The sequence below is a fragment of the Talpa occidentalis genome, unplaced genomic scaffold, assembly GCF_014898055.3.
Source record: "Talpa occidentalis isolate TD23 unplaced genomic scaffold, MPIMG_talOcc4v2.1 talOcc4.10, whole genome shotgun sequence".
Classification (NCBI taxonomy): Eukaryota; Metazoa; Chordata; class Mammalia; order Eulipotyphla; family Talpidae; genus Talpa; species Talpa occidentalis.
Genome location: NW_023600993.1, coordinates 88,652,261 through 88,713,830, shown reverse-complemented (window position 1 = coordinate 88,713,830; position 61,570 = coordinate 88,652,261). Strand labels below are relative to the sequence as shown.

General features: G+C 40.2%; 1 protein-coding gene across 1 annotated transcript; it reads left to right on the top strand.

The window, feature by feature from the left end:
- Positions 1 to 9,308: 9,308 nt before the first annotated feature.
- CSNK2A1 (casein kinase 2 alpha 1) lies at positions 9,309 to 60,331 on the top strand. The gene is made up of 13 exons (XM_037497537.2): positions 9,309 to 9,429; positions 37,480 to 37,693; positions 39,652 to 39,763; positions 44,194 to 44,295; positions 44,809 to 44,859; positions 46,294 to 46,353; positions 47,723 to 47,806; positions 51,723 to 51,833; positions 52,991 to 53,092; positions 54,230 to 54,330; positions 55,141 to 55,289; positions 56,269 to 56,355; positions 58,971 to 60,331. Exons 2-13 carry the CDS (start codon positions 37,593 to 37,595, stop codon positions 59,084 to 59,086), a joined length of 1,176 nt encoding a protein of 391 aa, XP_037353434.1. The 5' UTR covers positions 9,309 to 9,429; positions 37,480 to 37,592; the 3' UTR covers positions 59,087 to 60,331.
- Positions 60,332 to 61,570: the final 1,239 nt, after the last annotated feature.

The window sequence follows — 61,570 nt, the reverse complement described above, 5'->3', positions numbered from 1 at the left end:
TTTTCATCCCTATACACCAGCGTGTATCTCCTGAAAGCTAGGGCAGTCTCTTACAATAACCAAAAGCAGGGACTTTCACATTGATACAACATACTCTCTAATCTACTGACGTTGTTCAGATTTTGCCAGTTGTCCCATGAATATCCTTGACAGCAAGCGAAATCTATTTTCTCCTGGTCCAGTCTAACATCGCATTTTGCTTCTTTTGCCTAGACCCACTCCTCAGTCTGTCTTTCGTGACCTTAACATTTTTGAAGAGTACAAATCAGTCATTCTGTAGAAATAGCCCTCAATTTGGATTCATCTAATGTTTCTTCATGAATCAGTTTCACGTTTTGGCCAGAAACACCACTGAGGGAAGGCTTGTCCCTCTCTGTGTCATTTCAGGAAGCACGTGACATTTGCCCCACTACAGTGATGTTTGCTTTGATGACTTGGTTGAGGTGGTTTCTGCTGGGTTTCTCCACTGTGAAGTTCTTATCTTATCTTTGTAATTGATAAGTATCTTGTGACACACTTGGACTTTGCAAATAACCTGTTTCTCAACAAGCTTTAATCCACTATTGCAGCATCCATAAATGATTCTCTCCTGAAACAATTATTACTATGATGGTTGCCAAATGCTTATTTTCTGATTCCTATTCTCTATTTATTAGTTGGCTTTCCACCCTTAAAAAGAGCTTTTCTGTAGGACCTCCCTGAGGTCCTAAAAATTCTCAGCGCTATGGAGCTATTGCCAGCCACTGCAGCCCGAGCTAGATCCCCAGCCAGAGTGGTGACCCACATGGCGCAGCAGACCTCTTCTGTCTCACCTGCTGCTCCCCTCAGCAGTGTATTTCAGTGGATCTGCCTGTTCTGCTCCCCACTATCTCTGGTGAATCTTCTCACCCCTGTACCTCTGGCCTACACCCCAGTTCTTGTATGCATAAATAAATAAATCTTAAAAAAAAGAAATACATACGTACTTTTACACACACACACACACACACACACACCTATATACCTACAGAAAAGCTCTTTTTTTAAAAAAAAAAAAAAAGATTTATTTATTTATTTATAAGCCAGAGGTAAAGGGGGTGAGAGGATTCACTGGAGACAGAGTGGGGAGCAGAACAGACAAATCTATTGAAATACACTGCTGAGGGGAGCAGTGGGCAAGAAAGGAGAGATCTGCTGTGTCATATAGGTTAGCTTGGGGATTGAACTTGTGCTGCAGTGACTGGAGATAGCCTGATAGCATTGTCTTTTTGAGCCCTGCGCCACCAGGGAGGCCTCAAGTACTTGTATGTTCCTATCTCTCTTACTCTCCTTTAATCACACTCCAATCAGCCTTCCACTCCCACCGTTCTACTAAAACTCTTTCCTGTCAAGAATAACAACACTCTCCACTTGGCTAAACCATGCTTAGCTCTCTTCCTTGACCTCTCGGCTGCATTTGACATGTGTCGCCCATTCTTCCCCTTTGAAAGGTGTTCCTCACTTGGTTCCCAGGACTCACCTTAGTGGCTGCTCCTTCGTTGGTTCCTTGACTCAGAGTTGGCCATCCTGGGACACAGTGCTTGGTTCTCTCTGCTAGTTAAGCTCACTCCATGGGATATCTCACCCAGGACCGAGGCTTCCGAAGCCATCTCTACATTGATGACTCTCATATTAGTCTACTTGGGCTGCCCAAATAAGATACCGCAGACTGGCTGGCTTAAAAACAGAAATTTATTTTTATTTCTCACAGTTCCGGAGGCTGAAAGTCCAAGATCAAGGTGCCAGCAGAGTTGGTTTCTGGTGAGAACTCTTCCTGGCTGGCTGCCTTCTCCCCGTGTCCCCACATGGCCTTTCCTCTGTGCGCAGGGAGAGAGAACACTCCTCTGAACTCCCTTCCTCTTCTTGTAAGGACTCCGATTCCACCGCAAGAAAGCTGAAAGCCCTTTCTTCTGACCTCTTCTGACCTTAATTACCTCTTTGAATTCAACAGTCTCAGGGGGAGGGTTAGGACTTCAACATCTGAATGGGGGAGAGGACACAATTTAATCCATAACTTCCATTATTAAATCTGCAGCCTGAACCTCTCAACTGGGTTCAGAAAGATACATTCAACTTCAAAGTAGGCATCTCTATTGGAAGTCAGATAGGTACCTCAAATTTAACAAGTCCCAAATGGAACTGCTAATGCCTCCCTCCTGGAACCTCCCACCTCGAGTTCTCCTCCTCCAGCCTTCCTCATCTCACTTAATGGCAAATTCATTCCTTCAATTCTTCTGGACAAAACTTCAGAGTCATCTTCGATTCCTTTCTTTCTCAGGCTTCCCATACCCAGCCTGTCCTTTTGACTTTGCTTTCAATATAACCCCAGTCTGACTTTGGATCAATCCCTCACCATCTTCATCTGGATAGTGGCAGTGGCTTCCCTGCTCCACCTCATTCCCATTTCATTTCTTCTCACCCAGCAGCTGTAGATACGTGAAGCGGGGGACCTCCCTGGTGGTGCAGGGGCTAAAGACAGCTCTATGAAGCTGTTGCCAGCCACTGCAGCATGAGTACAGTCCCCAGCCTGGGAGCTACCCACATGGCATAGCAGATCTCTCCTGTCTCACCCACTGATCTCCTCAGCAGTGTATTTCAGTAGATCACCCGTTCTGCTCCCCTTTCTGTCTCTGGTGAAACCTCTCATCCCCCACACCTCTGGCCTACACCCCAGTTCTTGTATGCATAAATAAATAAATCTTTTAAAAAAAAATGAAGCTGCTGGTTCTGTCCTCCCTCTGGTCCAAACCCTCCAATATCTCCCACCTTACTCAGCAGAAGCTTACAATGGTCTATGCTTACAATGGTCTATCTAGCTTACAATGGTCTATCTAGCCCCTGGGGTCTATCTAGCTGTTGGGGTCTATCTAGCCCCTGGGGTCTATCTAGCCCCTGGGGTCTATCTAGCTGTTGGGGTCTATCTAGCCCCTGGGGTCTATCTAGCCCCTGGTCTAAGCTTACAATGGTCTATCTAGCCCCTGGGGAAGCATCTCTCTGACATCATCTTCCACTTACACAACTCAGCCTCCCAATCCACTGGCTGTTTCTCAACACTACTGGGCATGAGCCACTTGACAGTCTTTGCTGAAGCCATTTGCTCTACTTGGAACAAGCTTCTTCCATAAGCCTCGTGGCTCTGTCTCGCATCTTCTAGACGTTTGCTGAAGAATCACCTTCCCAGTGAGGCTCATCACCCTCTGACCTATCATTCCACCGAACATGAGATCCATGAGAACAGGCACCCCCAATAATAATAGCTCCTACTGGTGGCATCCTTGCTGTGTGCCAGCATATTTTTAAGGGCTTTACTGTACTCACTCATTTCATCTTGACAAAGAGCCCTTATGAAGTGGGCATACCAGATGGCTATTAAAATAACAATGTTGTATTAACAACCCCCCCCCAAAATCTGTGGCTTACAGCAACAAATATTGATTTGCCCCTCTTTTGTCTGTAGTCATTTGGGGTTTGGCTGATCTCAGCTGGACGCTGTTGGGCTTGGTTCCAGATCAGGTCTGCTACACTTGTCCTTCATTCTCTTGAGACCAGCTTGTTTGATGCTGGAAATTTAAAAGTTATTCCTCTTCTCAATTGACACAGAGGAATTACTCTCATGAAAAATACATTTTAAAATTTAATACAAACTAAGTACTAACAAAAAAAGTGTTCTTATCCCAGACTTCAATACAAATACTTTGAATGGGACTCTGTCTTGAAAGCTGTGATATATCAATGACAGCCTTATCCTATGGCAGAAGCCATAAGAGAGGACTTTTAAGGCCTAGGCTGAAACTTGCACATGGTCATCAGCGTTCTCCTGGCCAAAGCAAATCACATGACCAACCTGGAGTTTAAGTTGTTGTTGTTTAATTTTTTTTTTTTTGAGCTCACATTGCCTTACAACACTGTCTATGATTTAGAGACTTTAAGTTGAAGTCTCATGTCTGCTGCTCCAGAGAATCCAATCTGCACGTGCCTTTAGAGATGATCCTTTAGGGAGCACCGAAAACTTCTCAGAGACCCTCTGGGTTCCATTTCAAGCTGTGTATTTAGTCTTGTATTTAGGACATGTCACTTTCTCTGAACTGTACTGCCTATGTGGAATTGCGGACATGGCGTCCTTTCCTCTAGGGCCAAGTCTTAATCAGCAAGACCTATTTTTTTTTTTTAAAGACTTTTTTTATTTATTTTTATTTATTTATACAAGCACTGGGTACAGTCAGAAGCGCGGGAGGGTGAGAGAATTCACCAGAGCCAGAGCGGGGAGCAGAGCAGGCAGAAGGACCGAGGTACACTGCTAAGGGGAGCAGCGGGCAGCAGGAGAGGTCTGCGCGCCCTGTGGGACCCTCCTCCGGTGGCCGGGGAGCAGTTGGGGATCGAACTGGCGCTGCAGAGGCTGCGGGCAGCTTCACAACGCAACGCTCAACTGCTGCGCCACCGGGGAGGCCCAGCAAGACCTATTTTTTTTATTGCATAGCCAAACTAAAACATATCTGTGGATTAAGGAGTATCAACCACTCCCAAATGGGAACTAAACAATAATCTCAATCTCATTTGCCACAAAATTTGTCATATTATATGTTCTTCTCTCCCTCCCTTTCCCTTCCTTCTTTCATTGTTTTCTTTCTTCCTTTCTTTTCTCTCTTTCCCCTTCCTCCCTTCATACCTTCTTTCCTTTTTAAAAAAGATTTATTTATTTATGAATACAAGTACTGGGTATAGGACATAAGTACAGTGGGGGGTGAGAGGACTCACCAGAGAGAGTGTGGAGCAGAACAGACAGACTGACTGAGATACACTGCTGAGGGGAGCAGCAGGCAAGACAGGAGAGGTCTGCTGCTCCCTGTGGGTAGCTCCCTGGCAAGAGATCAAACTCATGGTGCAGTGGTTGCAGATAGCTTCATAGTGCTGCATCTTAACCCCTTGCGCCACCAGAAAGGCCCCCTTCCTTCCTTTTTGAACAGATAAGGAAACTAAGACTAAAGAAGACAAATAACTTGTCCAAGGTTACACTGCTAGTAAATGACAGAACTAGAATGTAATGACAGAACTAGAATGTAAGCAAGTTGGAATCAAATTTACAAACGCTAGCCCAAGGGGCTGGACAGTCCCTAAGGTGACACAATGCCATTGAAAACTTGAGCAAGTAAGGAGAACTGTGTTTAATAAATTTTGCTCCAGTGGCAATCTCAGGACACATGGGAGCGGGAGTGAGCAGGGGCCCTCTCCACCCCTCTCTTTGTGGTAGTCACAAAACTTCAGGCCAGAGTTGATAAGGGCCTGGGGGGTGGGAGGACAGTGTCAAAAAAGGGGAAAAAATAAAAGAGTGAAAGTGAAAACCACACAGAAAAAAGACATAGGTGAAAGACATTTTGGAGGACATCTTAAAGCACAGTTTTTCTTTATGGAGTGTTGAAATTAGGATCCATGTTTGTTATAAAAAAAAAATTCAAATAGAAAAAAATTGCAAATGCAGACAGAAGTATTTTAATTTCCCCCCTTTCTTGCTTCGGTTATAGACTCCATTAAGAGTTTGTGGTAAAGTCTCTTTATCTAAGACTCTAAAGCACATGTACTTCTACCCATTTTTTAAAATGTTTTTTAAAATGTGTTCTGATCAAACCTTGTTTTGTCTCTTACTTTTTGTTATGTAACAGTATCAGGGTCAGTTTCCCAAGTCAGGACGCTGTATTTTCATTCTCTTTTATGACTTTGTCACTTGCTCTCTGTGTGACCTTGCACATGTGTTTCACCTTTCTGAGACTTAGTTCTTAATCTCTAAATGGGGGTTAAACTGTACCTGCCACACCGTTGCTGTGAAGATTAAATGAGTTCATCTATGAAAGACATCTTGTTTGGTATCTGACATTAACTAAAGACTCAAAACACATTAACTCTTCTTGTTATTAGTAAGTCATGTTTATCCGTTACGACAATTTAAGCAATTCCAAACACCTGGTCACTTGGTGTGGGATGCTGCTTGCAAAGAGGATCACAACAATTCTGCTGAACTCTGTACACATGACTCTGCAATATGACTTTGATGTTTTCCCATCAAGAGATGGAACCTTTTTCTATTCTCCTTGAATTTGAGCTGGCCATGTGGCTAGCCTTGATCAATACAATGCAGTGAAAGTGATGCTATAGCACTTCTGAGCCTCGAGAGTGCTTGTTGCTTTTGTTTTCTTCCTTTTAGAGGCTAATTGTGAGGAAGCATTGGCTAGCTTGCTGAAGAAGCCACACGGAGGAGAACCACAGCACTCGAAACAACAGCTCCAGTCAACTGACAGACATGTGAATGAGGCCATAAAGGAGCAGCCCGCTTATCAGCCAGTTAGCTGACTACAAATGTGGTAGTAGATTCTGGCAATAACCATATACAGCAGAAAAGAAGTGTCCCAGCTGAGCTACATCCAAACTGCCAGTTCACATACATAAGCAAAGAAATGATTATTGGGTTAAGCCTCTCTGTTCAGTGATTATTTGTTAAGTAGACATAGAAATGGACTCATTTAGGTCCTTAGTGCAGTGAGTAAGACTCTAATAGTTGAAGTTGATACAAGCTTCATTTTTGGAATGTGACATTGGGCATGTCCTGTAATCTCTCTGCACTTCAGTCTCCCCATCTGTACAATGGAGATACATTCAGTTTCAACCTCATCTGACTGATGAGGATGAAATGAGGCGATGAACATTCTTGCATGGACAGGACAAGTGCGGTCAACACCTTAATGTGGTTATTGCTGTTGTTGTTTGAAGGAAGTCTATTCTGAGAGTTGTGATGTGGGCAATTGTAGAGTCAGTGCTAAAGATAATTGAGCTCTATGAGGCCCTATTACTAGTGGACATTGGAAATTGGTGGCTTCTTGGAAACAGAGACATATATCAGAGTGGCCTGGGAGTAGGCAAGGGTTGGATCTCAGCTATGCCTTGCACAGTGCAAAAGATTGTGTTATGTGCCTGGGTGAGCACTCTGAATGAGGTCATGGATGGAAGCTGGCATCAGGTGGAAGAATGAAAAACTGACACTGTAGGAGGGGCTGAGATCATAGGAAAGCTATAAGGGCTAAGCCTTGGGTATAACACATTCTTCTCAGATGAGCTCCCTACCATGTCCTGAATGCCTGCCCACCTCTTCCACCATATTTTTTACCCTCTCCCCACTCTCCCCCATAGTGCTTCAGACACCTTGGCCTCTTTTCTCAAACTTACCAGTCTTTCCTGCCTCAGGACCTTTGCACTTACTGTTCTCTCCTCAAAGTGAACTTCTGAATGACTCAAGCTAAAGTTCTCCCCCTTTTCATTTTTTTCATGGCTACTTACCTTTTCCTTCACAGCATTTATTACTGCCTAAACTTACTTTGTTTATGAATTTGATTTCTGTATGTTACTTATTTCTGACTTTAGAAGGTAAGCTCCATGAGGAACTGGTATCTTGTTCATACCACAACCTCAGCATCTAGCAGTGTCTGGATCATTAGTAGCTGTGAACTGAATATGATTAAAAGTAGTGAGGGGAAAGAGCCACAAGGACCAGAAAGACATGGTCCAAGAACTAAGTGGAAAGAAGGTCAGTCATTCCCTGGAAGAGGACTTCACAGAAATGTTGGGATCATGTTATCTAAATGCCTCAGTCCACAGGTAGGTAAACTGAGGCCAAGAAAAGAGGAATGACCAGTCTGAAGGCGCTCAGAGAGTCACTTCTATGGAACCCCAGCCCACTGGAGTCAAATGCCACAGATCTGTCTGGCAGATGAGTCCCAGGAGACAGGGTGGGTGAAAGACACCACCCTTAGGTCATCAGCCATCTGCAAATGCCTTCTCCCCCATTCCACAGGGGAGGAGAGTGGCATTTGGGAGCAAAGGTGCCAGTCAACTGACAAATTGTGAAAGGAAGGTTGGAGAGGGTGGGGAGCCCCCATCACTGGGCCAGGAAGCTATTCTGAGGAAGCTCAAAGATAATGGCTGGTACCAAAATAACCCAGCCTCCTCACCCTTGTTCCAATCCTCACACCTCTGCCCCACGAGGAGTGAGGCTAACACTTGCATCTCTCTGTGACACTTACACACACCAGTTTTTAGCAGGGCCTGTAGGGAATAAGTTGATCACCAGACCCAGCCCTGTCCACTGGGGGCTCACAATCTGATAGAGAAGGCAAGCTAGGGATTAGTAAGGCTGCTAAATGATGGTGGCTGGGAGTTAGGGGGTGTCAAGGGAAGGAAGATATATCCCCAGAAGAAATGACTCCTGGAATTAGTTTGATGGACTAGGGAAGTTACCAAGTACAGGGGGTGACAACATCAGAATATTCAGCAGAAATGGAGGAAAGCAAAATAGCTAAGTTTTCAGAAAGACTGCAGTTTTCGTGGGTGGGTGAAAACATCAGGAATTTGAGAGGGGAGGGACAGGATAGGAGGCTAAAAGGGGAAGGAGGGAATTTGTCCAAATTATGCAGGAACTTGAATGTGAAGAGAAGAAATTGGGCTATTTTGGGTCACCAAAGTAGAGCCTCGGACGATTTTTAAACCAAAGGATGACATGAACCGATCTGCACGGTAGAAAATGTACCGTGGTGGCTTAGAGGAGGTTCCCCGGGCAAAAAGAGTGGAAGGTGGTGGGGAGCTGATCAAATGGAGAAACGCTTTATTCTGGATGGGCAGTTCTAGAGAGGACTCCTGGAGGTGGCAGGAATTGGTTCTGTAGAAACTAGTTTTCTAGGGACTCGTATAGTCACTTGCTGGACTCTGCGCCACTCACGGTTGCAACTCTTGTTCGCTTGTTCTGAACTAGAAGTTTGAGGAGCAAAAAAAAAAAAAAAAAACATATGCGCTGGAACCCTAACCCTAGACGAGGGATGCGAACCGTAGACTTCAACTCCCAAAATGCCCCGCTCTGCAGCGCCGCAGGTCGCGCATGCCTCTTCTCAAGAAAGGCGGCGGGTTACCGCGCGGTGGGCCGCCCCGGCGGGGTTAAGTGCGGGAAACCTAGGGAACGCCATCTTAACGTGGGTCAAACCAACTGTACACCTCGTGGGAAGTTCGTGTTCTCCCTCTCGTCATTTCGCACAGGCACTGAATAAAACACGCTTAATTATTGCAGTACCCCTTATGATGCTTTACGCGGAGCGCTCCTGCCATTTACACCCTACTCTGGAACTGAACCCTCAGGGTTACAATAGGTCACGCCAGCATGGCCGCACCCTGCTAGATTCCGCGGGGGGCGGAGTCGGCGAGAGGTCCCGCCCCGCCTCCCTGAGGGCGGGGGGTTTCCGCTTCCGGCAGCGGCGGCTCCAGCCTCGCTCTGGTCCCTGCGGCTGGCGGCCGAGCCGTGTGTCTCCTCCTCCGCCGCCGCCATATTGTCTGTGTGAGGAGAGGGGAGAGCGGCCGCTGCCGCTGCCGCTTCCACCACAGGTACGTTGGGAACCTCCAGGCGAGATGGTTGGGGAGTGGTGTTGGGCCCAGGATGGGGCGGCGGGACGCGGCCGCCCCTCAGGCTTCCTGCTGATTCCCGAGCGGCCCGTCGCCTTCCCCCTGCCCCCCCTCACACACAGCAGCCTAGGCCCCTGCAGCCCATCGGTGAGGCCCAGGGCCATCCCCTAGGGCGGGGAGCGAGACTTAGGGACCGAGGCTGATGTGAGGATGGGCTCTGGATCTCGTGAGCCCGGCTAATTGCGGGGGAGAGGACTGAACTGGGGCGGGGACTAAGGGACAACTTGGTGGAGGGGGGTCTCCATTGGGGGAAGGGAGGTTGAGGGGTGGGGCTGAAGGGGGATGCTAGGGGAGGGTGTCTAGGGGAGAGGTGCCTGCTGGGTAGGATGGGGTGAACCCCCTTGCGGAGCAGAGCTGCTGGAATGGGGGCCATCCAAGGGTCCCTTGGGTGACTAGTCTTTCCCACCTGCAGACAGGGGTGCAAGGTGGAAGGAACCCCGGGTGAGATCGCTGGGAAGATAGGGGGAGGGGACCACGAAGTGGGGCAGCACGGGTGGAGTTGGAGTTAAGGTTAGTTAGGAGCCTGGGTGGAAACTAGAGGGATGTGGAAGGGAAGATCGAGGGAAAGTGTACATGTTAGTTTGTGACCTTTTGAAGAGTAGGACTTTGTTTTTGTTTTTTTGTTTTGTTTTGCTTTCTGTAACATTAAAACATTTCTAACCTAGGCAGGTGATGGGTGGAGCTTCTGTAGTTATATTTTGGGGAAGCAAAGTCACGGTCAGGGAAAGTTGCTCCTTGGCTATTACAGTGGAAGGGAAAGAGTTCTCTAAAGGAGGTGGCAGATTAATTTGGGAGGCCTTGATTCCTTTATAACTGCTAAATTCTATAAGAGGAGGAGGTAGGGAGAGGAAATGAAAAGAAAGCTGAGGAGGAAAGATTTTTCCTGAGAGTTGGAGCCCTCATTCCATCTAAGAAATGGCGGTATAGGCCACTGGTAAAGAACCAGACTGCCTGGGTTCTCAAAGTCTACTTAGTTATGTAACTCGTCCTCTGTAAACCTCAGTTTTCCTATCTGTAAAGTGGAGGTGATACTGTGTCCTCGATCATAAGTTTATGCTATGGAATAAATAAGATAATTTGTGTCAGTTACTTGCCAGTGTCTGGCAGATAGTAAATCTTTACTAGCTTTATTTTATTTTGCGGTCACTGTTGTCAGCAGGGAACTAGCTGGTACCTTTGGAGTTTCTCCATAAAACTTAGAGTCAAAAATCTGACAGTAGGCAAGACTTCAGAATATTTTTGTAGTTGTTAGTGTTTCATTTGTAAGTCAGTTGGCATAACTGACTTGGACCTCTGGCTGAAGACTGAGGTCAAGACTAGTTATCTCCTGTCACTTTTAAAAATTCACCTACAGTTTGTCCTTCCATGACTTTATTGGGGGAGGGTTATGATGAAGAAAGAATGAAAAGATTGGAGGCTTGCTTAGATTGATTGATTGATCAACTGATTACAAAGTCAGGTCACCCTGAGGCAACTTTTGTTTTTAAAAAAACACCTAGTTATGGTTTCTTATATAGAATATACTGAAGAAGAGCACACATTTAAAAGGAGTAACAGTGGGTTAGTTTCTGAGTAATGGGTGTGTTGCCTTGCTGTTTGGGAATGGAACAAGTGGCAGCTCTTCCACGGTGTATATTTAGTTCTTCTGTTGCCTAGCCGCTCTTCCAGGGTGAGTTCTTGCTTTTATAGTTGTCTCTGTCTCTAAACATACACCTTTAGTTCCCATACTCTTTTTTTTTTTTTTTCAAAGATTTATTTTTTATGCATACAAGAACTGGGGTGTAGGCCAGAGTTGAAGGGGGTGAGAGGATTCACCAGAGATAGAGTGGGGAGCAAAGCAGGTGGATTGGCAGAAATGCACTGCTGAGGGGAGCAGCGGATGAGACAAGAGAGGTCTGCTATGCCATGTGGGTTAGCTCCATGGCCAGGGATCAAACATGTGCTGCAGTGGCTGCCAATAGGTTGATAGTGCTCAGACCTAACTCTTTGCACCACCTACGAGGCCCTTCACATACTCTTTTGGAAAGGGGGGGGGGGGATTTTCTTTAGGAACTGAGCTTGAAACCTTACATGGGATTTGGGTTATAGGAGGTAGAATGACCCCTTACAAAGATACCTGTACTCTAAGTCCAGAAGTTGTTAATATGTTACGTTACAAGGTAAAAGGGACTTTGCAGATGTAATTGAGTTTAAGAATCTTAAAATAGGAAAATTATTCTGGATTTTGTGAGTAGGCCCAGTCTAATCCCATGAGCCCTTAAAAGTAGAGAGCTTTCTCCAGCTGGGAATCAAGAGAGATGGTAATATCAGAGAGATTGGGATCTTGATTCCCATTTCACTCTTGCAAGAGGGAGCCATATGAAAAGCATAAGAAATTCATAGCTCTAGTAGCAAAAACCAGTCCGGTTGACAGCCTGCAAGGAAATGGAAACCCCATTCCTACCACCACAAGGAACACAATTCGGCCAGCAACTTGAATGGACTTGGAAGTGGATTCTTCTGAGTTTTCAGCAAGGAATACACCTTGATTTGGACCTTGTGAGACCCTAAATGGAAGAGCTAGCCAAGCCCACAACTTCTGACTTAGAGAAACTATGAGATACTGATTTTCTATTTAAACTTACTATGGAAATTTGTTAGGTAGCAATGAAACACTGGTATAGATTTTGATACCACGAGTAGAGTACTGTTATCTAAAAATGTGGAAACTGCAGTGGGTAGAAATCAAAAGAAATTTGAGGAGTTTGATAAACAAGTTGTTAGAACTACCATGCTAATGACTCTGCTAGTGAGGACTCAGTTAAAAGGGAGGTATGCTTTGGAAACTGGAGGAAAGGGATCTTTGTTACGTAGCAGCAAATAAAACTTGTGTGACTTGTGGTTATATGGGAAAAAAAGAACTTACAGGTGATGAACTTGAATATTTAACTGAGGAGATTTCTGAGCAAAGTGCAACCTCGTTTATTTGTGTTTATGACTGATGGGGTGAATGAACCCTTGTGGAACTAATGTAAAACCCACTAGATTCTTGAAGATTTTATTCTAACACAGACAGTGCCAACTTGGATTGAAAGAAAGTTGTCAGATTCGCCCCCCCCCCCCCAAGCAGGCTGATAAAACTACTCAGATGTGAATGTGCTAGCCGTTTTTCATTAAAATTGGGGCGGGGTGGGGGGGGGATTGATTCAGAAGGTGGAACCAAGAGCCCAGAAAAGTGAGGCAGAAAGCCTCAAGATTTTCCCTGGCTTTGAAATGGAATAGAGTTTTCCTGGATTTTGAAACTGCTTTGGACCAATGGATCTGTTGTTCCCCTGTTTGAACTGGAATGTCTTTAACTGTTGCCCTATACCTGCCTCACCACTTCCCACCAGGAAAGTTTTTTGTTTTGTTTTGTTTTGTTTTTTTAAGGAATTGTGCTTGGGGAGTTAACTTAATGTGTTACACACAGAGCCTAATCCTCACCTGATTTAGATGAGGAGATTTGGGGCCTTTGAACTGATGAACTTACATGAGTGTTTTGGACTTTGAATTGATGTTGTAATGAAATGAGACCTTAGGATTATGTATGTATTTTGCATTTGGGAGAGGTAGAAATCTTTGGTGGACTGTGGTAGTTTGGAGAACCCAGCCCCAAGATGTCTATGTCTTCATCCCTGGAACCTGAATATGTTGATATTATGTGGCAGAAGGGACTTTGCAGATGTAATTATGATTTAGGGGTCCTAAAATAGAAAGATGATCCTAGATTTTCTAGGTGGGTCCATCTAATCAAATGACCCCCTACAGGCAGAGAATTTTCTCCACCTGGAATCGGAGATGGAGCAAGAAAAGTGATTTGAAGTATGAGAATGCAGGCAGCCCCAGTTGACATCCAGCAAGGACATGGGGGCATCAGTCCCACAACCTCAAGGAACTAAATTTAGCCAACAGTCTTGAGCTTGGAGGCAAATGTTCCCCCAGAGTTTTCAACAAAGAACACAGCTCTGTGTTCACCTTGTTTTCTGGTCTTACTAGACCCTAAGCAAGAAGACCTAGTCAAGCCCACATGACTTCTGGCCTACAGAAACTGCTTAAATAAATGTATGTATTTGGCAGTTTATTATGGCACCAATAGGAACTAAGTTTTTTGCTGATTTCATTTAAGAACCTTTGGGAGACTCTTTTCTATAGGACAGGGCAGCAAAGATTATTCTGTAAAGTGATTTGGTCCTAGAACTTAACAGAATAATGGTGTTGCATAAAACCTATGCCTCTTCTTTGATGTTTGAATATCCCATTACTATTCTTAGATGCGATTTGAAGAGCCTAGATGACCAGCATGGTAAAGTTAGATTCCAGAGCTCTGAATTTTGGTAGGATTTCTGTAAGTTGGTGGTTCTTCCATGTCTAGACTTGTTTTTTTTTTTTAAAGAAGATGAAAAGGGGTGATACTTTTTGTGAATGATAACCACCTGTATATAAAATGGTCCAGTCTGTCACACTTCCCACCCCATGTCACCGTAAGTTGTTGTGACAGCTTTTCTCCTTGCCATTGTCATTTGAGATTAAAAGTTAGATTTGGGGATCATAACTGCAGAATGGAGTTCTTGCTTTTAAGAAAGTCTTGTTTTTGTTCAACAGTATCCTATTGATTAGATTCAGAAAATGTGGGCTCCCTTTTAGTGAGGGTAACTTTAGAGGATAGAGGAAATGAGACCGTTTCTTTTTAGTTACCTAAATAGAAAAATTAGATTCTCTCTTTGACTTTTGGTTTTGGAGTAAAGGAATTGGGCCTCATCGAGGTTAAGTGGCTTGACCAAGTATCTTAGCCCTGGTGCTAACCTGGAATCCAGGCACTGGAGATTCATGACTTTTGAACTATATTCCTTGTGCAACCCTGTCTTTCCCTTTTTCTAGATTTTAGCTTGGATAAGTTCTCTCAACTTTATTGGTGGGGTCATTGTGAGGATTAATTGAGGAAATGCATGTAACACATTTAGCAGAGTACCTACCACAGTAAGTGCCCAAAAGATGTTAATTGTAACATTTATGATGACTGTTTTGACAACTGTATGACAACTTGGGCCTAAATTTTATAGTGGTAATGTGTACCAGTTCAGAAATTGAGAACTGATATGATTTGGCATTGGATTTGGTAAGGGTTAAGCATTTTAAGGTAATAGTAATTCTTGTGATACTTGATTTAAAATGAGAAACTGGATTTGATCCTTGCTCTATCACAATTCATTGGGTGGCCTGTGCCGTTTGTTTTGCAAGACTCTCATTGTGTTCATACCATAAATTTCTTTGAACTCCCAAGATAATTTCAAAAGTAGTGTATCACTTTATTATTTCTTAAAAGAGCGAAATCTAGGCCAGTTTGCTTTACAAATGAAGAAATTCCTCTAAGATTATTAAGGAACAAGAACTGCTGTCATTGTAACAAAGGGTATGTTTGCATTGGGATATAGAAAATTGGTAGTTTTTCTTAAAATACTGTACATGCTCACAGACCTAGTTGTTGACCAGGCAGCCTTTATTTTTACACAGAAATCTAGAATTGAGTCTTTTTTAAAATTCAAGGTGAAAGAATTCACACTATCATGCTAGGAGTGGCATGTCACTGGTTTTTACAAATTCTTAAGTCTTTCAGCCTTAGACATAAGAAACCTACTTAGCAACAGTTGCTATAGTGGAGAAGCTTTTTTAACATTAGTAATGATAGTGTTTTCTTGCATAGAAAATACTGTGTTATCTGATGTGAAGGTTTTAGGGTTAAATACCAGGCTACCTTTATTTATTTTTTTTTTTTTGTACTTTCTGATCTTAGGAACTTTTCTGACAGCTTTTTTTTTTTTTTTAAAGATTTTTTTTTTCATTTATGCATACAAGAGCTGGGGTATAGGCCAGAGGTGTCGGGGGTGAGAGGATTCACCAGAGACAGTGGAGAACAGAACAGGCAGATTGACCGAAGTACACTGCTGAGGGGAGCAGCGGGCTAGTCAGGAGAGGTCTGCTGCACCATGTGAGTTGCTCCCTGGCCAGCCAGGGGATCAAACTCATGCTGCAGAGGCTGTGGATAGCTTCATAGATTGCATCTTAACCCTTTGCACCACCAGGGAGACCCTCTGACAGCTTTTTTATAAGTTGAAGCCTTTTAACCTGCTTGGAAAAGTGAACACTTGAAATTTTTCTAACGTATGACTAATGCATTAGTGGGTATTTTTCAATTCAGCTACCTCTTTAATGTTCTATAAATTTTCAGAAAGCCATACTGTTAAAAATGAATGGGTTAATTATTTTCCAAAAATAACTGAATCCTGCTGTATCAGAAATTGCAAAATAGCCATTTTGGGCTATCAAATTTATAGTTAGTCAGAGATACTAATTTAACAGGCCCTGAGCGCCTACTACATTTCAGGTAAATACTATGCTAAGGATCTCTAGATACTTGCTGTCTTCAGGTTTGTAACTGAGTGACATTTTGTAATGTGTGTATTGTCCTCAGTTTAGTAGCTTTCTGAAGTATTTTCTGAAGAAAACTATTGACTTTGTATCTTAGAGTTTCTGAAATAGCTGCAGAAAATGGGGTGGGGGTGTGGTGTTGAAAATTTCTTGTTCTTAATGGAATTTTACTGAGATTGTGGGGGGGCGGGGGGTGGAAGGAACTCAGCAGAGCAGGATAGTTGGAAAGAACTCCAGCTTTGGAATGAGACAGACCAAGTTTGAGAAAGGTTACTTAACACCTCTCAAGCCTGGATTTTTTATCTCTGCAATTGTGGTAACTACCTTTGCCAACTTTACTAACCTTCAGTTTCTTCATCTGTAAAATGAGGATTAGTAGTACCTACCTCGGGCAGCGGGGCTGCGGGGGTCGGTTGCATGTATTAATAACTAAAGTACCAACTGATGTTACCTCAGTTGGTGTGTTTATTGCCAGTGCTGCTACTCTCATTTCATTTTCTGCTGCCAGGAGTTCTTATTTTTTCAATTAAGCCTTTTGACCTCTACTTCCTATTTCTGGTGTGGCCTCCTGGGTGGGAGAGGTACTGAATTACTGCTGTTCAGGGGTGGAGCAGTTTGTTACAATGCCTGGGTTACTCATGTACTATGTACATTATCAGAGTGGTTATGTAGTCTTGGTGTAGAGAAGTGAATCTTCTCATCTCAGACTGGAGGAAAGTTCAAGGTTTGCCCTTCTGTGTACTTGTGAACCTGGATCAGAGGTTGTGGTTTCTTGATCACCCTTTGGAATTATTTGTGTATTAGGGATATGTTTGGAGAACTTTTCAACATTAAAACTTTTATGTTTCCACAGGTAATCAAATAACTTGCTTTATTTATATTCCTTAGGCAAAGCAGGAACTCGTATTTATCAGTGCTTTAAAATTGTTAGTGTTCTGTGTATATATAACTCCAAATAGAATGAATACAAATAGCCATTTTCCTTGGAGTTGTTCCTCCATCTTTTTTTTTTTTTTTTTTTTAAGATTTTTTACTTATTTATGCAAGAACTGGGGTACAGGTCAGCGGCGCGGAAGGGTGAGAGAATTCACCAGAGACAGAGCGAGGAACAGAACAGGCAGACAGACCGAAGACACTGCTGAGGGGAGCAGCCAGCAAGGCAGGAGAGGTCTGACACGCCATGTGGGTATCTCCCTGGCCGGCTGGGAATCAACCAGTACTGCAGAGGCTGTGGACAGCTCCACAGCACGGCACTCAACCCATTGCATCACCAGGGAGGCCCTGTTCCTCCATCTTTTAAGAACTTGATTTTCGTACAATCATGGCTTGTGGCTAGCCCTTTCAGAAAAGAGAATAAATAAAACACCAAATTATTGAAAACCCTTCTCCCCGCTCAACCCTCACCATGAGCCCAAATTTAAAGCAACCCATTTCAGTGTAGTATTTTTATGGCGGGCTGTTAATGAATTAATTTGCAGAATTTGGGAAGTTGTATTCAATTAATAAAAATAGCCTGCTTAACTTTGAATCCTAAAAAAGACATGGATTCAAATTTGACCTCACAATTTAGTAATCCTTTGACTTTTGGCAGTTCCTTTAGCTTCTGAGCCTGTTGGTTTCTAAAATGGGACAGCTCATATTATTCCTGGTTTTATAAAGATGCATTCAGTTGACAGCTGTACTTACTACATACAAAAATGCTGAATGGTAATAGGTTTCAATTATCCTAAGTCGCAAATGAAATTTTCTGTGTTTTGGTTCCGGATAATTGTGACAGTGGTACAAAGTTTCAGATTATGACTTTATTTTGCTTGTGTTACCTGGTAAAAAGATAGATGATGAATCCTTTGCCCAACATTTATTATACTCTATATTGTTGACGACCATGTTAAACTTAGTGTAGGTCCAAATCTGTCAGTGTTTTGATTTAAGTCAAACTGGTTGGGTTTTTCTATACTTTTCTTCATTGGAAGCTCTCCCACTGTTCTTTGCTATTTATATTTATGTAACATTGACACTTTGATTCCTTTTCCTATTTAAAGGTAGAGAGATGAAATTCAGAGGACCCAAATGCTAACTTTTGTTGTTATTCCATATTTGCTGGTTTGTTTTATGGAAATACTTGAGTCTATTATTGCACTTTAAAACAAGATGTATATTTTGTAGATGGGAATAATATCACAGGGCCCAGTGATATGTGAGGATTATGTCTCAAATATCCTGCAGGTTTATGCAATTTGTATTCCAAATTTGAACCCTTAAGAGAACCAGAAAATTTACTGTCAACTTTGAACATGTAGTTTTCTAAAGCTTATTTAAGTGTGTACTTGAAATCATGGGATTTAAGGTCAAAGTAGGTCAGAGGAACCATTTTCCACCTATGTATTTTTCCCCAATTTAAAAATAAAAATCGGGGGCTTCCCTGGTGGCGCAGCGGTTGAGCGCTGGGCTGCAAAGCTGCCCGCAGCCTCTGCAGCCGCCGGTTCAATCCCCAGCCACCAGGTGAGGGTCCCACTTGGCGCGCAGACCTCTCCTGCTGCCCGCTGCTCCCCTCAGCAGTGTATTTCGTCAATCTGTCTGTTCTGCTCCCTGCTCTGGCGAATTCTGCTCCCTACTCTGGTGAATTCTGTCACCCTCCTGTGCTTCTGACTGTACCCAGTGCTTGTATAAATAAATAAATAAATCTTTTTTAAAAAAATAAATAAAAATAAAAATCGGGGGCCTCCCTGGTGGTGCAAGGGGTTAAGACACAGCACTATGAAGCTATCCGCAGCCTCTGCAGCACACGTTTGATCCCCGGCCAGAAAGCTAACCCACATGACACAACAGACCTCTCCTTTCTCCCTGCTGTTCCCCTCAGCAGTGTATTCAGTACACCTGCCTGTTCTGCTCCCCACTCTGTCTCTGGTGAATCCTCTCACACACATACCCACCCCGCATCTCTGGCTTGCACGCCAGCTCTTGTATGCATAAATAATTAAATCTTAAAAAAAAAATCACATCTCTACCTGTCACCTAGTTTGATAGGTGAGATAGAATATTGTTGATCATGGTTACCACCTTAAGTTGAGACAGGAAAGGAGAATCATAAATAGGGAAAAGATAACATCATTAGTCTTACAGTCATTATTACATTAACCTGACTTCTGCCTTGTTCTTCCAAGTTGGAGTTAGGGGGTTTTGTTTGTGCTTGTTTGTATGTGTGTGTACATGCCTGTTAGTGGTGTATCTGGGCTATACTTGAAAACTACAAACAGATGATTGTATATCTTTGAAGTAAGAGGAGTTCTGAAATAGTTTCTACCTACCATGTAGATTTTGACTATTCAGCCCATGATCTCTATAGAATTTTTTAAGCCCATTTTTTCAGCCATTGTACTAATTCAAAGGACATTACAGAGACGATGTGAAGCCACTGGCCCCCACAACCTTTTAACCATTCATGTAGGTTACAGGGCATCCAAACCCTGACCGTAGGTCCTTAACAGTCTTGATCATTTATTCATGTTGTGCCATGCAGATATTTCTTTTTGTTTTGTGTCAAGTTCAGTCATTGGTTATCTTAACAGTTTTAACATTCAAAGGCCAGCAATCTTAGAGTAACCTTGGCTTTAAGTTTAGAAAAGATCATTTAAAATTATCTCTCTGACACTCAAATAATTCCATATGATTCAAAAAATACAGTACTTAAAAATGTAAAATCATAGACTATTTAAGTTTGGACACTTAAGAAGAAATGTGAGTTCTGGTTTTTATAAGCAGTAATAATGAAAAAAGTAAAGCTTGTTTGTATAAAACTGCTGTCCTAACCTGCCTAACTCTGAATGCTACTGTATCTTCTGAAGCTGACATTTTGTTACTCATTCATCAAGCTTAAGTCTCATCCTGGACTATAAATCCAAGCCTAGGGTACATTGTCTTCCTCTTTCTTCCTTCAGGAAAGAATGGAATATACTTATTTTATTTATATAAATTATCAAATTAACCTTTCAAATGGTTATTTTGCTATCTTAAAAATGTAGATTTCATTTTTCCTAACTCAGTGATTGTTAGTTTTGCTGGATTTCCTCTGAGCCTATAATAAAAGCTACAGACCTTTCCTTTCAAAAATATACCTGTCCATGGCACTTTTTATATACTTTTAGGGAGTTCATGGACCTCTTGCCTCATCAGTGAATCCATTTTCAGTGGCATAATCTGTATAGCCCAATAACTGTTCCCTTTTCCTTATTTTTAACACTGTAACATTGCCTGATTGATCATTTGTCACAGTATTATTCTTTCAGTATAATTTAAGGATCATCTTCTATATTTAGTTGAGATAGCTGAGGATACAGAGGCACTATTCTCTGCTCTTGACACATTGGTTAGCTAGAGAAACAAATGTATAAACATTAGTAGTGATCACTGAAACTAGGCTTCTGTTGGAAGAGCCTAATACAGTGTGTATAGACATTGGTATATGTCTGTATACTTCAATAATAAAAGTGTCAGTGCTAAATGATGAGGTAAGCAAAGAATGCTTGTTGGAGAATAGAGGGGAGGGATCTTAACCATTAGAATTTTTCTGTAAATCTGTGGTCAGTTTTGTATTTGGCAAAGGGCAGATTGTGAACTACTCCAGGGTGTTTCTTAAAAGCTGTAATTGGACTAGTAATGGAAAGTAAGGAGCAAATGGTCTTAAATTGAAAACAAATATGCTTGCATTGCATATAATGCTTAACATGAATTTTTCATTCGTTTATATTTTTAATATAGAAGGGGGATTGCTAAGTCAAATGCCTGCTTGAGACAGACCAGTAAGAAAAAGTTATCCAGGCAATTCAGTGACATCTCTAGTGGCTGAGTCTTAGAACCCATTGTTGGATGACCATACCTTAGCACATCCTTGTGATGTTAATGCAAGAATGCAGAATTGTTGTGACCAGACAGACAGACCTATCTTTTGAGAAACTGATGGTAATTTTCTTTTTTTTTAGTGTTGGCAATGAAGTATACTTAAAAATACAGATTATGAAATAATTAGCACATAATTCAATTTAATAGCTGATTTACTTTAAAACAAAGAAAACCTAGTACAAGAAGGTTCATAGAATCATTTATGATGCCCAGAAAGTAGAAACAGCCCAATGTCCATCAGTTGATAAATGGATAAACAAAAAGTGATATGTCCAAACAGTGGATTCAGTGATAAAAAGGAATTGAACTACTGTGATACAAACTGCAGGATAGATAAACTTTGAAAATATGCTGAATGTAAAGAGCTGGGCACAGAAGATTACAAATTACATGATCCCATTTATATGAAAATATCCAGGCTAGGCAAATCCATGGAAACTAAAAGCTTATTAATGGTTGCTAAGGGTTTGGAAGTTTGGAAACTAGGAATGTCTAATATGGGGGTTCTGGGTTTCTTCCTTTTGGAGTAATGAAAATGTTCTGGAATGAGTGATGATATCACGTTAACGTTATGACTATGTTAAAAGCCACTGAATTTTTAATGGTGGGTTTTATGTTAATTTTTAAAATTGGAAGAAAAACGGAATGAAATAAGGCATATATGTTTGCTACAGAGTAGAATGAATAGAATGTGAATCTGGACAGACTATTTTTAAATCACCACCTTTCTGTAACAGATGTGCCTTCTATAAAATGGGAAAGAGGGGCCTCCCTGGTGGCACAAGAGGTTAAGTGTCAGCAGCATGAAGCTATCGGCAACCACTGTGGCACAAGTTCGATCCCAGGCCAGGGAGCTGACCCACATGGCGCAGCAGACCTCTCCTGTCTCACCTGCTGCTCCCCTCAGCAGTGTATTTCAGTCAGTCTGCCTGTTCTGCTCCCCACACTGTGTCTGGTAAATCCTCTCACCCACCCCACCCCCCACTTATGGCCTGTACCCCAGTTCTTGTATTTATAAGTAAATAAAATAAATCTTTAAAATAAAGTAGGAAAGATGTTATTGGTCTTAGATTTGTTTAGTTTAAAAATGATATAAGTATAAATCAGTGACTGGCCCTTCCTAGGTATTTATTTAACTTTAGAATTGAAAGCCAGCCAGTATTTGCTGCCCTTGGTTCCAACCTGTTTTTCATTGTCAGCAAGTCTAGGGCAACTCATCTATTGATACCTACCTGCAGGGAGTATTGGTTGTCTCCTGTGTAACTCCGTGATAAGGAGGGAGTGGAAGAGTATTAATCTTATATTCTGTAGTTTCCTCGCTGTGATCAGATAGGTTAAATGCCATATTCAAGGTCATATTTGGTCTTAGTAGTCCCAGTGTTCTTGTTTTTTCTGTTATCTCATGATGCTTATAAATCCAAGTTTCATGTCTCAGAAATAGAGTACTGGACTCTCTGTAGCTCTGTCAAGGATTGTTGGGCACTCTGCTCATCGTGTGGGTAAATCACAGCTTCATAAAAGTTTATGGCTCTAAACAGCTCACATATATTGTTTAGTTTTATATCATTTGGAAATGACAGTATGACCGTTTTACCTCTAGTGCTATTGATGAATGTGATAACATTTACATGAAAGATTGAAGAACCTATTTTAAATCAGCTGTTTATCAAATATCCATCATACAGCCAGACTGCTTTTCTTCATTTTAGAACAGGAGTGAGTCTGTGCACAGGCAAGGTTGATTTTTGCTAAAATGTTATTTATTTGGTGTTTGGTTCGTATTTGGTTCATCAGACATTTCTGGAGTACTTCACCATGCTAGGCACTGTGATAATACAGAGTATGTACCAAGAGAAATACATGTAATCCAAGTCCTTGAATTTATAATCTAATGAGAAGAGTGAAGTATGTAAACAAAACACATTCATTGTGATAGTGTAATGAGTATATGGGAATGATTTGGCCTCATAGAAGAAGTACTCATTTTGGAGGGGTGTGGGGAAAGTTTTTGACTTTTGTGAAGTGACCTAGATATTTTAAGCTGTGCAATAGTAAGATATTAAGATAGAACAGAAGTTATAAACTGGTGATAGAACTGGTTATGGGACTAGTCAGGTTTTTCATTTCTTGTGTCCGTTTTTGTAAGTTTTTTTTTTCCTTTAGGAATTCCAAATTTGCTGACATAGAATTGTTTGTGTTATCCTATGTCTAGTAAATATCCTTTGCCTTTAGGATACAGAAAGTGATAGAATCCTCCCTCTTTTAAATTTTTTAAATTAATATACAATAAAACTGATTCTTTTTTGTATATACAGTTAAATATGAATTTCAACATATACATAAGTTACCACCATCACAAGCGGGACATGCAACAGTTGTATCCCTCATTACCTTTGTAGTCAACACCTAACCTCCCACTCGTTTTCTGGCCATCACTCTCTTCTCAGTTACTGCAGTTTTTATCTTTTCAAGAATCAGTTATTCCTTTTTATTGCTGAGTAGTATATCATTGTATGAATGGGCCACAGTTTGTTTATCCATTTAGTTTTCATTCGTGGTACCTATAAATAGAGCTGCAGGCCTTCCTGGTGGCCTCCCTGGTGGTAACCCCTCCCAGGGGTTAAGGCCTCAGCACTATCAAACTATCACTAGCCACCATGGTGTGAGTTCAATCCCTGGCCAAAAAGCTAACCCAGATGGCACAGCAGACCTCTCCTGTGTTACCCACTGCTCCCCTTAGCAGTATATTTCAGTAGATCTGCTTGTTCTGCTACCCACTCTGTTGCTGGTCTTTTGGATAATGTGAAAAATAGGTTTTTAACTTTATAAGAAACTGTCAGTCTGGTTTGCAAAATAGCTATTACCATTTTGCATTTCTACCAGCAATGTATAAGAATTTTAGTTGTCCCATATCTGTAAAACCTAGGATTACCAGTATTTTAATTTTGAAATAATTCTAGATTTACAGAAGAGTTGCAAAGGTAGAATCTAAATACTCCCATTTCACATGTGACGCTTTATCAAAGCTGAGAAATTAACATTGATACAATACTGTTAACTAGACTGTGTACATTATTTCAGCTTTACAGATTGTGTCCTTTTTCTGTTCCAAAATCCAATCCAGAATACCACATTGCATAGTACTCATCATGTCTCCTTATAGTTTCCTCCAGTCTGACAGTTTCTCAGTTTTTTTCTTCATTTTTAAGATTGACACATTTGGAGAAGACTGGTGAGATTTGTAGAATGTCCTTCAACTTCGATTTGATGTTTTCTCATGAGTAAATTGTGCTTATGTATTCTTGAGACGATATCACAGAGCTAAGATGCCCTCATCACTAATCAAGGGTATAGTAGTCCTGCCAGGTTTCTCCATTGTAGAGTTATTTCTTTACCTCCCTTCCCATACTCGGATTAGTAGGGCATTCCTATGTCTGATGCTCCTTTTTGAGAGAAGCATGTCAAGTAATTTGTGGGTGTATGTTAAAATGCCCATAGTAATTAATGAGTATCCTGGAGGAGATGCCTAAAAGCTACACACTGTTTTCTTTTTAAAATTCTAGTTTTAATGCTTGTTGGTGATTCTTGCTTGCAGCAACTTACCATGTTGATCTAATGTTAGTTTTCACCTTTTTAAATACATGTTATAAGTTGGAATTCTTTTTTTTTTTTTTTTTTTTTTAAAGGGGTCTTGGTTTTTTTTTTTTTTTTTTTTTTTTTTTATAGAGGCATGCTTTATTTATTTGTTTGCTGGTTTGTTTGTTTGTTTTGTTTATACATGCACTGGGTACAGTCAGAAGCGCGGGAGGGTGAGAGAATTCACCAGAGCCAGAGCGGGGAGCAGAGCAGGCAGAAGGACCGAAGTACACTGCTGAGGGGAGCAGCGGGCGGCAGGAGAGGTCTGCGTGCCATGTGGGACCCTCCTCCGGTGGCCGGGGAGCAGCCGGGGATCGAACCGGCGCCGCAGAGGCCGCGGGCAGCTTCGCAACCCAGCGCTCAACCGCTGCGCCACTGGGGAGGCCCTATAAGTTGGAATTCTTATGTAAGAGTGACTTTAAACTGTAATCATTCACTTATGTACTGTGGACTCGTGGATATTTTATTCTTTGGAATTATATCTAATATTTTATTGTTCAAATTATTCAAGCGTTGGCAGTTCACACTCTTTCAGGTTCTTCTCATGTACCTCAGGCTGTAAGATTCACTGGACTATCTTGTGTTTTTCCTGCCCAGATACTAGAATCAGCCATTTCTCCAAAGAGCCCTTGTTCTTTTTATTGGAGAAGGTTATTAAGAAACCAGAGTTGGGGGGCCTCCCCGGTGGTGCAGTGGTTGAGCGCTGGGTTGCGAAGCTGCCTTCAGCCTCTGCAGCGCCGTTTCAATTACCCGGCTACTCCCCGGCCACCAGAGGAGGATCCCACATGGCGCACAGACCTCTCCTGCCGCCCGCTGCTCCCCTCAGCAGTGCACTTGGGTCCTTCTGCCTGCTCTGCTCCCTGCTCTGGCTCTGGTGAATTTTCTCACCCTCCCGCACTTCTGACTGTACCCAGTGCTTGTATAAATAAATAAATAAATAAATATTTTTTAAAAATCACTGCTATTCATTTTTTTTTTTTTTAAGTAAAAAAGGAAAAGAAACCAGAGTTGGGCACTAGCTATTTTCATTGCTTTTTAGTGGATAGAGTTAATTATGTTCAGTAATGTCTTTTTTGTGGGCAGTTCTGGGGGGTTTGATAATGTTTAGAGTAATAAATCCATCTCTGAAGTAGTATACTGAACTGTTCCATAGCCTTAGGGCAGTCACTCATCTGTTCACTGTCTTGATACTTTTGTCTTTTCCAAAATTTCATATAAATGGAATCATGCAATACATAGCTTTTCCAGTATGGCTTCTTCTCTTAAATATATATATATTTATATATATTTTTATATTTTATATATATACTTATATATATATTTATAAATATATATATATTTTTTTTAAGATTCATCCATGTTGTGCACAAATTAACACATGATTTGTGTGATTGTAGCACCGTTTGTATATCCATTTACCTCTTGTACATCTTGTTTGCATATAGATTTTGGTATGAACATAGGTTTTCCGCTTACTTGAGTAATAAATACATACCTCGGAGATGGAATTCTGGGTTGTATGGTAAGTGTATATTTAACTTTATAAGAAATTGCCAAATAGTTTTCTAAGATAGGTATACCATATTCCATTCCTACAAGGAATAGATTGGTTTTTGTTACTCCGCATCCTCACCACTTTTTGGTGTGTTAGTTTGGGGGGCTTTTTAAAATTTTAGCTGTTTTAGCCTCCCTGGTGGCACAAGGGGTTGTGCCACCGTACTATGAAGCAATCTGCAGCTTCTGCAGCACAAGTTCGATCCCCTGCCAGGGAGCAACCCACATGGTGTAGCAGACCTCCTGCTGTTCCCCTCAGCAGTGTGTTTCAGTCATTCTGCCTGTTCTGTTCCCCACTCTGTCTCTAGTGAATCCTCTCACCCCCACATCTCTGGCCTGTACCCCAGCTCTTATATGCATAAATAAATAAATCTTTTTTAAAAATTGGCTATTTTAATAGATCTGAGGTATATCTCATTTTTATTTTGACTTTTCTTAAGGATTGACAGTATGGTACATCTTTTCATATGTTTATCCATTTATCTTTTGCCAAGTATCTGTTAGATCTGCTCATTTTTCAATTGAGTGATTTTCTTATTGTTGAGTTTTGGGTTTTTTTTTTTTTTTTTAAAGATTTATTTATTTTTATTTATACAAGCACTGGGTACAGTCAGAAGCGCGGGAGGGTGCGAGAACTCACCAGAGCCAGGGCGGGGAGTAGAGCAGGCAGAAGGACCAAAGTACACTGCTGAGGGGAGCAGCGGGCGGCAGGAGAGGTCTGCGCGCTGCGTGGGACCCTCCTCTGGTGACCTGGGAGCAGCCAGGGATGGAACTGGCGCTGCAGAAGCTGCGGGCAGCCTCACAGCCCTGTGCTCAATCGCTGCGCCACCGGGGAGGCCCCTTATTATATTGAGTTTTTTAATATGAGTCTTCTATTAGATATGTTATTTGCTGACACAATCCCCTATCTGAGATACTTTTTCATTTTTCATCGTCTTAAACAGTCTCACAGAACACAAATAGTTTAATATTGGTGATGTCCAGTTATTCAGTTTTTACTTTCATGGATTTTGCTTTTGGTGTCTTTGCCTAACCTCAGGTCACAATATTCTAAAGGTTTGATGACTTTACATTTAAATGCATAATCTGTCTTGTTATTTTTACGTAAGGTGAGGTTTGGGTTAAAGTTCATGGTTTTGCATGTGGGTGTCCAAGTGTTCCAAAACCACTTCGAGAAAAGAGCGCTTTTCTCCATTGAACTGTCTGTATTTTTGTCAAAATTCATTTGATCATACTCATTTGGGTCTATATACCTGCATTCTGTTCTTTTGATCTGTTTTATCTCTTTGCCAATACCAACATTTTGATAACTGTAGCTTTGTCTTAAAATTAGTGTGATTTTGCCAGTCTTATTTTTCATTTGCAAAATTGTTTTGGTTATTATAGTTCATTGGAATTTATTTTTTAAGCCTTTGCACTGGTCTTTGTTGTTTACCTGGAAAATTTGTTTATTTATGTTTAATATAATTAGTTGTGTAAATGTAACTTTTCTGTTTCTTAGGTTCTGGATTTATTTCTTCTCTTAGCATTCTTATGAATTTTTATCATTCTATTACCCTACCTTTTCTAAAATTGGAATACATGATATTTTTTGTTCTATAAATAGATATTTTAATTTGGAACCATAACTTAATCAGAATAATATTAATCACTAGTCAGTTTGTGAATTTTTCCATGAATATTCTCCTTTTTTACACTTTACTTTCAGCTCAAATCATCCAAATAAGTTGATTGTTCTTTTATCATCTTTCTTTAGAGATACTTACAGAATATAGAATTTTAATTTGGCAAGGTTTTTTTCCTTTTAGCACACTGTAGGCATTAATTAAACTCTTTGTTTCCTTGTTGCTCTTGGAAAATCAGCTGTTCTAATGTTGCTCCTTTTGAATGTAATCCATCTTCTCTCCTTGTTTTTCTGATTTCCCTTTGTCTGTAGTTCTACTTTATTTTGTTTGGTTGGTTGTGAATTTCTTCTTATTGATTTTGTTTGGAACTTGAAGCCTTCTGGAATGTGATTGTGTCTGATTGCTTTTGGGAAATTTTCAACTGTTACCTCCTCAAGTATTGCCTTTGCCCTTTCCCGTTTTCTCCTTTTCTTCTATTCTGATTAAACTATTCAAATCATTTCACAGTATTATTCCTCTTATTTTTCCATAGTTTTAACTTTACTGCTACATTGTCATTCATGTCATGCTTATCTTCCAGTTCCTTAGTTTTCTCTTTAGCTACAGTTAATTTTTATTTCTAAAAGTTCTATTTTGTTCTTTCACTTTTTGGAATCTGCTGTTATTTTTATAAAGTGTCTTGTTCCTGCAGATATTCTGAAACTTACCTCATTTTGATAAGCATGGTTCTCGTAGTTTTTTTTTTTGTTGTTTGTTTTTCAAGTTTGAGTCTGATAGATCAGGAGTCTGTGGATCATTAGTATTCTTTTCCTGCCAGTTCTTATTCTTGGTGTCTTCCTTCATCACCTTATTATCTTTGATTACAAGTTGGGTGTATTTGAAAAAAATATTTGTAGGAGTAGTTGAAAGTCAATAGCAAGATACTTTATTCTACAGAGAGTTTTCTAATTTCAATTATTTGTGGACATTGCTTAAAACAAGCTTGAGAGCTGATATTTCCTACATAGGGCCGTAATTCTCTCCACCACCCCACCACCCCCATTTACTTGCTCTAAAATTGCAACCTTCTGAAATCTCACCCTCTAATAGAGGGTCTTCTACTAGACTCCTCACCTTGTAAGGGCCCTGGGGTTTGGTGTCTGTCATGACAAAATTCTAATTTTAAGGGATCATCAAAGAGCCTTTGAACTTGCTTGCTTTTCTCTCTGGGTTCTCATTTTCTCTTCACTTTTGGCTATAATTGCTAATCTGTCTTGTTTAAGAATGAGAGAATTTAATTCATACTCCTTAGTTGTCTCAGTGGGAGAGTTGACCCAAATAACCACCTTTATTGAAAAAAGGAATATTACCTGCAAAAATGATTTCTTTACTTTGAAAATTGACAAGCTCTAATCACATAGTCAGTGCTCATCTACACCCACTAGCTTGGTTGTTCTCTTGGCATTTTGCCTTATAACTTCTGCATTAGAGCTGATTTGTATGTGGAGAAGAGAAAGGAAAAGAGTGAGATCTGCATTGCAATGGTTATGTGAATTAATAATTCATGTTTTAAAGGTACACACAATAATATAAGTAGAATAGACTAGTGATTCTCTCAATCATAATATAAAAGAGTTGCTGATACTTAGCGAATAACAAGGTATGCCTACTTTGGTTATTTTAAGGTACAAAATTATAGGCTTCAACACTCTTTAAAATATTATTTTACAATTTCTTATTTCAATGTTTTTCACCTGTATGTCCTGTGCATCCTCCAAAACTAAGCTTACATGTTATTTTTTTCTCCTGACAGGTTTTCCCCAAACCTTGAGGTATTCCGTAAGAATTTGTTGAGTGAATGATAATGGGTTATTGGGTGACTTAAGTTCCCTTCAGTGACTGCAGAGCATCATGATTAGTTCTTTCAGGCACTGATCATTTGAGATTTTGTAATTGCCTCTTTGTCAGAGGGCAGAGATACTTTCACTTTATTCTCCAGGTCTAAAGAAAGAAGCCCTTCTTGGCAGTCAGGCACGTATTTCCTGGTACATAGATAAATGTTCAATAAAATGCTTACTGAATGAACAGTCCATTCTTGATTTGAAAGGAAGAGAAAATTGGAAACTAAGGGTATCTGTGGACATTTGAAATAAGAAATTAAAATAGTATTAATGCCTTTTGTGTACATATGCCTAAGTAGTGCCACTTTTGTAAATGGAAAAGGCAAGTTTGTATGATTAAATTTTATCTTGTTTCTACAAGTCATGGACATATACATAGTTAGGCACGCTCGTAAGTTCCACGAATTCTGTATATTTCTTACCAATGTATGCTGCCTGCTTGCTAAGAAAAAGTTTATTCTCTGAAGCAGTGATTAAGAGGTGTTTTCTTCACACAGCTGCTTTTCCTCTAAACAAATAGTCCTAAATCATGCAGTCAGTGCAATATGAACACGTTACACATTCTTTTTTTTTTTTTTTTTTTTTTTTAATAGAGGCATGTTTTATTTATTTATTTGTTTGTTTGTTTTTGTTTATACATGCACTGGGTACAGTCAGAAGCGCGGGAGGGTGAGAGAATTCACCAGAGCCAGAGCGGGGAGCAGAGCAGGCAGAAGGACCGAAGTACACTGCTGAGGGGAGCAGCGGGCGGCAGGAGAGGTCTGCGCGCCATGTGGACCCTCCTCCGGTGGCCGGGGAGCAGCCGGGGATTGAACCGGCGCCGCAGAGGCCGCGGGCAGCTTCGCAACCCAGCGCTCTACCGCTGCGCCAACGGGGAGGCCCCAACGTTACACATTCTTTACTCTAGAAATCTTCGTTCATTTTGGAGTACTGAAATCTTGTCCACATACTATGGTTAATCCGGGGTGGGGGGTTGTTGTTTTTTGGGTTGGTTTGTCTGAAAATGGAGACCCTGATTAAATAATATTTGCTGAGCATCCTACAGAATGCAAAACCTTGAGCTGGATACTGAAAGTAAAATAAATCAGACAGATTTTGACTTTGGGGAACTGAGGGTCTATTGATAGGGAACTTAAAGTTTGAAGACCACTATATATGAGGCACAAAGTGACGAGTTCTGTAGCAATAAGTAGAGTTGAATCTTGGAAGACTAGTGACTTGACTTTGAATCTCAACTCCATCTCTGTTGGATATTTTAGAAAGAAACATCTACCTCATAGAATTGCTAAAGGATTAGAGGTTTAAAACTTAGGGGCTTTGTTAACTGCAGACTTGTACTATCTCATCGCTTATTCGCTTATCTTTTAAATGTTGCAAAGCTATTTTAGTGTAATTCCTGTGTACTCTCTTGAAGAATGTTTTCTATCTTCATGAGTGGCATCAACAATCTAGCCAGAAATCTTGAAAGTCACCTCCTATTGCTTAACCCATTTTCCAGAGTTACTGATTCTGTACCATAAATTTTGTTCCTCACATTAGTCCACTTATCTCCATTGTTGCTACCATATGTCAGGGTTTCATCATCTCTCAGGTTTCATTCTCTCATCTCATCACTACTCTCAGGATAGGTTACTGTTAAAACAGCCTTTTGTCTCCCTAAATCTACTCTCTGCTTATCCCACATTCAGTTTTAATAAGCTTTTTAAAACTGCCCATGAGCCATTTTTCTGTTTAAAACTCTTCAATGCATTTCCATTATTCTTAACAGATTAAAACTTTAATGGTGTAGGGATTAAAGTAGATTAAAACTTTAATTCCTGGTGGCTCAGGAATTAAAGTCAGTGCTATCAAGCTATCTCCAGCCACAACAGCGTGAGTTTGATCCCCAGCCAGAATGCTGAATCACATGGCACAGCAGACCTCTCCTGTCTCGCCCACTGCTCCCCTCACCAGTGTATTTCAATAGATCTGCCTGTTCTGCTCCCCACTCTGTCTTTGGTGTATCCTCTCACCTTCGCACCTCTTATCTGCACCCCAGTTCTTGTATGCATAAATAAATAAATCGTTTATTAAAAAAAAAGTTTTAATGGTATATTTGTCTTGCCTGCTTTCTCCCTTTTTCATTATTATATTCCCAAGCCTTATTAACACAGTAATTTTTTACAGTAAGTAGATGCTTATATTTTTAAGGGATGAAACAAGGACAGAACATATAAAAGACCAAACCAATAATTAAGAAATGTAGGCTGTTCTTGCTCTTCATTCCTGTTAGAGTACATGTGACTATACATACATTTATAGAAGTGTGATGAAATATTAGTTCTGAATAAAATGTTTATCTTTTTTACTTTCCTTCCAGTCTTCTTACCCCCCCCCCGAATCCCCAAACTATTTCCTTCCCCCACTTCTCTTTGCATCATTTTATCTAAAGTTTCCCAGCCACAGTTGAAGAACCCCCTACTTTACACTCCCTTATAATTAATGAAGGCCAACCATTTAAAATCTGTGCGGATGACTCTTAGTATAAGCAGATTTTGTATGCATGACAGTAAAGTGAGGCATCTTTTTGGGCTACTGCAAAACAGCTAGTTGTCCTCCCAGTGGAGAAGCAACTCCACCAGTTCATAAATTAGGTCCCAGCTGGTGAGGCAGAAAGCTGCAGGGGTCAGTCAGACAACTACTTGGGAATCTCAGGAGTTTCATTAGTGATTAGTTTTGTTCTGCTCTTCACAGAGAATACTAAGACCTTAGAGTGCAGAGGAAGAGTCAGTGATAAGGATGATAGACACATGGGCTAGTAAATGAGAGTTGGGAAATATTTTCCATGTGAAAAGATTTCTTAGAGAAATCCCCTTTCACATCTTGTAATATCATTCCTTTTTTATTCTTTTGTTTTTAAGATTTATTTATTTATGCATACAAGAACTGAGGTGTAGGGGGTGTGAGAGGACTCAACAAAGACAGGGTGGGGAACAGAACAAGCGGATTGGCCGAAACATACTGCTGAGGGGACCTGCGGGCCAACCAAGAGAGGTCTGCTGCACCCATGAGGGTCACCTCCCTGGCCAGGGATCAAACTCAGGCCATAGTGGCTGCAGATTGCTTCACAGTGCTGTGCTTAACCCCTTGCACCATCAGGGAGGCCCCCCCCACCTTTTTTTTTTTTTTAAAGCTTTATTTGTTTATGCATACAAGAGCTAGGGTGTAAACCAGAGGTGGGAGAGGTGAGGGGATTCACCAGACACAGAGTGGGGAGCAGAACAGGTAGATCTACTGAAATACACTGCTGAGGGGAACAGTGGGCGACACAGGAGAGGTCTGCTATGCCATGTGGGTCAACTCCCTGGCCGAGGATTGAACTCGGTGGTGTGGAGGCTCTCGATAGCTTCATAGTGTTAAGACTTAACCCCTTGTGCCACCAGGGAGGCCCCCATTCCATTTTTTGTTTTTTGTTTTTGTTTTTTAAGGAAAACTATGAAAACCACAACCTTTTAAAATAGATTTCTGGTCATTTCCATTAAGAGCTGTGGCATAGTCATCATTTAATAATTTACTTAGGTTTGGTGTTTCTGAGCCCTTTCTTTAAGATCATCTCATTTGATCTTCCCTTCAGTCTGCAGGTGCTGTTAGGCAGGTTTTATAAGTGACAAACCAAAGCTGGATAAAATCCAATAAAGGACCTGTAGTTAATGAGGGATTTGAATCCAGAACTCCACCGCTATTTCATCAACCTGTTGTATTTAGTCTGCGTTACTGAATTTGTGTTGGTTGTACTGATAGGGAGAGGACTTTGAAATCTACAGATAAAAAGTTATTTTATAGCTATAAATTATCAACCAAAATAATACAATGCCTATAAAAGAATACAGAAACTAAAGGGAAAAAATACTTTTCTCAGAGAAGAAACTAAAAATTTTAAAGTTCAGTGTCTTAAAGTTACAGATTTTTAGGGACAATGTTTCTCCTGGTTTCCTGCCATTATCTTTACTGTTACAGTTGTGCACATACACACATTTGTCCATCTTCCTAGCATCTTTTGCTATTAGTACAGACATAGGAGTCACAAAAAGTAAGCAATTCTGAAATAATAAGTGTCCTTGTTTCTTTGAAAATAGAGAAGTCACGATAACGATGGCAGCTTTCTGGTTTCTGACTTTACTTAATATTAGGTAAAGATAAGTTACATTAGTACCACCCAGATTATTTTATAAAAGCAAATAAATATTTGAAAATAATTTTAGTGACAGTTTTGTTTCATTATTTCATAAGTGTTTGAATAATTTTATTTTTCTGGTCATTTAAATTTTATATTCATGGGACACCATAAAATTTTGATTGGAATTAAGGACTTTGTGGCTGGGAGAATTCATAAGTAGACCTATGGATCTTGTGATCTCATGTTTAGGGGTAGGGAGAATCACTGGTTGTGCTTGTCATACTTAAGGAGTACAGCATCAACATCCATCTTAGTCTCTTGCTTTTCTCTGAAAGCCTTCAACTCCTGAAACCATGAGTATAAAGAGATGCTATTCTGACTTAAACCTTCTTTGGTTATGGTAAATAAGCTCCAGTTTAACTATGGTACTGGGAAAATGTGCAACTTGTAATAAATCTCTTAGAGCTCTCAAATAGGCAGAGTTCTAAACACTACAGTTTTTACATTGAATCTTTATCACAAACATGAAATAAATATAATTATCCCTATTTTATAGTTTGGTTGAATGTTGACTCCTTCTAGCTGTAAGTTCTTTGGTAAGTTAGTTAACCCTTCAGTTTCTTCATAGAGAGTAAACCTACACATATCCTTGTGTGGTGAGAATTAAAAGAAGTAGCCCACCTAAAATACATAGTAAATGTACATGCCTGGCACATGAATACTTCTAGATGTTGTTAATTAGTTTATGATTACATGGCTAAAAAGATCTGTATCACAATAATTAGAGGTTTGTTTTCTGGTTCTACTCTGCAGAAACATATGATGTGGGTACATTTTCCTCTTTCTGGGCCTCAGTTTTCTTATACCGGTTGCTTTACAGTTTTTATATTTAGAAGTAACTTCAAATTTACATATGAGGCCAAAAAACAAACATAGTTGTGGCACCAAGAGCCTGGTCAACAAAAGACAAAATAGATAAATTGGACTTCATCAAAACTAAAAGTTTCATACATCAGAGGATACTATCAAAAGAATGAAAAGCCAACCTACAGAGCAGGAAAAAATATTTGCAAATCATGTGTATCTGATAAGGGATTAAATCTAGATTATGTAGAAACTCCCCAAAATCAAAAAACCTATTAAAAAAAAAAGGCAAATGATGAAAGCTCAGCATTATTAATCATTAGGGAAATGCAAATCAAAAACACAATGAGATGTATCTCTTTACATATTAGGACTAGACTATTAAAAATATACATAGAAAGAAAATACATGCTGACAAAAAATTAGAACGTTCATGCATTGCTGATGGGAATATAAAATAACCTAGGCACTGTGGAATAGTATGGTGGTGCTTCAAAAAATTAAACAGGCCTCCTTGGTGGCGCAAGGGGTTAAGACACAACCTATGAAGCTATCCCCAACCACTGCAGCATGAGTTCAATTCCCAGCCAGGGAGCTACCCACATGGTGCAACAGACCTGTCCTGCCTTGCCCGCTGTTCCCCTCAGCAATGTATTTTAGTCAGTCTGCCTGTTCTGTTCCCCACTCTGTCTCTGGTGAATCCTCTCACCCCCAACACACACCTCTGGCTTGTAACCCAGTTCTTGTATGCATACATAAATAAATCTTTCCCAAGAAATTAACCATATGGACCAACAATTCCATTTCTGGGTATATATACAGAAGAATTGAAAGCAGGAATTCTAAACAATAATTGTACAGTGGTGTTCATGGTATCATTCACAGTAGTGTTAATGGTGGAAGCAACTCAAATGCCCATCCCTGAAGCACTGGATAAAATGTGGAATATTCCGCCTAGCAAGCGTATCTGAACAACCAGGTACACTCTGAGAAATGCCTTGTTAGGCAGTTTCTTTATTATTTGAATATCTTAGGGTAATCACACAAACTGAGCTAGTGTGACTTACAAACCTATGGAATATCCTGTTGGGACCACTGTCATATATGTGGTCTGTGGTTGATTGAAATGTTAAGTGATGCATAACTTTGCATACATGGAATATTAGCCTTAAAATGGAAGCAAGTTCTGCAAAAGCACAACATGGATGAACTTTGAACACATGGGAAACTGGCAAAGCATTAAAGGACAGATATAACATGATGCAGCTTATATGAGGTATCCAGAAAATTCAAACTCACAAGGACCAAAAAAATAGAATAGGGAGGAGAGAGCTGGAAGGGGGAAGGGAGTATTTAATGCATACGAAGTTTTGATTTGGGATGGTGGAAAATTTCTAGAGATAAATGGTGTGGGGATGGTTGCACAAGAGAGTTTATGTATTGAATGCCATATGGTTAAATTGGTAAATTTTGTGGCTATTTTACCACAGTTTTCAAAAATAGATGTTTCAACAAAAAAATTATAAAAGAACATCTGTATTCCCTTCACCTAGATTTGCCTATTTGTAATGTTTTACTCCCATTTGCACTGTCATGTGCGCATATACTCATGCATACACCTAACCTACCATCTAAATTCCAGTATTCTTAGTTGATATAATAGTATTGTTTTTTATTTATTTATTTTTTAAAGATTTATTTATTTATTTATACAAGCACTGGGCACAGTCAGAAGCGCGGGAGGGTGAGAGAATTCACGGAGCCAGAGTGGGGAGCAGAAGGACCGAAGTACACTGCTGAGGGGAGCAGCTGGTGGCAGGAGAGGTCTGCGTGCCATGTGGGACCCGCCTCCGGTGGCCAGGGAGCAGCCAGGGATCGAACTGGCGCTGCAGAAGCTGCGGGTAGCTTCGCAACCCAGCGCTCAACCGCTGCATCACTGGGGAGGCCCCAGTATTGTTTTTTAACAGAAATTTTCTCATTTTCTGATTTTGTAATTAGAGTAGGGTTAAATAATCTTGGATAGAAAAATGCACAGGTAATGTGTTCATCTCAGCTTATGAGATCTGGAGACTGAGTACATTTTCAGTTAAATGCTATAGGAGAAGTTGGGGATGTGGGGGGATGCTGTAGGAATTTCACAGAACTGAGAATTACATTTGAATGGTCAGGAAAGAATCATAAAGGAGACATTACTTACTGATTTTTTTAGAAATTGCATTTCTAAAATTTTACAATTTCTTTTTTGCATTAGTTGTTTGTATATTACTATCTCTTACCTGTTTTTATTAAGCTGGCTCCAGTATTGAATAAATCAAGAACATTACTGATTCTTTTTTTTTTTAATTTAATAAAATCAGGTATGCCTTTCAAATGGTGTTAAGGAATCTGTTGATTATAAAGCGCCCCCCCCCAAATGACTTGAGTTTATATAAAATTACATTGGACTTTGATGTATGAGAACAATTCTCTTCCCTTGCTGGTTTCATCAAATATTAGAGACTAACAATTTATACTCAGCTTTTCTACCTTCTAGAACCTTTAAGCACTGTGCTTGAGCTGTAGAAAGCTGCTGAAAGGAAAGCACTGTTGTCAATACCTTTTGAAGAATATATAGATAATAGTTATGCTGAGGGTCTATCCTTAATGCCCTTTTTCCCTTCCAGGCTATTTTAAAAGCAGCGAAACTTTCCATGAGAAAGTAACAAACTACTTTGCAGAATAGGATTAGGGTCATTACCAGTTTCAGCATGTTTTTTGATTTATTTTATTCATATTACAGATTGAGATATATTTATTGGCTAATTGATAGGAGAGCTAGAGGTATATTTGAGGGCTTTATTAGTAAGATGGTTATTTTTTGTTTTTTCCCCACATACTTATAATTTCTTGGCCTTTGTGCATTTTGTTTCTGCAGTTTGAAGAAAACAGGTCTGAAAGGAGGTCTTACCCTCCTCCCCCCGCCTCTTTACAAAGTGATTGCCAGATCTCCAAACATCAAATCCAGCTTTGTCTGCCAACCTGTCTGACATGTCGGGACCCGTGCCAAGCAGGGCCAGAGTTTACACAGATGTTAATACACACAGACCCCGAGAGTACTGGGATTACGAGTCACATGTGGTGGAATGGGGGTAATTATTTCCTTTTACTTCTGTATACTCTCCCAAAGGGTTGACTCTCCTGGATCTGTTGAAAAATCTTAGAAAACTTCCCTGGCTGCGTTTTTTTAAAACCTCCAGCTTGAACCCCAATTTGTGTTTTCTTGTGCAACAAAGAAGCAAGAACATAAGCTTTGGCATGTTAACTCTCGACAGGCTTACCATTTAAATATCATTTCAGTCTCTTAATCTTTTCTCTGATTTATGTACTCTACAAAACTGGTAACAAGTTGCCTATCAGCTTGCTAAAGGCTTTACAGTAAGGTGAGACTGGATACTTGACAGACTTTGAAAACACCACACTCTTATATAAAGTATTTTTGAGGTCAGAGAATATTGTCCCATGATGATACTAAAGGATGAAACAGTTCTCCATGAAGGTGTCCTCTTTCTAATGAGAAGCAAAATTAAACCCTTAAACATTTGCCTTTATCAGGAGACTAGCTATGTAGAACATGGCATTCAGTCCAGATTCCATCTTGGACAGTTGCAGTGTGCTTTGACAGCTGTGTTTGCCCTCCTAATTCTCTGTGCAGTCTCATTTGGACATTTGTATTTCTTGTGCCAACGTGGTATGTATTTAGTTGATAGGGTTATACTTTTTTATGATGAAAGCATCTTGACATTTAAATATTTTAAAAAACCATAAAAAAACCAGCTCCCATATACTACATTTTATGCCTGTCACATAAGATGTCCATTTCCTGCAAGTAGCTAAAGACACTCTCAAAAATTGCCATAGTGTATATTTTAATCCTGATTGGGCCTTGATTTTTAACAATAAATATATTTTCACTGCACAAGAAGTCATAGTTGTGCTTCAGAGATACAATCAAGAACCAATAGTACAATTCCAATAAGTGATGGTGTCATTACTGATAACCTAACAATTCCCCTCTTATATTGGAGGCTTTGGACTCTAGGAATACCTGTGTTTTACTGCAGAAATTTCAAGCACCCTCTTCAATTTGAGTGTTTTGCACTTAGTTGTGCCTAAATAGCACTTAATAGCCCTGTTGAGTTTTGGCATGGTGCCATTTGCTTGCTTGCATTTGTTGGTTATTCTCTCACAGGAGGACAGCTCAAACAGAATAGCTTCCTTCCCCTAGATCTGTCATTATCACTGTATTGTGCATTGTCCTTCTCTGTTCATTCACTCTGTTTTTAGTTGCTTAAGGAAAATGAAAGGCTGATGAGTCTTAGTGTCTCTAGTGGGAGTATAGGAATTTAGGCCTTATTAAAAGTACCCCATTTGTCATTCGTTGGAGCAAAGTTCTCTGTGTTGTAAGCAGGGGCAGGGAGAAAATGTTGGCATACTTCTGTTGCTTATTTTTTGTGGAGTATGAGTAAATGGAAAGGAAGAAACAGACTCCAACCTGTGGTTTCGTGATCTGTACAGAAGTTTGCAAATTCCAGTGAAATATTATCCTCAGAACTTGCCTCAGAGAGCAAGCAGGAGGTCAAACCTATATTTGAAGCCACTTATGGGCGGGTGTTGAACCCACCAAAAATCAGCTGTTCCCAAATTGTGGCTGAATTGAAATATTACTACAAGTTATATATGACCTTCTGCTGGTTACCAGCATGGAGTCAAGACCAGGGTTCAGGAACATATAAAACTGTCCTCCAAGGGAAAGCTCTTTGTTGTTGGAGCCAAACATACATAACGAACCCTATGTGTAGAATGCCAGTTGAGGTGTAAACAATTTGGGATTTAAAGAATTATTGAAAAGCCTAAATTTTTTTAATCCTAACATTTGGAACACACATTTTTTTATTAACCCAATTTTAAAAATACAGTGACACCAACTTGGGAATTATTTGAAATTCCTCATTTCTTTTATTCCTAGTGGTAATAGTTTTATAAATTAAATTGGTACTTGATAATTTGAACTTTTAATCATTTTGTGTCTTTGACTCTTTGTTCACAGAAATCAAGATGACTACCAGTTGGTTCGAAAATTAGGCCGGGGTAAATACAGTGAAGTATTTGAAGCCATCAACATCACAAATAATGAAAAAGTTTTTGTTAAAATTCTCAAGGTCAGTACATGCAGAGAGATTATAATTTTAGAGGTATTTGGAATTAGATTTTTTAAAGTAATAGTGATTCCTTTTTTTAAGTAGAATTTATTTAGAAGGGTTTTTGGAGTGCTTTGTTGTATCCTCTGAAGTCAGTTGAAGAGGTTGCCTTCATTTGACAGATCAGGAAACTGAAGCAAGAGAAGTGATTTGACTCAAGTCATGTAGCTAGATTGTGGCAGAAGAGAGGTTCAGTCTCCTCTCTCCTGAGTCTTGCTTAATACCAACTTCATATATTTTTGGTTATATTTCATGCGTCTGTTTTCAGTAAATTGTTACTTCTACTTTGTAAGCCTTTAGAGGGCAAGCAGATCACATCAGTGCAGTTAGTCTGATGCAAGTGCCCATGATAAGAGAATGTGAGTGATGACTGCTGCAGCAGACTCCAGCTCATTGCCCTGTGGTAATGCAAGGCCAGTGTGACTTAATGCTCTCTTGCAAAGGGAAACCGGACATTTACGTATTTTAACTCCCCTGGTGTTTAAATATTGGCTCAGGAGTTCTTGAACACACTGTACAGGCCACCTTTGGCCAATGAGCTACCAATGTGGAACTTGTAATTTTTATTGCACTGTAATTAAAACTGTAATTTCTACTGAGTAATTTATACTCATTTAACAGGAACTTAGTATATAATGCCTTGCCATAGGAACTTTTCCATATCTGACACTAAGGAACAGGGGTTCTCACACTATCTCAATTTATAGCACTTATATTGTCTTAGTTGCTTACTGATGGTACCCCTGAGCCAAAAGAAATATCTAACACTTCTGTATATGAAATACTTAAGTCCAAATAATTAAGAGTGTATTTTAACTTAGTACCCTATTCGAAAAAAGTTAAATACACAAATTGAAAAAAAGAAAACAGGGCGTCCCTGGTGGCTCAGGGGGTTAAGTCTTAGCACTGTGAAGCTAGCCGCAGCAACTACAGCACAAGTTCAATACTGGCCAGGGAGCTAACCCACATGGCAAAGCAGACCTCTCCTGTCTCATCTGCTGCTCCCCTCTGCAGTGTATTTCAGTAGATCGGCCTGTTCTGCTCCCCACTCTGTCTCTGGTGAATCCTGTCACTCCCTCCCTACACCTCTGGCCTGCACCCCAGCTCTTGTATGCATAAATAAATAAAATCTTTTTTTTTTTTTAAGAACACTATTTTAATACAACTATAATTAACTGCTGTTGGAATAAATATGCCTGTTAATCACTGCATAGTTTCTCAAATGTTGGAATCAGTTTGGACATTAGCAGCTTCATTGCCTATTCCACAGTGATTTTTGTGTAATACTCGCTTCCCTACACACACACACACAGCAACTACTGAAAATCTGGCATCTCAAAATGTCATTAAAAAGTGTAGTGCAATCTAATGTTGAAATTATGAACTACCTCAAGCTGGTAGTGCATTTAGTGTCTGGAAAATACCAAGAATTGATGAGTATTTCCCTCAAAAATTAAAGCAATCCCACAGACCCTCTGTCACTTTAACCTAAGATATATTTGTTCATCTGTAAAAATGAGATAATCTTGTTTAACCTATCTTTCTCAGTTATGAGAATCAAATACAGTTTTGCGTATAGAAATAAATTGGGAGACTGCAGTTCATTCAATAGTAGGATGACATTCATGTGGTATATCCTAGAATGAGGTGATATTTAAAGTCACATGAAAGGCACAGGGTCTTCTAGCTTAGAAGTTAGTGGTGGAGCTATTATCAGGCCCCAAATTGGAGGAGGATTTGGATAGGTGTAGGTTAGAGTGGGAAGCATGATCTAGAATGCACGAGATAAAGAGGAAAACATAAGTGAATAATAAGAATGTCTCTTGTGGAAGATGTCATAGGAGGTAAACTTAGAAAGGGAGATTAATAAATTGATGATGGCTTGGAAAGCATAATCATGCATTTCCTTCCAATCTTTTTTTTTTTTTAAACTTTAATGCTCCAAAGAACCCTATTTTATTTATTTATTTATGTAAAGATTTATTTATTTACACAAGCACTGGGGTACAGGCCAGAGGCACAGGAGGGTGAGAGAATTCACCAGAGACAGAGCAGGAAGCAGAACAGGCAGAAGGACCGAAAGCACTGCTGAGGGGAGCAGCAGGCAAGAAAGGAGAGGTCTGCCGTGCCATGTGAATCTCCCTGGCCATCTGGGAATCGAACCAGCGCTGCAGAGGCTGCAGACAGCTTCGCAGCACTGTGCTCAATCCACTACGCCACCGGGGAGGCCCTCCTTCCAGTCTTAACAATTAGAATTTGTTTTTCTTGTAGATAGTTAGGAGCTGGTGATGGTTTTACATCAAGGGTGGTTAAGAAAGATTATCTTTCAGTCTTTTCCTACCTGTACTATATGTTTTACTATAGTGTCTCCCCTGTTGAAGACAAAAGTTGTATTGATCCCATTAAATTAGGGTTTAAGGCACCTGTCTGGTCTATCATAAACCAGCTTTGTAAGTTTATAGATTTTTAAGGATTCTGTAAAATAGAGATTTTTGTCAACCAGTAGCTTTTGCCATAGACCATCAGTTGGGAAATAGAAATGTAAACATAACAGGATATAGATCTCCCATATGCTGTAGCAGATCAGAAAGATCTTATACTTGAAATAAGAAAACATCTGATCGGCTTGTTTCCTGGTCTCTGTTCTAAGTTCTCATAGAAGCAAGACTTCAAGGCCTTGGATTGAATTAAATTTGGACTGTGTGGATGTCGCTACAAACAGCGTTTCCGTTATTGTCTACGTTACAGTGAGCCCTGTTCTAAATGTTAATGTGTACATCACAATTCTCCAAGATAAATACAGTCCCTCCCCAGCAGTGATAAAAATAAAGTTGAAAAATACTTAAGTACTTTTCTCAAAGCTACACTGCCATGAAGCCAGGTTAAGAGGACAATCTTACCAAAACTTGCTTTGTGTGGAACCATTTGCTTAGGACTTAAGATGAGGTTCAAATAGTGAAGTTTGCTAGTTCCGAGACCTGGCTCTTCAACTTGGAATCATCTAGAAATAATCTCTGGCTTCATTCCTAAGATTCTGATTCAGTAAGTCTAGGTAGGCCCTGGGAATTGATATATTTTATTTGAAATATAAAAAGCCAGGTGATTATGAAAACTTAGCAGCCATTGGTCTTATTCATGAAGAGATGAAATATACTTTAAACAATTTCTAAGAATTGTATGATGTGTATTAGTACTCTTGAGGTCTTTCACACCCTAAGAAAGACTTGCAGACATATACCACATGTGGCTATTTGAGAATTTGAAATATGACTGGTGCAAACTGAGATATGTGTATGGATAAAATACATCAGATTTCAAAGACTTCGTACAAAAAAGTGTAAGATTATTCATTAATAATTAACAGTGATTTGATTTTATATTAATTTGATACATTGATTTGGTTGCATGAGGTTTTAGATATATCTTGTTAAGTATATTATTACAATTTTAACTATCTTTTTACTTTTTTAACATTGGTATTAGAACATTTAAAATACACTTGTGGCTTACATTATATTTTTTTGAGCCAGCACAGTTTAAGACTATTTAGAAGGAAGTTTTTTGGAGGAGGTACAGTTGAACCAAAGCTCGCCTCAGAAAAATGAAAAGGATTTCTGTACCAGAACAGATGTGGAAATGATGGGTGAGAACAAAAGAATCTGAACACACATTCAGAGGGTTTTGCAGAGTAGTCTTTTAGAATGAGGACATTAATTTTTACAGAAATACTGGTTATAAGGCTAGACAAGTATGTATTATGCCTGAGACACATTCTGAGATCATTTCAGTTACCACATTTGATTCTTGGAATGAGATAGATATTCCTGTTGAAAGACTTAGAGAGGTTATGTAACTTGCCCATAGGCACACAGCCAGCAGGTGGTGAAGGTAGAATTTGCATTCAGCAGTCTGACTCCAAGATCCACACTTACCCAGGTTATACTGCATGTGCAAAGATGGTTTGGCCATCCCACTATTGATCCTGATTTCCTTCATTTCTTCAGGGTGTTTGTAGACTTAGAAGAAGGAACAGAAAGAGCTCGTGTTTCATCCTAGTTGACAGAAGTATTTTACTAGATAGATACGTTACTATTAGTTACCATTTTACATTCCTAGTTTTGTATGGTTTTCATAAGTTAACATTAAGATTGAACATTGGGATTAAATGCTAATTCTGTGGTGGTCTGGTCTTTGGGATGGAAATCTTCTTTTCTTTCAATATTTGCAAAGTACCTGCAGAATGCTTACCTCAGGGCTAGAAGGGGATTCAGAAAGATCTGACATTTCCTTCCTTCAAGGAGCTCATAAGTAAGCCATTTACGTACTATATTACCTGTTGAAAATACTCTGAAATAATTTACTTCACTTATGTATTTTGTTTTCCCTTTCAGCCAGTAAAGAAGAAGAAAATCAAGCGTGAAATAAAGATTTTGGAGAATTTGCGAGGTGGTCCCAACATCATCACATTGGCAGACATTGTAAAAGACCCTGTGGTGAGTACAGTAGCTACTAGCGAGGCCCACCAGGGCTGAGGTGATGTTTTGACTTGGAGAACAACTGGCCTCTTTCTGTTACCCCCTCTACCATTAAGTCCTGCTTTAAAGTGCTTAATCAGTTATACCATTTAACTAGCTTGGGTCTTTGTTTGAAAGAGACCTCCACCCACAGACTATTTCTTATTCTTCTAGGCTAAGAGACTGATAGCACTGGAAACTGAAATGTGTTAATCCATTTTGCAAACTCAGGTCCGATGCCGATGGGCGATGGGCGCATTGTCGGGCTGCCTAGAGCCTGGTGAGACTTCAGCTCCATGTCTTCTGTTTGAAATCCATCCCAAAAATGACCTAAGTGTGGTGATGATCAGAGCGGGGAGGGCTTTTAGCAATAGAGGGTTTCCATCTACTGAGGCGAGGACTGCAAAGTTCACCACGTAGCATCGAAAACATTGTGCCCACTAAAGCTGCCAGTGCTGTTGCTAATGTGTGTTTTCTTTTTCTTTCCCCTAGTCACGAACCCCTGCCTTGGTCTTTGAACATGTAAACAACACAGATTTCAAGGTATATATGACCAACTGTTCAAGTTGTTGGGTTTTCAGACAACATAGAAAGCATTCTAGGGGACCTCCCTGATGGTACAAGAGTTGGGTCTCAGCCCAGTCAGGCTATCAGCAGCCACTGCGGCATGCACGGGTTCAATCCCGGACTGGGAGGTAGCCGACATGACATGGCAGACCTCTCCTGTTTTGCCTGCTGCTCCTCTCAGCAGTGTATTTCAGTTAGTCCACCTGTTCTGCTCCCTACTCTGTCTCTGGTGAATCCTCTTGCCCCCACACCTCTGACCTGCACCCCAGCTCTTGTATGCATAAATAGATGAAATAAGTCTTTAAAAAGAAAGAAAGGGCCTCACCTGGTGGCGCAGCGGTTGAGTGCTGGGCTGTGAAGCTGCCTGCAGCCTCTGTGGCACCGATTCGATCCCCAGCCGCCAGTTAGGGTCCCACATGGCGTGCAGACCTCTCCTGCTGCGCCCTCTGCTCCCCTCAGCAGTGTATTTCATCAGTCTGCCTGCTCTGCTCCCCGCTCTGGCTCTGGTGAATTCTCTCACCCTCCCGCGCTTCTGACTGTACCCAGTGCTTGTATAAATAAGTAAATAAATCTTTAGAAAAAGAAAAAGAAAGAAAGCATTCTAGGGATGACAGAAGAACTTGCTTCTAGCTTGCTTAAAATGGGATTTTCATCCTTATAGTGCTTAAATTTAAAATAGAAAATTCCTGTATAAGCAATACCCGTCCACATATTCCTGTCCACATCTTGGTATTTTTTGTTCAGGAAACAACTGTTCAAGAAGGAATGCATAGTATACATAAATGCAAGAACTGCTTGCATCTTAGGATGTCTCAAAAATGATAGGCTATAGGTTTTAAAAGGGAGTGAGATGGGGAAAACTTTATCAGGGACGACATCACTAGTCATTTAGTGATATGTACATGTTTTTTAAGTCTGCAGCTCTGGAAATTAGAATGGATATACATTTATGTTTGCTTTCAACTTGGCAGGATTAGTTTAAATTGACTTTACAGATTTGTCAGCAAGTCATCTGAATGCCTTCTGGTGATCTGCAGTGCCTATAACTATATAAGTCAAAGATGGGTTAGTTCCCCCTTAAAGTGTTGAGAAAATCTGAAGGTAGATGAAAAACAAACTAAATTGTGAATGTGTATCTGTGCATGTTGTTGCATATAGAAGTTTATGTTCCCAACAGTGAATTTTATGACTTTGGCAACACAAGTTTAAGTAATTCCTCACATTTGCTTACAGACTTAAAGTTCCAAAGTAGGTCTTTAAAGTGAATGTTATGTTGAAGAAGTAGAGAACACCAACAGATCTTGAAACAATGGCAAATGAACCAAGTATTAGTTTATATTACTACAAAGGATGGGACATAGCGTTCCTATCAGCATTTTTTCATGGTTCCAATGTATTTGTCTTTAACAGCAATTGTACCAGACATTAACGGACTATGATATTCGATTTTACATGTATGAGATTCTGAAGGTAAGAGCACCCTGGATATTAATAAGTATCTTTAGATTGATTTTCCCTTTGTTGAGTAGTCCAGCTGACTATAGAAAAGCCATGGGTTAACTTTGTCAAGTGTTTTGAAAGAAGGAACCTCTTCATATAAGTCTTATTAAGTTAAGCGCATCAGAACCTTTGTGCTCTAATGTAAGGGATATATAACATGAATATGGAAAGGACATTTAAAGACAGCTGGATCCTTTAACAAATATTTGTAACCTCTGTCTTGCTCCTATGAAAGTTAAATTGATCAAAACTTGTAAAAAATACCTCCTGATATGCTGACTTTGGTATCCTTTTTTCATGTAAAACTCCACAAGTAAAACAGTAAACTTAATTCAACCCTCAAAAGTTGTCATAAGGATTATGTAATCTTTGCTTAGAGATGACTGATTTAGAGCAGACTTTGATTTCTAAAGTGGAATCATCAACTGTATCTTGCTCCCAGTAGTCACAAGATCAACTTTATAGATAATTATTAAGACATGGCCAAAGTTACTGATCAGGGGATTGAAAAGTCTGTGCTTGAATCTTAGATGTTCCTTAAAGAGACTGCCAGCAGAAATATTTGATATTTTCCATGGCTCATGCAGTCTTGTGGCAATCAGGGTTTAACAAAATTAAGGATATACTTGCTTAGCACTGGGAACCATAGGAAACCCAGCAGCCCATAACCAGTGACGTTCGCTGACTTACAGGCCAGGATTAAGAAAACCCAAAGGTTATGCCACTCTGGTCACCTTAATTTGAAACTGGATATGGTTTTCAAGTTGGATTTGATGTTAAAAGTGAAATTTTAAAGCTTTGCAGCCCTTTGGGTCTTTCTTACATTACTACACTCTGCTGTTGTTGTACACACGCAGCCATTGGTAGATAATATGCAAGCAAATACACGTGGCTGTGTTCCAATAAAATATTCACAAAAATAGGCAGCAGGCAGTATTTGGCAAGAGGACTATGGTAAGTTCTTAAAGTAAGAGGTTTGTAGTAGTGTAGGCCAGTTTCCTTCCTTTGAGAGACCTGTTTGTGAAAATCATTCAGGCTTTGGTAAGAGGAAGAAATTAGAAGGGAATAATTGATGTATACTTTGGGTCTTTTTGAATAGAAAGGATGTGAAACAACAGTGCAAGAACAGAACTTGAAGTTCAGAGATGCGCGTTTTCTTGACTATGGGATCTTAAGCCAAGTCTGAAGAATAGTTACGGGAGCAGTTGTCCTAACCCTGACTCCCTGGGGTGTTCTGAGACTAGAAAGAAAGCCATGGAGAAAAAAGTATGGAATTTAAAACTAAAAAATCACTCTTATATGCAAGCTAATTCCCTTTTCTTACTTGTACCTCCCACAGGCGTTGGATTATTGTCATAGTATGGGCATTATGCACAGAGATGTGAAGCCTCATAATGTCATGATTGATCATGAGCACAGAAAGGTAAAGTGATAGACTAACAAGTCTTATTTATCGACATTATAAACACTTTATTCCTAGCATCTGTCTTAATAACACTTAATTCCTAGAATAATAACACTATTAACACTTTAATAACACTTTATTCCTAGCATCTGTCTCATTCCTTAGTACCTTTTAAGTATTTGATAAATATTTGGTGTGTGAGTGAGCAAATCAGAATGCTTAAACTGTTACTCATTTTCCTAAGAATACTATCACGAAGGCCGCAGATTTGTGTAGTTGGCAAAACATTAGTTTTGAGCAAGAAAACTGACTTTTAGTCTTACTGAAGACTACTTTCTTGGGAAACTCCTTTTTCATGCTCCTTTTTCTTACCTATATAAAGGACATAATAGTATTTGGCCAAGATGTCGTTAGGTTATTGTGAGATTTAAGTGTACACACTTGTGGAATGAATAAAATATTCAGAAAATGCTGCTTACTAGCAAGTGTCACGAGGACCTTGAGCTCTTCAGGTGTTTTTAGTGAGAACCTCACTGACCACATACTTTTTTTTTTTTTTAAAGATTTATTTTTTTTTTTATTTATACAAGCACTGGGTACAGTCAGAAGCGCGGGAGGGTGAGAGAATTCACCAGAGCCAGAGCGGGGAGCAGAGCAGACAGAAGGACCAAAGTACACTGCTGAGGGGAGCAGCGGGCAGCAGGAGAGGTCTGCGCGCCATGTGGGACCCTCCGGTGGCCGGGGAGCAGTGGGAACTGAACCGGCGCTGCAGAGGCTGCAGGCAGCTTCGCAACCCAGCTCTCAACCGCTGCGCCACCGGGGAGGCCCAGACCATACTTTTAACACTTCAGTCTTTTGTATTATTATTTTCTTACATCATTGTTCATTTTTGTACAATATTTTATTTCTCCCCTCGTGTAGTTTCCATTAATTCTCCTACCACACAGCACCCATGACCATCACCATAGTCCCTTGTGCTCTTCCTGCCCCTGTTTTTTTTTTGTTTGTTTTTGTTTTGTTTTGTTTTCTGTGGGACCCTCGCCGGTGGCCGGGGATCGAACTGGCGCTGCAGAGGCTGCAGGCAGCCTCACAACCCAGTGCTCAACCACTGTGCCACCAGGGGAGGCCCTCCTCCCCTGTTTTGACCCTTCTCCTTCCCCAGCTGCTGTATGCCTCAGATATATGGTTTGCCTGCAAGATTTGTCTTTTTCGGGCCTCCCCGGTGGCACAGCAGTTGAGCGCTGGGTTGCGAAGCTGCCCACAGCCTCTGCAGCGCCGGTTCGATCCCCGGCCACTGGGGGAGGGTCCCACATGGCGTGCTGACCTCTCCTGCCGCCCGCTGCTCCCCGCAGCAGTGTACTTCCGTCCTTCTGCCTGCTCTGCTCCCTGCTCTGGCTCTGGTGAATTCTCTCACCCTCCCACGCTTCTGACTGTACCCAGTGCTTGTATGTACGTATACATAAATAAATAAATAAATCTTCCAAAAAAAAAAAAAAAAAGTTGAAAGTGATGTGAAGGAGTAATTAGGAATAGGGAATGGTGATGGAGTGTTACAATTTTAAATTAGATGATTAGAGGGAAGGTTTCTTTGGAGAAGACTTGAAGGGAACCAGGTCATAGTCTCTGAAAGAAGTGTCAGAGGCAAAGGAAGTTGTAGAGGCAAAGGCTGTGGGGCCAAACTGTACCTGACCTGTGACAGCAGCAAGGGTGGAACTGGGATCAAATGACCCAGAGGGGAAAGAAATGAGGTCAAAGAGGTAAAGAGAGCTGGATCATTTAAAACCTCAAAGATCGTCGTGAGACATTCTCTCTGATGGTGCAAAATTTTTGCAGGGCTTGAATAGAAAGTTGGCGTGTTTTCATTTGCTTTTTTACTGCACATCATAATAGAATAGCTAAAATGAAAAATGACGATACTAAATGCTAGCAAGGATACAGAGAAACTCAGTCATTTACATCTTGCTGATGGGAATGTAAAGTTTTTACTTTTTTGGAAAATACCAAACAACTCTTTTATAATTTGTCAGTTTCTTAAAAAACTGTGTGCTCACCAAATGATCCAGTGATGGAATTTATCCCAGAGAAATGAAAACACAAACGTACACATGAATGCTGCTTTATTTGTAATAGCTCAGAATTGGAAAAAAACTTCAGTGTCTTCTGTGGGTGATTAATCAAATTGTGGCAAGTTCATACCAAATGTAGTAATCATTATCAAGTAATATTACTGAGTAGTATTACTCAGCAATAAAAAGAAATAGACCATTGATAATACAACTTAGATGGATATCATGCTTAAGTGGGGAAAAAAGTAATCTCAAAAAGTTATACTGATGATTCCATTTATATATATCATTTTCAAAATGACAAAATTACAGTTAGAGAACAGAGGATTAGTCAGGGGTTGGAAAGGGATGGAAAGTAAAAGGAAAGGCAGGTATAATTGGAGCAGTTCTGTACCCTGTGGTGGAAATTATGTGAATCTTTATGGGACAATAAGATGTAATTGTTAGGGGAAACTAGGTGAAAGGTAGGTACACAGTATACTTCCAACTTCTGTGAATTTATTACCTTTTTTAAATAAAAAGGCTTTTTAAAATGAATCATACTGATTGCTGGTTAGAGAATGGAGAGACAAGAGTGAAAGCAGGCAGACCAATAGGGTGAGGGGACAATTGCAGCAAATGAGACGAGATGATGGTGACATGGGTGAAGGTAGTGGCAATGGGGGGATGATAATGGTGACAATACGGTAGAGCCAACAGAATTTGTTAACTGATTTTTTGTGGTATGTCAGGGAAATTAGTCCAAGATGACTAATTTGGGGCCTGAATGTGAAGATGAAAGAAATGGGGAGGCTGTGGGAGAAGCAGGTTTTGTAAGGAATCATCAGAGGTTTAGTTTTGAGATGTCTGTTAAGTGATCATGAAGATGAGACTGGTCGGAGGCGTAGGCTGGATTATGGGTGTGAAGCCACAAGACCAGAAATGGTCACTTGGGAATGCTTGTCAGGAACAGCTGTGGAGTGCTGATGCTAAAGGGTTGTAGAGAATGACTAAAAAAAATAAGCTACACTTTCTCTAATTTTGATAACTTTCCTTGGCTTATTAAAACAAGGAAGACCGGGCCTCCCCGGTGGCGCAGTGGTTGAGCACTGGGTTGCGAAGCTGCCCGCGGCCTCTGCGGCGCCGGTTCGATCCCCAGCTGCTCCCCGGCCACCGGAGGAGGGTCCCACATGGCGCGCAGACCTCTCCTGCCACCTGCTGCTCCCCTCAGCAGTGTACTTCGGTCCTTCTGCCTGCTCTGCTCCCCGCTCTGGCTCTGGTGAATTCTCTCACCCTCCCGCGCTTCTGACTGTACCCAGTGCATGTATAAACAAAACAAATAAATAAATAAAACATGCCTCTATAAAAAAAGGAAGGAAAACCACTGTATCTAGTAGTTAACAGTGATCTTAGCAGAGACAGTGCCAGAGCAGTTGGGAATTACTTAGTTCCTACTACTCCCACATAAAATAATGACCATACTTTGCACAGTGGGCAAATAAAGATACCTGTCATATCACATATGATACATTTTGGTAAGAGCTATTTTGTGTGGCTTTTGTCTTCACATAGCTTTTTTTTTTTTTTTTTTTTTTTTTTTTAATACTTATATGTGCTGGGCATTTTGTTGAATTCTCAAGTTACAAAGTAAATAAAATAGTCCTTACCTTTAAGAAACTTACAGTCCATATTGAAAAAGAACAGTAAAAAATAAATACAATAAAGAGTTGTAGATTCTATTAAAGAAATAAATCTGATATTCTGGGGCGTTAAAGATAATAATGATCACTACTTGTACAATTAGAAAATACTGTTAAAGGAATTAAATATCTCAGAAATATAAAATTGCTCATAATTCATTCCTTTTTTTTTTTTTTCCCCCTTTTCAGCTACGGCTAATAGACTGGGGTTTGGCCGAGTTTTACCATCCTGGCCAAGAATATAATGTCCGAGTTGCTTCCCGATACTTCAAAGGTCCTGAGCTGCTTGTAGACTATCAGGTGAGAAGAGATGAGCAGATAAAATTTCTGTTCTGTGTTTGTTTTGCATATAACTTGTGAAAAACGTCATTTTGTGCTTTTGAGTAGGCCACTTATGCACATCCATTGCTGTCTGTTTTGTATATGGTTTGTTTTTTTTGTTTTGTTTTGTTTTTTTAAAGATTACTTTGCATACAAGAACTGGGTACAGGCCAGAGATGCAGGGGGTGAGAGGATTCACCAGAGACAGAGTGGGGAACAGAACAGGCAGATTGACTGAAATACACTGCTGAGGGGAGCAGCGGGCAAGACAGGAGAGGTCTGCTTTGCCATGTGAGTTGCTCCCTGGCCAGCCGGGGATCGAACTCATGCCACAGAGGTTGCGGGCAGCTTCATAGTGCGTTGCTCAACACCTTGTACCACCTGGGAGGCCCCCTTTTGTATGTTTTCATTGTCATGTCATTAGAATATGAATAGGTCTGCATTTCATTTGACTCTGAGGGGAAAGTACACCAAAGATATTTTTTCAATCGGAAATTTCCAAACTAGTTAAAGAATTGCTAGCTAGGTTTAACCAACCTTAAAGTAAAAATGTAAAAAAAAAAAAAAATATTGTGGTTTTCCTAAAGGTAATCTCCTACCAGAAAGGAAAAAGCTTTCTCCTTACAGAAAAACAAAATAATCCTTGGGATTACCTTTCATGCCCAGTATTCCTGGGTGTTATTATTGCATACCTAAACTTTAGTTCACATTCTTAGTCCTAGGATCTTGAAGACATTATCTGAGCTCAAAACATATTTTATGCCTAAAAGTTTTCTTTATAGCATTTTAATGGTGAACACTGAAACACTTTCCTATTATAGGGAGATTAAAGATTAATCTCAAACCTTTATGCAGTAAAATTAATGATACATATTAGAAGGTTTCCATAGGCTAACAATTTGGGAATGTTCGTCCGTAAGTGAAAAAAGGGATTCAAAGTCATCTATACAAATTGTTTTTAAATGGGATGGGAGGGTAGGTGGGATATATAGAAGAATGAAACGAAATACATGAAGATGTTACTAGCAATTGATGTTGAGTCATGGAGTACTTTTTTTTTTTTTAAGTTAAATAATTTTATTTTGAAATTACAAGATATTTCATATATGAATACAATGATGTTTTCTTTAATGCAGATGTACGATTATAGTTTGGATATGTGGAGCTTGGGTTGTATGCTGGCAAGTATGATCTTTCGGAAGGAGCCATTTTTCCATGGACATGATAATTATGATCAGGTGATTTATGTTATTCCCATCAGGGAACTAATTGGTATAACCTTGTGATGGCCAAATCTGCCTACTCAGTGGAAACTGCACTGGATATTGCTAAAATACAGATGCCTAACCCCCACTGGAGACCTATTAATTCAGAATTTCCGAGGACGGGGTCCTAGAATAATTTTCAGTTTACAGCTTGTTCAGCCAACCTGACGTTCATCCTCAGATTACTTTGGGAGCTACCAGTTTAGTTTTTGATTCCAGAGTTTTTCCCATCTTCTTAATATGCATTGCTTGTTTTATTGTGAAATATACCTACACAATATTTTATGATACAAAAGTCAAAGAATAATAGTTTGAGAACTAGGACTTTACCTTAGAATTTCTTAATATGAACTTGCCTAGAGCTGGAAATGTTTTCTCATTGTGTTGTTATGTGCTGTTTCTATGATCCTTTTGTCTCTTAGAGCGATTGAATTGATGTATGTTGGTAGAAATAGAAATGGTGTTTTTTAAGATCAAGGGGTCATTTCAGTTGAGAGGATCTAGAATGATGCTAGGACTAGAGGAACCTAGTATTGCTTTATTTGAGCACAACGACCACTTTTAATATGAGTCAAAGAATACCACCTAAATTCAGTTAAACGCAGCAACTCTACCGGGCTCCATGCAGGATTGAGAAATACAGGGAAAAAAGAGAATAGTGCCTCCTTTCAAATAGTTCATAGTCTAGTAAGGGAACTAAGCACACAAAGAAATGTTAGGTCATAAATGCCAGAGTAGAAATGTAGACAAGGCACAAAAGGTAGCTGTAGTGGGAGTGGTCTGAGTGTTTGGGGAGCTTCCCAAAAGAAATAGCATTAGCTAGGTTGTGAGGTTGAAAAATTAAGATTCACCAGGAATACATTTCAAGGGGAAGAAACCAGGTTATTAAGTGGGGTTTGATATTTTTTCTTGATATCTCCACATGGAATAATAATATGGGGAATTTTAGGGAAAAATCCATTTCTGCTGTGCACAGAAATTTGGAGTAAATTAAGGTGTAACATTCATACTTGTAGCAATGACAATGCCTTGCTGTTAATTCGATTGTGCTTGTTTGTTGATTTAATCATGTAATATGCTTGTGGTGTGGGTTTTTCTCTTCAATTCTAGTTGGTGAGGATAGCCAAAGTTCTGGGGACAGAAGATTTATATGACTATATTGACAAATACAACATTGAATTAGATCCACGTTTCAATGATATCTTGGGCAGGTAAGTTATAAAATGAAATCTGTTCTAAAGCTCTGTGGGTGTAAACTGACCATTTGTTCTTTAAGATAGCTATTTTCTCTTTGCCATCAGTGGCATAGTAGCTATAGTATGGTGCCACAGCATGCTGCATGTATGGGCAGCCCTGTAGTGAAAGCATTGCACAGACATTTTTCCAATTCCCTTTTAGAAGTCTGAAAGTGAAATGATAGTCATGATTCCTGTGAAGTGATGAAAATGTAGATTCTAGTAAAAGGATCACAGTTGAATCAGAAATCAGAGTCTCTTAATTTCACTTGCCTTTTCCAAATGACAAAGCCTTTGCTAAAAGAAAATATATATAAATAGAAAACAAGACATACAGATACACAGACACTGGACTCTGAAATTAGTGATTGACATAATTCTAATTCATTGACCACTTAACAGGTAGAGGTGGACTTCCCTGATGCAAGGCTTTTGCTGACCAAGTGGCAGAAGTGCTGGGAATGTGTGTGGGGATGGGAAAGAGTCCTGGTTGGCACAGCCCACTGACCTTCCTTGCTGCACATTCAACCCTGTAAAGTAACCTGAATTATGTTTCATAAAATTATAGGACCCAGATTTTTCTTATCTGCAACACTGCTATTTCCAGTCTTTCCAATTAGCCTTTTTGTCTCCCCAGAGGCAGAGTAGTACAAGACTAATCTCTTGAGTTTTAATAATCCCTCTTTACTATTGGCTGGGCTCCTAGCCACTAAAAAAACTTAGGAGTGAAATTTTGGGCTTCTTTACCCCTTGGTCCATTTCTGATTATTTGTTTTGGCCCTGCAGACACTCCCGTAAGCGATGGGAACGCTTTGTCCACAGTGAAAACCAGCACCTTGTCAGCCCAGAGGCCTTGGATTTCCTGGACAAGCTGCTGCGATATGACCACCAGTCACGGCTTACCGCAAGAGAGGCCATGGAGCACCCCTATTTCTGTGAGTCCAACTGCCTAGTCCATAGAGCCTGTGCAGGCCTGTCCAGCAGACTGTGCAAGGCAAAAGACAGTATATGCAATGGGAAAAAAGCTCTGGGCCCAGAGTCCTACAGAACAGAGTTGGAATCCCAGTTCTCCTTAGCTTACTACAAAGGTACTTAGCCACCATGGGCTTCAGTTTCTTCAAATGGGGACAGCAGTGGCAACTGTCTTTAAAATTGTTGTCTTACTGTGTGGGCAATGCTTCTCATTGACTCGTCTGGAGTGGTTATTTTAGGACAAACAGCCCTATATCTGTCTGTCGTGTCTGTTATTCATTGGTGAGAACCAAGCAGGTTTGAAATCTGCTTATGAACATTTGATTGAGTTTGTTAGTGTAACTAATTGTGCTGTCTTGGGTTAAATGCCACGTAGATTAACTCCATCCTCACTGGGATGTTGGCTTCAGTATTGGATTGTTCCTTTGGGGTATGGTTATATGGAGAATCACTAACATTCTTGCCCAGCTCCTATATCTGAAGCAGACTTCCAGGCTGAGAATAGAGTGAAGTCTGTGGTCATATACTACCTACCCAAACTTAATAACACTGGCCTGGTTGGCACCATATTTGACCAGCTGCACTGTGGACTACAATGCAACCAATTCACTGATAGTGTATTACTGTCTTTGACAGGTTAGATTGTTTTGTCTCATTATATCCTAATAGGGTCATTTTTATTTTAAGTTAGCTCTACTATATATAACTCATTTTCCTACCATTTAGCTTAAGAGTGGACCTTTACCATTGTTAGACAGGAGAAATAATTCTGATGTATATTAGTTGTCTAATTCATGGTGAAGGTATTTGCTACCTACCTTCTGGGAACAATAGCGGGTATTAAATGAAATGCAAAGAATGAGGGTCACTTCATTAAGGCCCCAGACTGTTAGTTTAATCCTTCAGGCATAACAGAACCTAATCCTTTGTCTTTTTTTCTAGACACTGTTGTGAAAGACCAGGCTCGAATGGGTTCATCTAACATGCCAGGGGGCAGTACGCCTGTCAGCAGCGCCAATATGATGTCAGGTCAGTTCATTATTCTTAGTTTTGCTCCTTCATTATGGCCTGATTTCTTTGGACCATCTCTTCTCTGTCATGATTATCTTATCAATATATTGGCATGTCTGACTCTCCCCCAACAGGTTTCAAAATGCTTAAACAAATGGGGCATGGAGGAGTTTGTGCCTGGGTTTATATATAATATGTACATAAGAAAGATTCTCCACATTTTTTCCCAGAGCAACTAAAGTGTGCCTGGTAAATTGTAAAGGCATATATGAAATTATTATTCATTGTTGAGTCATCATGATTTAGAGCAAGTTTTTAGACTATGTACACAATTATTCAAAAGAAAGCATAGGCCCAATGCCTAAGAATTGTACTTTGGGGCTTCCCTGGTGGCACAGGGGTTAAAGTCTCACCACTATCAAGCTGTCACCAGCCACTGTGGCATGAGCTCAATCCCCAGCCAGGGAGCTAACCCATATGGCCAGCAGACCTCTCCTGTCCTGCCCACTGCTCCCCTCAGCAGTGTATTTCAGTAGATCCGCTTGTTCTGCTCACCACTCTGTCTCTGGTAAATCCTCTCACCCTCCTCCCCCCACACCCCCCTCTGGTGTCCACCTCAGTTCTTGTATACATAAATACAATCTTTAAAAAAAGAAAAAAAGAATTGTACTTTGTAGGCATTACCCACATTGGTAAACTTGTAGTGAGAGCATTTACTCAGATACCCTCAAAAGAATTCCTGTTGTCCCAATTATTTTTTAAAGAACTAATCGCCTTCTAGTGTTTATCCTCTGGGTATCTTGTCTATTTATAAAATGATGTATATCCAGCTTTGCTTATTGCACTCGTCTTTGTAATAGAAAACATTGAAACTAGCTCTCTGTAGGGAACTGATTAAATGAATTATGGCACTGCCATTTCAGAGGGATGTTATACAGCCAGAGAAAAGGATGAGTGTTTCATGTTCTTTTCTTGCTCCAACACCAAGGTAATAATGTAACATGATAAAAAGCAAGATACAAAACCATATCCAAGACCCCAGGAGTGGACAAAAACATATGTCATGTTTTTATATATGATTCTTATATGCATGTCATGCATGCACACAAAGTATTTCTGGAAGAATACACCCCAAAAATGGTGCCCTAAGTTGGTCAGGTGAAATTTTTCACTGTAAACTCTTTTGAACCTTTTGTATTTTGAATCATATGAATATATTGCCTGTTCAAAAAACACATACAGCATATGAAGATTAAAGAACTTAGCTGATTGAGGGCCGTGTAATGGATAATTTGGGTCATTGGATGAATGGTAGAAATCAGATAGAAATAAATTCTAAAATACAATTTTAGCTTAGAAATAGGAAATGCTCCTTTGTCCCACTGAAAATCACTTTAGTATAATAGTTTCCCCTTAACCTATGGTTTCACTTTCCGCAGTTGTAGTTACCCACAATGAACTACAGTGCAAGAATACATACAATAAAATATTTTGAGAGGCCACATTCATGTAGCTTTTATTATAGTATTTTGTTATTAATCATGCTTGTTAATGTCTTACTGTGCCTAACTTAACAAATTGAAGTTTATCATACCTATGATTTATCATAGATTTATCACAGGGGAAAAAAAGGTAGTACACTAGTCACTAGTAAGTGTGTATATGTATATATATACACATACATACACACATATTAGCATATATATATATATATATCAGAGGGAGTTCTGTACTCTCTGCTTACATATCCACTTATCTTAGAAGTTATCCCCCAGAGGGCCTCCCCGGTGGCGCAGTGGTTGAATGCTGGGTTGCGAAGTTGCCCGCGGCCTCTGCGGCGCCGGTTCGATCCCCGGCTGCTCCCCGGCCACCAGAGGAGGGTCCCACATGGCGCGCAGACCTCTCCTGCCGCCCGCTGCTCCCCTCAGCAGTGTACTTCGGTCCTTCTGCCTGCTCTGCTCCCCGCTCTGGCTCTGGTGAATTCTCTCACCCTCCCGCGCTTCTGACTGTACCCAATGCATGTATAAACAAACAAATAAATAAATAAATACATACATAAATAAAAATACATGCCTCTTTAAAAAAAAATAAAATTAAAAAAAAAAAAAGAAGTTATCCCCCACAAATGGGGGGGATGAGGGATTATTACTATTTAGTTTGAAAGCGGCCAGCTACCTTGACATTGTGGTTTAAGAACTTTGACTCTGACCCTCTGCTGTTTGGTATGACTATTAAAATCGAAAAATTTAGAAATCAGTTCCTTGGTTAACATTAGCCACATTTCAAGTACTCAGTAGCCACATGTGGCTGTTGGCCACTGTGTTAGCACAGATTATAGTGGATAGTGCCACCCTTAGACAGGCCTCAGTTGGAATCCAATCACAGTTGCCACTTACTAGCCTTGAACACACTGCTTAACACTCTGCAGGTTTATCTGTCTCCTAAATTTATTAGAACTTGCTTTTTTTAAGTGTGAAGATTTAATTTGAAATTATGTTTCATTTGTAAAAATTAGGTTTAGAAAAGTCCCGCTATAAAAAGAGAATTGTTATTGTGTTGCTTTTGAGACAGTTACTATGGAAAAATTGGTCACTAAGATTTCCATGGCTCACTGTCACCTGTTTTTCTTTCAGGGATTTCTTCAGTGCCAACCCCTTCACCCCTCGGACCTCTGGCAGGCTCACCAGTGATTGCTGCTGCCAACCCCCTTGGGATGCCTGTTCCAGCTACCGCTGGCGCTCAGCAGTAATGGCCCCTTCTGTCTCCTGATGCCTGAGCAGAGGTGGGGGAGTCCACTCTCTCCTTGATGCAGCTTGCGCCTGGCGGGGAGGGGTGAAATACTTCAGAAGCACCGTGTCTGAACCGTTGCTTGTGGATTTATAGTAGTACAGTCATAAAAAAAAAAAATTATAATAGGCTGATTTTCTTTTTCTTTTCTTTTTTTTTTTTTAAACTCGAACTTTTCATAACTCAGGGGAGTCCCTGAAAAATTACTTGCAGGTGGAATATTTCACGGACAAATTTTTTTCTCCCCTTCCAAATTCAGTTCCTCATCACTGAAGAACAAAGATAAACCAGCCTCAATCCCAGCTGCTGCGTTTGGGTGGAGATTTCTTCCCATGCCCACCATTGCTCCCCCATCATCCCACACTTGGGGAGTTTGTATCTCATGCTTTTCTCCAGAGATTACAAAAATGTAGCTTCTCAAGGGCAATGGGAAGGAAGGAGAAAGGAAGGACCCAATAGTGTACTGCTCGTCACTTATATCACTTTACTACAGAAGTGCTTCAGTGGGTTTATCCTGGTGAATCTAGTGGAAATATGTCTTAGTAAACACTGAGATACTGAAAGTCTACCCAAAAGTGCAGACAGGTCCTAAAAACTCGTGTTCGGTATGAATCATGTCTTATTGACCTAATTCTCAGTCCAGCTCACTTAAGATTTTAGTTTCCATTTAATCTAAAACTTTAACAACGTCCTTCCCCAACTTCTTGGTCCTCTCCCCTTTCATCTCCTGATAAGCTCCTCAGCAGATAGGAGAGGGAAGGCAAAACCTTTTCCAGTTTTTTTCAACTTGGCCATTTTGAGTTCAGTTATTTACTGGGTATAACCTAATACTTTTTACAGGAGAAGGAAACATTGTAGAGGTTTCATGAGCGCAATTCTTTAAGAGCTAATGGGAGATGTGGCCACATTGAGTTTCATTTAAGCTTTCTACAGTCTTTTCCTCCTGCCTTCCCCTTCCCTCACATACCATCCTGTGAGAAGACCTGCCCCATGGTCTTGTAAATGTGTCTGAGAGGTAGAAGCAGAGCCACTATCTCCAGTGAAACTGAAATGGTAGACCTGTAATTGTGGGAAAATGATAAACTCTCTTGTTACAGCCCTGCCACCCCTTGCTGTGTGTACATATATAATACTTTTGTCCTTCATATGTGAAAGATCCAGTGTTGGAATTCTTTGGTGTAAATAAACGTTTGGTTTTATTTATCAAGGTTAGATTTAAGTTCCCTGTGTAAAGGTCTCGCTGGGTGGGTGTCTCACGTTCACATCTGAGGGGCCTGCAGCCCTGTACCGTGGAGGCTTCCTTAGGCCCCCATTTTTATACACCCCTCATTCGACCCATGGTACCGGGCAGGGCAGAGAGGCCTTAAAAAAGCACCACAAGCCAAAGCGTCTCTGGGGATTAAGGATCCTTTGCCATAAAATTCATTTTGTGTCTCAGCAGTGCAGGGATTGGGGATGGAAAAAGTCGCCAGTTTTGTGTGTTTGTGTGTGTGTAAAGTGGATTTTCCACTGTAATCCAACCACCTAAGTTTATCAGGTGCTTCACTGAAGAAGCCTAGTTTTTTAAGCACAATAGCAAAACCATCAGCTCTGTATTTTCTCCTGTTACTTCATTACAGTAGCTGCTTGTGGGGACTAGGAAAAATTCTTCCAACATATTTTAAAGCCTAAAATCTTAGTTCCCCATTCTCCTACCTTTATAGATTCACAAACCTTTCTCACCTGGGCATCATAAACATAACTGTTTGAGGAGTTGAATTTAATGAATTTATCTAACTTTGTAATCCATCTTGGCTTAAGTAACTTTAACAAGGTTGGTGGCTTTAGTGAATATAGCGGTAAACTTTAGAGGAAGCTAAAGCCTTCTTTTATAATGCTTCTCAACCGGTAGGGAAAACATTCTGTTGTGGCAGGTGATTTTCTTCCTTGTGGCCACTTACAGTGGATATTTATTGTTCTTGACCCTTTTATGCCCTAGAATGCTGTGAGGGTTACCATGTTGAATTTCTGCAGAAGCTAAAAGCACCAGATGTGCCAGAGATGCAATTTGTGATTACGTTTGCACTGGATTGTGATTTGAACAGAATATTTACGACTAATGAATTCTTTCTTTTGAGGTGGGGAGGAAGGTTGTAAATCAAGACTTCACATCCCACCCTTATAGGTCAGAGAATCTAGGTATATCTGAGGCTGATGTGGGGAGCTGCAGACAGCTGGACCTCCTAAAACGCATCAGACCTGGCAAGAAACTGAAGGTGAATGCAGAGGACTCTGAATTGCCACCCAAGAGCCTTTTAAAATAAACACAAGTTTTAAAAATGCTTATGGAGTCACTGCAGAAGCATGGGAGAAGAAAAAAAAAGACCCAGTTGGGTGGGTGGGAGGGGCAAGGGTTTACAGAGTAACAACTTCTGTGTTGTTGTAAATTACCTCATCTGTATACCTT

What these genes read in the sequence shown, in the direction of transcription:
- CSNK2A1 (XM_037497537.2), top strand. Translation starts at nt 37,593, where the DNA reads ATGTCGGGACCCGTGCCAAGCAGGGCCAGAGTTTACACAGATGTTAAT. An exon ending in ACATTGTAAAAGACCCTGTG is followed by an intron (nt 44,296 to 44,808) that starts GTGAGTACAGTA and finishes TCTTTCCCCTAG; the next exon opens with TCACGAACCCCTGCCTTGGT. An exon ending in TAAACAACACAGATTTCAAG is followed by an intron (nt 44,860 to 46,293) that starts GTATATATGACC and finishes TGTCTTTAACAG; the next exon opens with CAATTGTACCAGACATTAAC.